The 72089-nt window shown below is 39.2% G+C and overlaps 2 protein-coding genes and 5 pseudogenes across 2 annotated transcripts; 2 read left to right on the top strand and 5 right to left on the bottom strand.

Annotated features, from left to right (window-relative positions):
* Positions 1-1753, bottom strand: part of LOC148934857 (uncharacterized) — a 1955-nt pseudogene extending 202 nt beyond the window's left edge.
* A 10692-nt stretch (positions 1754-12445) lies between these two features.
* LOC105426895 (uncharacterized) lies at positions 12446-18232 on the bottom strand. Its single transcript, XM_089083116.1, has one exon. It carries the CDS (start codon positions 18212-18214, stop codon positions 17534-17536), a length of 681 nt encoding a protein of 226 aa, XP_088939242.1. The 5' UTR covers positions 18215-18232; the 3' UTR covers positions 12446-17533.
* Positions 18233-20587: 2355 nt separating this feature from the next.
* LOC148934858 (uncharacterized) lies at positions 20588-21313 on the bottom strand (annotated as a pseudogene).
* A 12218-nt stretch (positions 21314-33531) lies between these two features.
* Positions 33532-35820, bottom strand: LOC148934859 (uncharacterized; annotated as a pseudogene).
* A 3303-nt stretch (positions 35821-39123) lies between these two features.
* On the top strand, positions 39124-40222 carry LOC148934860 (uncharacterized; annotated as a pseudogene).
* A 3173-nt stretch (positions 40223-43395) lies between these two features.
* Positions 43396-57281, top strand: LOC112552604 (uncharacterized). Its single transcript, XM_089083083.1, has 2 exons — positions 43396-52613; positions 52846-57281. Exons 1-2 carry the CDS (start codon positions 52406-52408, stop codon positions 53001-53003), a joined length of 366 nt encoding a protein of 121 aa, XP_088939209.1. The 5' UTR covers positions 43396-52405; the 3' UTR covers positions 53004-57281.
* On the bottom strand, positions 44183-45442 carry LOC148934861 (uncharacterized; annotated as a pseudogene).
* Positions 57282-72089: the final 14808 nt, after the last annotated feature.

The raw sequence follows: 72089 nt of genomic DNA on the forward strand, positions 1-72089 counted from the left end.
GTCCAGAAGCAAATTCCGCAACCATTTTCGTTTTTCGTGTCTCTTGACATATATGACAGCATCATCATCGTCGTCGTCGTCGTTATCTTCTTTCGTACCATGCACAGCTTTCATAATCAAACTTTTAGCTTCGCTGTACGGAATCGTTCCGTCGTTCCATCGCAGTCTATGATGATGACGTATCACCCAGCGTGCGTGAGATTTGTCGGCACTTGCCAGGAAATGCCACGGTATAGGGCTTACGAAAATATAATGAGAGAGAAACGGTTCTTTGAGAGCAGTAAACTCTTTTACGACAAACTGTCTTTCAACGAGGAAACCTTGCAGGTCTACGAACGTTGGCACAGACATGACTGTCGAGAAGAAGACTGCGATCGATTTCGATGTATAGATTTTATTGTCTCTCATATACCAGCGATGCTCTTAGGTGATCTTGCGTACAACATTGATCAACGGGTTGTACTGAACCACGCGATCGTGTATAATGAGACAGTACGCGATGATATTCATCGGTACGTTCTCCTTAGTCTCAAATTCCAATCTCACATCCACGGTTGCGCTCTTGACTGATTCATTTTATCGAGAACAATCGATGATTACGAATGGACCGTAACGTAGAAAAGAGGGTATGCGCATCCCAACCGACATTCTTCAGAATCACGCTTCTGTCGGATGACGTCGTTACAGTGTTTGAGCATGCCAGTTACGCCCACGTTTCTGTTACGATCAATCTCCACACCATCAAGCCCTCGATATATAGAAAGCTTTCGTACGGCAATGTGTACATATCCTGTTGCTGTATGGGTATTCTTATCTCATCACTGTACCCGAACGTTGTATTGGCGGGTTATACATATGAGTTTCAATCTTGATGCGATCGTCGAAGATTGGCTCGTCTTCGATGTTTAGGATGTCAGTCATCTCACAAGTTGCGCACCGCGAATCCTGAAGCTTGTAAAAATTTAACGTTCGATGCGTTGAGTTTCTTTCTCTTTTTGATGCAACCGGATAAGCGAGTATTGTCGATTGGTGTTTTCTTTATAAAAGATGCGTTATCTCTCTGAGCGTGCTTCGCTTCGTTCAACACGAGCATCCCAAATGTCGCGCTCGCGTTATCGCTGTCGCCGTCGTACGTGCAATTTGATAGTGATCTCTTCTCCTCTGAAATCGAGCAATCGTCCGTTCTGGTCAACAATGCGTATCGTTAGCTCCGTAATGCTCCGTACGATGCCTGGCAAGTAAATGATTTGCATCGGCCTTTCCGATATCTTATATCCTGGTGGCACGCTCGGCGAAAATTCATGTATCGTGTGCACACTTTTGTCGTTGCTATACGCGCCCGCAGTCACGTTGCACTCTACACGGATAATGTTTATATTCATTATGTTGATTGACATGTCCGATTTATACCACTTTCGCGGTTGCAATATACGCTTTGACGAGAAACCAAGCAACGATCCAATGTTATTGGGCTTGTTAAAGTTTATTCTGTAATCACATTTAATCTCACACCTCATCGTGTTGTAATTTATGCGGAGCACTATCGGGTATTCACCAATGTCATCATCGCCGCGCGTGGTGTCACCGGCGTTATCATCAGATGTGTCGCGTCGCGGATATTTTTGTAAAATCTCACGTTTCAAAAATTCATTTGTGGCTTGCAGTTCGTACGACCCCTCGGGAATCGTAATTTCTGCGTCGTCTTTGTTAAAATAAAATTGTTGTTCGAAACGTTTACATTCGGTATCGTGTGATAAGTCTCCAAAATTGTTAGACCAAGCTCGTAGTCATCGTCGTTCAAATCTATGGCTGGAAAGTAGTTTGTCACGAGAACGCTGCTCTTCCCGCTTAACGTAAGCGTCAGCGATATGATGGAAAAGCGTTCAACGAATACTGAAACGTCGCGGCATTTTGTCAGACTTTATAAATTCATGCGCATCGATCGTTTGGAGAAACCACAAACACAGCTGTCCGCAGACGCTCTGATCGTACGTCTGATAGGACGTTCGATTGTATTCTATTATAACATTATCTCCGAAATATCATACCAGTTCCTTCGGCGGTCGAAGATTACCGAAGCTGTCGAAATATATAACACGATCGTTTCTCTTTGCATATGCTACCCAATGAGTGCCGGGATCCATCGTGTCATCCAGATTTACGATACCGCTCTCTTTTCGACGCGCGCCGTTAATCGGTAATGCGTCACGCATGAAAACGCCTCTGAAGTATGGTACGCGCATACGCTTCGCCAGCTGGAATTGTACGTTGGTAGTTACATCCGTAGGTATTTTTATTGTCTCTTTGACATTTTTTTTTCTTTTTTTCTTTTTTCGCTGTTACACCTCGTCCGCCTTTGTACGGAGCGAGATATAGTCCCCGTCCGTATTTGTACGGAGCGAGATACAATCCTTGTATCTCCGCGCGTTTCCATTGCGCGATTGTGACGTTGTAGTTCCTCGAGCTGACGTTGTATGGTTTTCTTGTCGTTTACCGCTTTCACCACGCTGGCCGCTCCGCCAATCATGGAACCGAGCGCGCCCAACATTGGCAGAATCGGTAATATGTCGCCTCGTTTTGCCGTCGGAAGTATTCGTTTCTTTTTTGTTGGCTTTTTCCTTGTTTTCGCTTTCATACCCATGCCGATCTTGGTCTTGGCTTTCATCGCTACCCAAACAGCTGTAGCGGCAGCTTTTTCGCCCAAATTCGAATCTCTCGCAATGACGCATCCTAGGGCTTTATCGGGCGAGTCTTATCCGCCGCGTGTCTATCGGTGAGATCGTTTGTTACGTCGCAGGCGAGACGTGCTACGCGTGAGGCGAGTCTGCTCGCACTGGACTGCGTGTTGGTTTTTACAGCTGAATTTGACTGGATTATTGATATAAATTGCGAGTGTGTAGACCATGTAAAAAGGTCGATAGTCTCCTAGAGAAAATAATATCATGCAGTCCTATCTCTGCATCTACGTCAATAACGATAGGATTTGGCAGTGCGTAAAAAGAAGTATTTTCTTCGCGTAAATATTTTAAGAATGCCACAAATGCTTCGGAGCAGGGATCGCAATCGGTTACCTCACGCCAGAGAGCTAATTCAGTACCGCAAAAATTGCAGAGCCTTTCTTTCCAAGTAGTCCCAACATTAATGTAATGCCTTAAGATAGCTATGAATTGTAGTGGAATCTCACAATTGAGATTATACCGGGATTTGCACTTTAGGCATATGAGGTTGGCGGAATTTGTATCGGTAGCTATGCCGACAAGACCACCCGAATTCGACTACACACCGAGAGATACTTATTTGATGATTAAAACGGCGGCTGAATGTGTTTTCCTTTGACGTGAGCCTTCCGATTGTCCTCTGCACATAACGCAATTCACAAATAGAAATTGGAATTCACCTACCTTTCGTTGGCCCGGTTCCTGGATTCGGGCTTTTAATTCTCGTTGCCGGCCTGGCGGGTTTTGGGATGCATACTAGGATGCGGGGCGTCTGAAGGCAACGTTGCTGGATTCGGGGGACTTGGAGTCCACAGGCTATTCTTGAAATGTCCTTCGTATTCTGGTTGGTAGATTTCTTCGCATCCGAGCAATTCACTCAAATCACCGGTGAGCGCGGATTTAATTTCATATAGAGTTTGACGAATCGCACGTTGACATCCGGCGCGGTTTTTGTGTTTATTCGGCATCGAGAGTGACCATGAAGGGAAATGTTGCTTCCCTTACAAATTACGAATAAAAGATTAAGCTTTCTATCGCGATGAGAACCTGTAGCCCTCTGTGGGGAGTAGTGCGGGTGGACGCACAACTTGCTAGCCAAGAGGCGGGACAGGTTTGTCAGATATCTTATAATTTGGTGAATTAAAATGCGTGAGAAGCGATACCTCTCTTGGGGAGTAGTGCGGGTGCACGCACAACTTGCTAGCCAAGAGAGCAAGCACGGCTTCCCGGGTCGCTTATTATTTGATTAAATTACGCGCGGTCACTCTACCTCGCGAACTCTGTCGATTGTACGTTTCGCTAGGATGGGTGGAAGGATTGAGATTTATTAATTGTTTGACACACACCAATCACTTTTCACTTATATATTGTAAGATATTCAAATACAAAATTAATTGATACAAAGATTGATTAAATTGTAAAACACGTTTAAAATTAGATTTATAAGAGCTCGAAATTAAACTGGATGACGTTAGATTCACTAGCACTACGATAGAATTGGAATTGATTTGAGATTGGATTCGAGTTACTTCTTAATACTAGAATTGGAATCGAACTTTCTTAATACTAAAATTGGAATCGAATTAGAAGAGGGAGTTCACGGACTGGAGGTCCTCTCCAGTCGGATTCGCGAGATAAACTGCCTACAGTCGGCCGTGCACTGAAGTGCTTCGATTCGGCGGCTCGAAACTACGGCGACGCTATGGTGGGGTGCGCGCTCGATGTGGGAGGCGCTAGTGGTGGGGGTGCGGCGCTCGCGTGGGAGGCTAGAGGATCGCCATGGTGAGGCTCGCGGTAGCCCAGGGACGTTCCACGTCGGTTCTTTGCTTCATGTTATAAAGATTTATCATTGTAAAATTGAAAAGGGGTAATACCTTTACAATAGGAAGCAAAATTGTTAATTAATTCATTTATTCTGACGCGACAGACGTGACACGTTGCTCCGAGAATACGCAATGTCGTGTTCATGGCACGCCGCGTCTAGTGGATTTATACTCGTTTCACTTCTGGCTAATCGCTTTTTTAGCCGAGTACCCGGACCGCAAAACTGATAGCCGGGAATATGTAACTCGAAAGGAAGCGCATTTATCGCTCGATTGAGCAGTCCTCCAACGCAGCCTTTGTTCGTTGCTGCTGACATATGTTACAATCCTTTATCTTCGGTGCGAGGCCGTCTATATGCGTTGCCACGATTGATTATAATGCTCAACGCAGCGACGATAGATTTGAACCTCCAAATCCGCCTTTATATGCTCCGGAAATTTGTCTTACACGTGGTATAGTCGCCACATATGCGTAACAATATGATCTTCGGTATATATTGTTGTACCCCGGATGGGCTACAACGTTAATTTTTAGAGATAGTCGGGTCCGTTAAGCCTAAGGAGTTGGGACTCCGAGCAAGATCGAACGAATGGAAGGAAATCTTGGAATCACTAACACACTTTCTTTAGGATACTTGATTTATTTAACAACTGCACAATTTCTTGGATTGCTTATATTATTTCTTTCACACACGGTTAATCGTCGACGGGCGCGTATCGCGTTACTCTGGCGGCCGTCGACCGAGTATGTCACCTGAGACGTTGATAGTACGGCTCGCGTGAACTTCGCTGTGCTCGTGTAATATCTTGCGCGATAATTATAATAACGATTCCGAACGACACGTAATGTTTGATTGATTCCCGACTCTGACTATTCCGCCTTGTATAGCCGGTTATATAGTCTGGTCGATGCCCGGTCAGCATTCTGATCGATTGCGTCGATCGGTTGCGTGATATTGATCAATCAATATCACGCTCGATTTGATCATCAAATTTAGGAATTTGTTGATCAGCTTTTTCGCAATGTTCTCGCGATGCATTTCTTCGGTCTTTCGAAAGACTGGTCGCGATTTCGGCGATCACACATTTGTGTAATCTTTCGAAAGACTTTTCGAGGTTCGTGCAACCTAATTTTGTTGCCATGCGGACTACTTTTATTACTGGTTGTAGGCTTGGCTACAACATCCCCCCCCTGTTATTAAAAGAAAACGGAGGTACGAGGTTTTCGCTTCTTACATAATTTTTGTTTTTTCCCGATACATTTTTTGGTATAATCGTTTGCTTAGAATCGAATACTTTCGCTTATTCTAACGGCGCGATTTACATTGCGTGCGTTATTGTTTCGTTTTGTTTTTTCTTCCTTAATACAATTATTATTGTTGCGATAACGATGACTATTATTAATGAGCTGCTAATTGATACAGGATATACAAAGTGTTTTTGTTGAAAAAAGGGTGTCTCGTTATTGTTTATTTCGTTTTTCATGTCATTTAATTTCTTTGTTAATTCTGTCAGGTCTGTTGCGTCTTGTATAACTTTTAATTTTAATTTCTCTGTCTTATTTGTCTTGAACGTTTCGCTTAGTAGCGTAATATTATATTTCGGTAGATATGTTTTTATTTCTTTTCCTTTATTGGTGCTTGTAGATTTTATTGTCGCGTCTGCTGTGACTATTTTGCAATTGTCTGACAACTGTTATTTTTCCTGTATTTGTAATGGTTGTACGCGTTTCTTTACTATTTTTGCATGAAATTGTAATAGTTTGTTTCGCTGGTGTGGAATATAGCCAAGAATATGAATTGCTTAAGGCTATCCATATGCTATTTTTTATTGTTACATACTTAATTTTACAATTATTATAACAGTTGTCATTTTCTGTATATATATCTATTTCGCATAGTGGGTCGGTTTTTACATTTCTTATTGGAAAGATTTGTTCGCACAAGTAATTTGTATTTATTTGCTTGCATTGTTTTAATTTTTCGTGGGTCAGTTTTGCAGTTTTGACATGACCCCTTGTTTGTGAGGTGTAACATTGTGCATATATTTTGCGTTTTTTGAATGTATTCTTCTATTTGTTCTGTTCGCTTTTCAATTGGCGAAATATCTATTTTTATTATTATCTTCCAGAATGACTCGATTATGTTTAGTTTTCCTATTTCCTCGAAGTATATTCCGGGGTGATGCTCGAAGTTTTCTATTTCGAATGGTAGTTTTTTCTCTTCTTCTCCGTTGGTTATCCATATCTTTATTCTGCAAAAATAAAAATTCTTATTTCTCATGAAAAAATTTTTTGATGCTCGAATTCGGCGTTTTTTTTTTTTTTTCTTTTTTACCCTGTTCCCAGGTGTAATATTACTTTATTCTGAATTTGTTATCTTAGTTAAACGATTCTCCTGTGAATCTGTTTAGCTTGCTTTTTTACGACGTATATCGTTTCTCTTGGTGTCTTATTTATTATATCGGTGTGATCCTTCTAATATTTCATTTTTGCGATGAGCTCTCTGGCTGCATTTCGTCAGTTGTCGAAGTGCTTTCCTTGTGACATCATGGGTCACAACGCGAATTTTAATCGTGCTCCGCCAATTTTCGATGACGATGCCGCGGTGGAAGCCTCGTCTGATGACGAGGGCTTCGATGTTGAAATTGACGATGATGACGTTGACGGGTTTATGGGCCAGCCTGACGCTCAGGCCCATTTCCGACGTGTGCGTGAGTGGTTGATGATCGTCAACCGCTTTTATTGTAATGGTGTGTTGCATGTTTGTGAATGTATATGGTTCGTCACCAATGAGGCTCCCGGCAGGATTTTCGAACTGCCCTGGTCCGTGGAGCTATATGAGCTTCTTATTTCAATGCCCGACGCCGTACTTGCCGATGTGGTGGTGGAGGGCGAGGAGGTGGAGGACCCGGACGATCCTGTCGAAATAGCTGCTCAGGACGAGGAGGTGGAGGGCGAGGAGGTGGAGGGCCCGGACGATCCCGTGCAGGCGAGGGACCGCTGTCCTGGGGCCTGATGTGGTGCATGCCTCGCACTACCATACTTTAGTTTGTAGTGTAGTTATTTTAGTGTAGTACTGTAGTGTAGTACTGTAGTGTTTAGTGTAGTAGTGTTTTTGTAACTATGGATTATTTTCCGGACCTGTGGGTGTTGGATTATTTTCCTGCTGAGATTCTTCTTCAGTAAGTCTCAATGTTTTTATTTTTATTTTCTTGTTTCTCTTATATTATTCTATATTTTATTGTGTGCTTTTTCTTTTTATTTCTTTTTTAATTTTCCACGAACGGTTTAATTCGGTTCGCGTGTACGTTTATCGTTCGGCGGCCCATTTTTATTTTATAGTTTAATTCGCTTAGTTTTTCTAGAATTGTGTAGGGTCCGATCCATAACGCGTCTAGCTTTTTTGATCTCCCTCGCCGAACTGTTTCGTCGTGTAGTAGGACTTTATCTCCTATTTCGAACGTGCGTATTTTTGTTTTCCTGTCGTATGTTTCCTTCGCTTTTTGTTTTTCTTCTTTTATATTTTCCTTCGCTATTTGATTCGCGGCTCTTATTCTTTCACGGAGTTCTTGCGCATAGTCATCGTATGTATACGATGATTTCGGTGAGCTAGTTAGGGCCGTAGGTAGTGGTGCCTGGTGCCCGTATACCAGTTCGAACGGCGTGAATCCCGTAGCGGTGTGCGGTGTCGTATTGTATGCGAACATCGCATACGGTATCCATTCGTCCCAGTCTGTCTGATCATTATTAATATAATGTCTTAAATATTCGGTTAATGTCCGATGTGATCTTTCGAGTGCTCCGTTTGTTTCTGGATGATAGGCCGTCGTTTGTAATTTGTGTATTTTTAGTAATTTGCACGTATTCTTAAATAATTCGCTTGTAAAATTTGTTCCTTGGTCGGTCAATATTTTATCTGGAATTCCATATTCTAATATAATTTTTGTGACAAATTCTTTCGCTACTGTTGTCGCCTCTTGATTTTGTATTGGTATTCCTTTACTGAATTTTGTTAAACTGTCCTGGAATGTCAATACATATTTGTTTTCCATCGTTGTTATAGGCAAAGGTCCTACAATATCTAACGCGCATTTCTCAAATGGTTTTGTTGGCGTATCTGTTATCATTAATGGTGCTTTAGCGCGTCGTTGCAATTTATTTTTCTGGCAATATTCGCATTTTGAGATGTATTGCTCAACGTCTCTTTTTAATCCTGGCCAGTTGTGGTGTAATCGTATTCTATTTATTGTTCGTTCAACGCCCTGGTGTCCTCCTATAGGTGCGTTGTGATATTCATATAATATTTGTTTCTTTTCTTCTTCTTTATATTGTTTTTCTGACGCGACGTCGTCAGTTTGCTGCCCTTCTGTTATTGTTGCTACGTTACGGCTCAATGCGTCGGCGTTAGCATTTGCTTTCCCAGTTTTATGTATTATTTCATAATCGAATTCTTCCAATTTTAATCTCCATCTGACTAAACGTGATCCGGGATCTGTTACGTTAAATAACCATATTAACGGTTTATGATCGGTAATTATTTTAAATTTTGTCCCGTATAAATAAGGTCTGAAATGTTTTACTGCCCATACTATTGCGAGTAATTCCTTTTCAGTCGTATTATAATTCTGTTCTGCTCGCGATAGTACACGGCTGGCGTACGCGACGGGTTGGTCTTGACCTACCTCGCCTTGCGATAAGACGGCTCCTATTGCATAATCCGATGCATCCGTTGTTAGGAGGAATTCTCTCGTAAAGTCTGGATATTTTAATATCGGTGCCGTCGTTAATTTATTTTTTAACGTATCAAATGCGTTTTGCTGTTTTTCGGTCCATTCGAATTTCTCTCCCTTTTTTGTGAGTTTTGTTAGAGGTTTTGCTATTCGTGAGAAATCTTCGATAAATTTTCGGTAATATCCGGCTAATCCGATAAATGATTGCACATCTTTTACTTTTTTGGGCATAGGAAAATTTTTTACGGCGTGCAGTTTTGATGGATCTGGCGAAATTCCATTTTCCGTAATTATGTGTCCTAAATAAATCACTTCTTTTCTTAAAAATTCGCACTTGTCCGGTTGGAGCTTTAGATTGTTCTCTCTTAGTCTTTGGAGAACTAATTTTAATCTTTTGTTATGCTCTATTAAGCTAGGACCGTATATTACAATATCGTCCAGATACACTAGACATTTAATTCCTTGCAACCCTGTTAAAATTGAATTCATTAATCGTTGGAAGGTTGCAGGTGCGTTTTTCAGACCAAATGGCATTCTATTAAATTCATAATGACCGTGTGGTGTAGAGAATGCTGTTTTATTTTTATCTCGCTCCGTCATTGATATCTGGTGGTAACCTGATGCGAGATCCAATGTCGTGAAGTATTTTGCGTTGCCCAGCTGATCAAGTATATCCGTTATATTGGGCAACGGAAATGAATCTCCGATTGTGAGATCGTTTAATTTTCTGAAGTCTATTACAATTCGTAATTTTGTTTTTCCTGACGCATCTGTCTTTTTGGGCACGACTAATAGTGGTGCGTTCCATTGGCTGACGCTCGGTCTGATAATTTCTTGTTTCAACATTTCTTGAATCTGTTTATTTACTTCGTCTTTGTGTTTTTCCGGTAAACGATAAGGTCGTACGTTTACTGGTGACGAATCTGTTTGTACTGCTATTTCATGCTTAATCTTTGTTGTGCATGATAATGTATCCCCTTCTAGGTGGAACACGTCATTGTATTCGTGACATAATTTTAATATAGATTTTCGTTCTTCTTCATTTAAATGTTCTGTGCGCAAGGAATTGTTTATTTGCTCTTCTCGAGCTATTGATTTTGTCTCTTTATTTTTTGTCTGTATTGCGTTTACAGATTCTTGTATTATTTTTTCTTGTGTATTTATTTCTTCTATTATTACTTGTGGTACTTGCACAATTTTTTCTTCTTCTGTAATATTTATTATACTTATTGGGCACGTATAATTTCGTGGTTCGACTAGGCAACATCCGATAAAAATTCCAGGTATCATTTCCTCTGGTTTTGTCAATCCTATTATATTTTGGTTAGTTGTGACTTGTACGATTGTTTCGCTGCGCGGCCCTAAGGTTACGCGCCTGTATGGGTACAGTCTGAATTTCGTATTTTGAAATTGTACTAAATTTATTCTTGGATTGAACGCAGTCATGTATTTCCAAATAAAATCTGCTCCTAGGATTGCATCATATTCCATTGGCGCATTATCTCGCACTATGTATACGGGGTGTCGTATCTTTTCTCGCGACAGTTGCACCGTAATATGTGTTTTGCCCAATGTTATTATTTCATGTCCTGTTATGCCTGTTAGCTTAGTTTTTTCTTCATAGATTAGGACGTGGTCTAAAACATGTTTCAATTTTATTATTGTTGCTGATGCTCCTGTATCAAACAAGAAATTTATTTTTCTTCCTTTGGCTTCTGCAATCGGTAATGTGATCGCATTTAATCCAGTGTTAACGAGCGGTGTTCCCTTGACGTGTGCCACGCGATACTCTGACGCGGGACGCGGGACGGTCGATTTATCTTCGCCGGTTTCGCTCTTTTTATTTTTAAAATTCTTCGCGGGATTTTCTCTTCGCGAATTCGAAAAAATTTTTCCGGAATTTTTACTGTTTTCCGGTTTTCCATTTAATGTCCAACATTCGTGCCGTAAATGTCCTATCTTTTTGCAATAGCTACACTGTTTCTCAACTGTATTTATTCGTGGTTGCCTTTCTGGCTTAGGCAGAGTATATCTATTTGAAAAACGGCTAGTCCTACAATCGTATCCGTAATGACCGATTTTTCCGCATTTTTCACAACGCGGACTAGGTGTATGCGTTTTAAATACTGGCCGGTTTCGATAGGTTAGCGTTCGCATGCTAGGTCCTCGCGTTTTTTCTTCCGCGGTTGCTCCTGCGATTGCTTCCTGTATTGTTTGATATCGCTGCGATCGTACAATTAATTTAATTTCTTCGTGTAAACCATTCTGGTAATTGTGGAGCGCCTGCTCTTTTATATTTTCTAAGATCGCGCGTTGCTGTTCGACCGTATGATTTTTTCCTTCTTCCATGGATTCGTATAATTCCATGGCTATATTTTCGGTTCGTCTGCCGAATTCTTGTGCATTCTCGTTTGCTTTTTGTTTGAGCGAGTTGAATTCGAGTTGCAAATGTGCGGTGCTTCGTTTGCTCAAATATTCTCTTTCTAATTCTCGTTTCAATTGTTCAAAGTTTATTATATCTCGCGTACGGAAATCCATCATGGCCTTGCCTTTGAATTTAGTGCAAAGAATGGCTTCTAATAGAGAATGTTCATCCGCGGGATGTATATTTTTTATCGCGTACGTACTTGCGTTTAGAAATTCGTACACGCGTCCTCGTGACGTGCCGTCGATCTCTGGGATCATGTTACGCGCGTCTTTCAGTGTGAGGAATGCCAGTGCATTTCCCGGCTGGTTTCGTATGTCTTGATACGAACGTCCGTAAGTTAGATCTAACGGGTGTGGTAGAAAATCCTGAGATATTCTCATTCGTTCGCCCATAGGCAATTGTGTTTGTTGTCTTAATTCGTTGATTTGCACACGGAGATCGCGTATTTCGTCCATTAATTCTCGAATGAGACTGTTATCGGGCGGTGCGTCGATTGTGACGCGGCGGTTCGTTCGACTTTCTTGCGGTCCATGTCTCTCGACCGAATGTCGTAATTGTAAAATTTCGTTGTCGATTTCATTCTGTTGTTCGACAGGTGAGTGAGCCATTTCGTTTATTAGCGATTGATATATATTAAAAGAATTGAATAAGCTTCCGTCTCGTAGGTTTGTATGTATGTTTTTTCGCGCTTGTACGTGTGTGTTAATGTGAGAGTCGGTGTCGTTCGGTTCGAGCAAGCTGTAATCTTTTTCGTCGTATGGAAATTCGCGTTCTGTTATTACGTGGACGTCTTCGTCACTATCGTATTGTAGTACGCGGCGCACGTTATCGCGTATTTCTTTTAATGCGTTTTTCGCGGTATTTAACGCGGAGATAGTATGCGGGAAGTTTACAGAATTATTTATTGACCGAGATTTTGGCCAAGTCGCATTTGCTACGTTGTCCTTCGCTGCGGACATTCGCCTTTTTCAAAATATAATTTCTTTGACTTACATTAGTAGATAAATCGCATACGCTCGCATGTTTGCTGCTTGTGCTGGTGCGTCAATTGGCTGCGTGTAGTAGTGCGTGTCGGTGAAGCGTCCTTGCTGCCTGGTATCGTTGTACACGGTCAGCGCTGGCTGGCTCTCGGTGCTCGTGGACTCTCTGGTCGTTGCTCCGCTGCCACTGGACACTCGTTGTCGTAGGTCGGCACTCTACTAATATTGCACTGTACACTTGACACAATTTCGTGGGCGGCTTATTTTTTGACGGGGCCTTTTCCGTCTGCGTGTTTTCTACAGGTCTTGTATTTTCTGCTTATTGAGAATTTGATTCTTCTGCCTGTCTATTGCTGCAGGTCTTGTATTTTCTGCTTATTTTGATTCTTCTGCCTGTCTATTACTGCAGGTCTTATTTTTTCTGCTTATTGAGAGTTTGATTCTTCTGCCTATCTATTACTGCAGGTCTTATTTTTTCTGCTTATTGAGAGTTTGATTCTTCTGCCTGTCTATTACTGCAGGTCTTATTTTTTCTGCTTCTTGCGAGTTTGATTTCTTCTGCCTGTCTATTACTGCAGGTCTTATTTCTTCAAGAAGGAAAAAAAATTTTTTTTTTTTTTTTTTTTTTTTTTTTCTTCTGCCCGCAATGCAATGCGTCGGGGCTTACCCGTTTGATTCTGCTGGCTTGATTGACGATGATCCTCTCAAGTTGTTGTTCTTGGGGATGATTTTGACTATCCCACCGCTGCCACCAAAATGTTGTACCCCGGATGGGCTACAACGTTAATTTTTAGAGATAGTCGGGTCCGTTAAGCCTAAGGAGTTGGGACTCCGAGCAGGATCGAACGAATGGAAGGAAATCTTGGAATCACTAACACACTTTCTTTAGGATACTTGATTTATTTAACAACTGCACAATTTCTTGGATTGCTTATATTATTTCTTTCACACACGGTTAATCGTCGACGGGCGCGTATCGCGTTACTCTGGCGGCCGTCGACCGAGTATGTCACCTGAGACGTTGATAGTACGGCTCGCGTGAACTTCGCTGTGCTCGTGTAATATCTTGCGCGATAATTATAATAACGATTCCGAACGACACGTAATGTTTGATTGATTCCCGACTCTGACTATTCCGCCTTGTATAGCCGGTTATATAGTCTGGTCGATGCCCGGTCAGCATTCTGATCGATTGCGTCGATCGGTTGCGTGATATTGATCAATCAATATCACGCTCGATTTGATCATCAAATTTAGGAATTTGTTGATCAGCTTTTTCGCAATGTTCTCGCGATGCATTTCTTCGGTCTTTCGAAAGACTGGTCGCGATTTCGGCGATCACACATTTGTGTAATCTTTCGAAAGACTTTTCGAGGTTCGTGCAACCTAATTTTGTTGCCATGCGGACTACTTTTATTACTGGTTGTAGGCTTGGCTACAACAATATTGCAACTGTTTAGCGCGCAAATCCCAAATATCAAATAGATGCGATAGCGCGAGATACATTTTTGCTACTAAGCGAATCGCGGTTTCGCGCGCCTATAAATAGGCGTTCAATCAAAGCCTAGATAACACAGTGTGAACATGAAATTTGTGCGGCACCCGCAGACGATACACGTGAACTACGACGAGAAAGCGCAAATGATGGGAGACATCGCGACGAAGCGCAAGCACAGTGAAATACTACCGAGTACTATACGCGCGATTATTTGCAGTCCATCGAATTGCGGTAAAACCAACGTTCTCATAAGTTTGCTCGAGAGTCCGCACGGTGTACGTTTCGAATGTGTACGTGTGAATGTGTACGTGTATTCGAAGTCATTGCAACAACCAAAATATCGATATCTCGAAACTTTGTTGGCATCGATGTACGAAATCGGCTATTTTACGTTTTCCAACAACAGTGACGTCATTCCACCGAGCGAGGCACGTCCCAATTCGATCTTCGTCTTCGACGACATTGCATGTAAGCAAGATGTGATGAGAGAGTATTTCTCGATGGGTCGCCACTCGAACGTCGACTGCTTCTATCTCTGTCAGACGTATGCGAAGATATCTAAACATCTGATACGCGACAATGCGAACTTGCTGATTTTATTTAAACAGAATGGTACCAACTTGAAACATGTTTACAACGATCATGTGAATACTGACATGTCGTATGATGAATTCTGGGCGTTTTGCCGCGATTGTTGGCGACGCGAGTATGGATTCCTAGTGATAGACAAAGACAGTCCGTTTGTCAACGGGCGATACAGAAAAGAATTTAACACGTTCGCGGTACCATAATGTGGTTAGTCGATGTTGATACGTCAATTAGGCAACATGAATAACATCAAAGATCGCGAGAAAATAGCAAAATTCTGCCGCAATCTAAAAAGCGTACAAAACAATTGAATACCGCGTCAGATTCATTCACGTTCGATTCTACATCGATAGAACCATCAAAAGAACTACTGAAAATACCGCTATTCGTGCGAAATGAAAATATTTTTGAAACAAAAGACGTTAGTGACCCGTCACTCGAAACAACCATCAAACAGAATCTGCAAACGCATGGAAGTCGTGAGACGCTTCATGGTCAGCTAGGACTATTGGGACGAAAGTACGTGGGCCTTCTTCTCGGTGACGACATAGATAAAGCGATCGATAATGTGTACGGTATCTATTTCGACAAAAGTGATACAATGCTCGGTGACAAAAAGTTTGACGTTGACAAAAATGACTCCATAATCATAGACAATGTGAGATACAATGGTACACCAGGATTATACGAATTGATCTTCAAGAGACTTCCCGATGAAGCTATATTTATCGAAGATGACAAACAAAAATATATAAAGTATACTATTAACAACGAATGATAAGTATAAAAGTATACTATTAACAACGAATGCTCATAGACGTGATCACAGCGCCCATAATCCCATCATGGGCAACAAGGGATACAAGTACATTAATATCATCGCTCCGCTCGTATTTACATATAAAAGAAGCAGTAAAAAGGATGCAGGCATGAATAATATACCATCCATCATGAAGTTAAATGATAACAAGATCGATTACGTGCATTGGGACGATCCCAACGAACTGGTGGATCGACTTCGATTACTCGACGCTTCGCACCGAGCTGGTCACAACGTTCACGACAACGAGATGCTGTCGATCATCGAGGAACTTCGCGAAGCCGGCATTATTATAAATTAAATCGCGTGTCGACGAAACGAGCCAGTTGATTGACGTCAGTGAGGAAAAAAAACTTTAATTGTAATATATCTTATTTACACGCATTAATATCAAACATCGTCGAAACATGAGATCGTCAAAATCCGATGGACGTGAAAAAAATATTAACTCCGTAAGGCGACGACTCGTCGAGGAATTGCACGCTACAGCCAGAAGAAATTTTCCACGAAGACATGTCATAATTCGAGGATACGACGATCTGTGGCAAGCTGATATCGTCGAGATGCGCCCATATTCGAATTTCAACAGAGGTCATCATTACATACTCACTGTTATCGATGCGTTGAGCAAATATGCCTGGGCCGTACCGCTCAAGAGCAAGATCGGAAGCGAGACGACTAACGCTATCGCTGAGATAATTCGAGAGAGCGGAAGATGCCCGAGAAATTTGCAAACGGATATGGGGAAGGAGTTTTACAACGCCGATGTGCAGAAACTCTTGAAAAAAGCATAGCGTTAATCATTATTCCATTCAATATTGAAGGCATCGATCGTCGAATCGGTTCAATATTGAAGGCATCGATCGTCGAACGGTTCAATCGCACACTTAAAAACGACAAGAGATGTGGAAGATGTTTACACTTAATGGTACTTACAAGTGGGTCGACGCGCTGCCACGTCTCGTGTTAGATTACAACGCGCGCAAACATCGCACTATTGGCATGCGATCCATTGACGTAACTCCCGCGATCGCTAAAAAACTCTTGGACACGGTGTACAGCGCGATAAAAATTGCAGGTCTAGCAAAATTCAAAGTAGGCGAATCGGTACGCGTGAGCAAGTACAAGACAGTTTTCGAAAAAGGTTACACGCCAAATTGGGCCACCGAGGTGTTTAAGATCGTTAAAGTGCAGCGTACTAATCCCGTAACCTATCTACTCGAAGACTATCGCGGAGAATTCGTTGCTGGAGCGTTCTACGAGCACGAGTTGCATCGCGCGATTCATCCGGACGTGTATCTCGTGGAGAAAGTACTGCGTAGGAAAGGAGATAAGGTTTATGTCAAGTGGCTGGGATTTGATGGGTCACACAATTCTTGATTACACAAAAATAATGTGATTTAATTCATTTATTGTAAACAAATATAAAAATATTTATATAAAAAATTTTAAATTTATTCATTTTATTGTAAAAACAAATAAAAAAAATATTTATATAAAAATATATACAATAAGTCTTATTTTTTCTTCCATTACATTTTCGTAAAGAAACTATACAGATGGACTAACTACGATGAACTTAAGATAATATATAAAATGTATAAAACTACGGGAAATACGTACATATGTACATATAAACTACAAGTACATATAAACTATAAGAAATATACATATGTATATGCATACGTACATATGTGCATAAACTACAAGTATGTATATACATACGTACACACGTACATAAATACATACGTACATATATACATACATACATAAATACATACATACGTACATATGTACATACATACGTACATATGTATATGCATACGTACATATATATGTACGTACATTACATACTGTACATATGTACATATGTATATATAAACTATAAGAAATACGTACATATGTACATATATATGTATAAAACTATATATAAAAAAATACATGTATATTACAAAGGTATTCGCCAATGTCCCCATAACGTTTCCGTCGAATCCGGTATGATGTATCGTTTGTCATCGTATAGACTCAGAGCAATTTTTGACTCGGATACCGTATATACTTGGTGTAACTTGGATCTTATACATGACTGGCGACGAGTCATTTCGATCTCTTTATTCAAACACCGTGTATAATCATCGAACGTTATTGTTCGCGCTATGACATTACTTTTTACACCTTTCGCCTTTTTGGTGTCCTTTTTACCATTCACTCTCATCGCATACATTTTCGCTCTGAGTCCGACAAATTCCGTCATAATTGCACCGTTATTTTCGTCCTTCATTAGGCCGGGTACTTTTTTATTCACGAGAGACATATCATATGCGTTGTCTGCCGGATAATTGCTCGTATCAAATCTAGCGATATCGCGTTTCATCGTCTCGTATACATCATCGCACTCAATGTGATATACAAGACTGTCTGTGTCGGTGTACATGATTTTACATTTGTCGCGATACAGCAGTAACATATATTCGTGGTGAAATTCGTACAAGCAGATTTTTGATATATCGAGTATACACATACCCACATAAATCGGCTTGTTGAATTTTATCTCGAGTTTACGCCGTTCGACGGCGATTAAATTTTCCGCAAAGACGCTGCGGCTGTGGAAATTTGGTTTCGCGATCATTGCCTCCGCACCGTATCGTCCGTCCCATTTCGTTATCAATTTTACATCCACGTGATTCCGGGATTTTCCATCGTTTTACCGAATACCGCGTTGTTCATTAATTTGTATAAATTTTTTTCGAAATCGTTTTTCGCGCACATTCTAAGCTGTGTATTAAGTTCGATGTAATCGTGGAGCTAGGTGGATTGAGCGAATTGTAGTACGCGGTGTATCTTTGCGATACGAAGACTGTGGCGCGTACATTGCTGCAGGTTACGATAGTGGATGACATATCGCTTTTTGTCCTATAGCGTCGCGAGAAGTTTATTCTGCCGCGTGCCAGGTGATTTATCGCGCGTCGGACAGAAAGGTAAGTCGATGTGTCGGTCGTGCAGATGATGCGGAATTTCGAGATCGACCTCGAGAATATAACCCGTAGGCGAATCCGGAGCGATCGCGCTTGCGTCAAAGTTCGCGATGTCTTCAATCCATCGAAATTTGGCATAGGGCAGCGGTTGACACATCGCCCATCCGTATAAATTGTTCACGTCATAGTACATCAAATACGATGACGGTTTCGACAGGTCGTACGAACGCATGTACTTGTTATTGGTCTGCGTGTATCTGTTGAAACATTGACTGAGGCCGCCGCGTATACCGCGCTCGATAAACATAACCATATCGATGTCGATGAGCAACTCAAATTTTACACGCGTATGTTTCAGCATGGCGTCCCACGTGAAACCTGGCAATGTGTAGTAATGAGCGGGATCGAGACTGTAACTTTTGATACAACTTTCACGGAAATTTTCAAAAACATCAGCCAATAACAAAACATCAGTCTTCAAATATAGATCGCTATATTCGCCTAAGGTTTCAATAGAGAACCGCTGCCAGATGTTCACGGCGTGCGCGTAATCATTCTCCGACACTGTGTTACCGGTCAACGAGCTATAAAATGATTCGCGCGATGGTAGGCGCGTGTCCTGCAGCTTGTCCGCGCGATCCACGTATTCATAAGAAAAGACACCTTTACGCGTCAACAAATCAAAATCCTCGTTCGATAACGTGGAAAATTCGGAATGTAAAATTTTCAATTTCTCTCTACTTAAAAAAGATGTCAATTTATCGAGACTGGTACTCAAAAATTTGTACGAATCGATGAATCGTAATTGTACACAATTTTGCGAATCTGATCTATCTTTGACATGTTTAGTGAATGAAATGTATTTTTCCTTTGTTATCGGCAGGATGTCAATTTTGCCTTCGTACGCCGTAGCTATTTCTGTGATAACAAAGTGCGTCATAACCGGATAAATTGTGAAAGACTACAGGAATGCAATATGATTTTTTATAGTTTAGATTGCAATTCGAATGTGCGGGTCCGCAGTAACCTGTGACCTGACCTGTAAGGTGGCAATGATCACGTACCCGCGTGTCGTCCGACGCAAATGATTTCTCACAAATGTGACAACGCGTCGCGCTACGGTATGTCTCCTACTGATCTCTCGATAATGTTTCCATAGGGACATTCGCGGATAACAAAATTTTTATTTGATGCGCCAAATTTTCGAGTTGTCGAACGAACCATGCAACGCAGTCTTCGCCGTGACGAAATTAATACGCCGATAACGCATTGTCGTACGAGCATCGCACATAATATCCTACGCTAAATATCTTGTGCTGCTGTTGATATGTATGTTTTCGATGTGCGTGTTTTCTCTTTGCGGCTCCATCTTTCGCAGTATGCACTTAAGATCTGCGTAGACGATGAATGGAAGTCGTTCTTTGTTGCAGTAGTTCTTGAAGTCAAGCCACTTGTTGTCCTCATTCGGTAGTCGGATGGCGCAATCGTTCATCCGTTCGCAATCCATCGTATGCGATTCCAATTTCTCGGATGAATTAAAATAATGTAAACATCTGCAAACGGAAAACATGATTTTTTAGTATTTTTAGCATTTAAATTAACAATTATAAAATATTTTACATATTTTGTTAAAAAATGTGCATACGTATCGATCACAAAAATATTTCTTATGTTCTTTTTTACTCAGTTGCGAGCTCACAAGACGGGATAAGTTTTTGATGTACGCGAAGTGCCCATTATCGTCGCGCGGATCCTGCATGTACAACAAATTTGCATGTTTCTCCATCTTCTTTGTTGTCAGATGTATTGGGAGAATCTCCTTTTCCTTGATACCGTAGACGTTGATAGAGATTTCGTTGAGATGTTCGAACTTTTTAATTTGATTCAACGTCATCGGAAACGTCGGTAATGTCTTGGAGATTTAACACCGTCGTATAATGTGGATACGATGATTCCCGATTTGTATGCTTTTCGACCGGATGCAAGGCCGCGACCACTGACCATGCGAAACACGCATTGTCCGTTGACTACACGTTAATTACTGCTCTTTTTAACATAATTTCCCGCGGTAACTCGATGTAACACCTCGCGTGCATGGGATTATATTTATTAACATTAATTGTTAAATTTAATATACGTGATAGCGCCCATCCACTGTCGCGTTCTTGAAATTCTTCGAGCGATGCCAACGTAGGTTCGATGACGTGCTGCTCGTATTCATCCATATTTGACACTCGAAAGAGTTTACTATTTTTAGTGTTTATACTTTTATTGGCGCGTTTATCGCCCGTCACAAACTCGCCGTTGAACGCGGTGTTCACTTTTACATTATCGTGTGTTTTTATAATGTCTCGCACTCGTTCGAGCACTACACCACCGGAATCTTCCAAAAATCGTCGCGGCTCGATATAGTTCACGTTGATCACCGCACCAGTCAATATACGGCTTTCAAACGCCGTATCAATCTCGCGCCAAACGAGAGATCCATTGTCTCTACTGGTGCTCGCGCACTCGCCACCAACGTGTACGAAACGTCTTTCTAATTGTACCTTTGCACCCGCGAGTCATGCGATCCTCGCCACCACAGATTGTCTATTTGCAACAGTGAGTCGAGGACGCTTAACACGACTAAGTTCTTCGAGTTGTTTGATACACTCGTCGCATTGTTGCAGCCACGCGAAACACTCCACCAAAGTAGCGACCTGGCTGCATTGTTCTAGCAGCTCGCGTTCCACTCGCTCGAGATGTTCCATTTTTTTATACTACGTCCCACGAAGCACTTGCACTTGCACGTGATTTGTCTACAATATCGTCTTTTTTTTACGCGGTGCAAATTGGGCACATGTTACATGACATTGTTATATATACGGACTGACTGCAATTGGAACAAAAACTGTTTAACGCATCAAGAGTATTTATCTCATGCTTCCTAACGGCATACATTATTTCAATGTCAGTGTCCGTCAGACGAACTATGCATTCGGCACATATAATTAGAGCACCTTCTGTCGAATAATAAAATTGTATTGTGCAATGTTTTCTATTACTATTCAGTACAAGGAGTTCCAAACGCGTAACAATTTTTTCTGAATAATCCATAAGTTCATCACTCATATCATTTATGCAGTCACTGTCGTCAGACAACGCATGTTCATCTTCGTCTTCAATGTCAATGTTAATATTGTCAATATTGTTAATCTCCATTTCTAGTTCATCTCCAAACTCTTCGTCCACTATATTCCTGAGGTTTTCCATGTTTATATTAAACACATTTTCTATATTTAACACATTATTCATCGTCAATTATTTTTCTTACACACGCACACAGTATCACAGTCGATATTCACTTCGAGACTTCCGAAAATCTACTGTGATCTCGCATACCCAATGATCTACTGTATATCGTTTGTAATTTCGCTGTCCCTTTGTCAAACTCGAAGCATGATCATAGGTTTTCCGAGTCACAATTTGGATTTTTATAGCAGCCCAAGTTTTCCCGTTTTTTTTTTTACCCTCAATTTTTTCTCCGATAAGAAGATTCGATAGAAAAGATTTGATGACTTTTTTTTAAAGACAGCATAACTTGAAAGTAACAGTTGGAATAATATCAATCAATATTCGGAAATAGTTTTTTTTCAACATAAAAAGAAAAAACTTGGTATTTATGATGGAATATTATTTATCAGTGTAACATCGATAAAAAATCGTATTCAGTTTTATAGTTTCCGTTCGGTGTCACTGTCAAAATTTATTTAGTTCTTACGTGAAAACTTGGGCTTGACCAAACAGGAACGAACATGTTTCAATATTTATTATTAGGAAAAAATTAAGAGAGAAGAAGTGTCCATTTACCGACTTATTTTTATTGAATAATGAATTTTTCGAGATTGTTCGAAATTAACTCATTACAACATGTACATTTGTTTAGCAGCCGAATTATTGGCGCTTCTCTTACCATGCTGTGACACGTACAATTATCAATGCTATTTTTTCTAAATCGGGACATCATTATAAATCTTTCGAATTTGTTTAGGTACATTATTTTCATTAAATAACGGATTTTTCGAGATTGTTCGAAATTAACTCGTTGCAACATGTACATTTGTTTATAGCAGCCGGATTATTGGCGCTTCTCTTAACATGCTGTGACACGTACAGTCGTCAATATTTTTTCTAAATCGGGACATCATTATAAATCTTCCAAATAGCAATTTGTTTAGGTACCTAGCAGCCGGAATATCGGCACTTTTTTTTTCCTTTTTTTTTCCTACGTCAATTTCTACAAAAAATATCTTTTCTAGCAGCTCTTCCTAGACAAAAAAAGACTCCCCCTCCTCCCTTCTCCCTCAAAAGTACATTCCAAAGAATTATCGATAAAGCATTCCCCCTTCCCCGTGCCTACCAGTTACCCCCTCTCCTTTACCTCCGCGTCCCCGAGTTATCCCGCACACCCACACCCCGCTCGGAGCTCCTGGGTTAGAACCGGCCTAGTATCACTACTTATTGTTCGTAAATCTTTGTTCGTTCTGTTTTTTCCAATAATTTTTTGCGGTGTGACCCGATCTATCGCACCATTGACAAGTAATGATTTGGTTATTAAATTGAGATTTTACATTATTATTTGTCTATGTTTTCGCATTGACGGTTTTGGAACATAATTGGCAAACGATAATATTTTCGCGTATTACATTTATCGGTTGACGTGATTGAGGATCGCGAAATCTGCATTTATCGGCGCTATGTCTGCGTTTCTTGCAAATTTGACATATTAGAGTTTCAGTTCCCAAACTGCGGGCTTGTTGAGAAATCAAATTTAATTTTCTGCAATTAAAAGCTGAATGACCTTCCTTTCGGCATATCTGATACATTTCATGTCTTGCTCTCTTTGTTTAGCCTGACCTGATCGGAGGCCGCTTCCTTATCGTAGGTTTGTTATCGCTCGAAGTTCTCGTTCTATTTTTAGCGCGTTGGATACAGTCTCTTGCACATTTAAGTGCCGAGTTATTCTTTGCTCAATTTCGGCTTTCAGACCTCTAATGAAGCATTTGCACATATCTCTTTCTAAAGATATTTTAATATTTTGATCTGAGAGAGAGTTTCCCGAATGTTTGTAAGCTTCTAATATTTGTTTTCCTAATAGTTTTACTCTATTAGCATACGTTATAACATCCTCATAATTTTTTTGATAAATGCAACCTAGTTCTCCCTGAAATTGATAAACATTTTTGATTGATCCATAAATTTGTTTTAAATATTTTGTTAATTGAGATACGCTATTAAAATTTTGATCTTGAACGATAGTACGATGCGCTTCACCGCGAATTTTACTTTTAATTATTTTAGTAAATTGTGATTCGGCTTCATCCGGGAACATAGATTTAACTTCTTCACAACTTTCGATAAAATAATTTACTGGAATACCGTCAAAATAAGATACGGCTTCGATCGCGTATTTTAGAATAGCGAAAGGATTAAGATGAGTTTTTAGATCTTCAATTTTATCTTCTTGATTACCGTTTGCTATCTTGATTTTATTATCAAATATATTTGCCTGCAAAGTAATATCATCAGAAGCAGTGGAATGGAGCGACCAGGGCGACCCAAAAAGAGTCACAAATTTATCTCCCGAAATTATAATGTTTCGTTTAAGGAAAAGGTGACGTGTTTAAGATCGGAATCTGAGGTTCTTGTTGGAGTAGAGTGTATGGTGTATCTTGTGCATTTGTTTTGGATTTCGATTTTGCTTTGTTTTCTAAAGCAAGTTTGTAGAAATTATCTCACCCTTATTTGAATTAGATCTCGTGGTCATTCTCACCTTCAAAGATCGCACTTTTCATCTCGGACGAGCCCCCAATAAAACAAGTTTTGTTACGTCCAGCCCGAAGCTAATTGAGAATTGAGAATTAAGAATTAAAAATATGAACGGAGTACAAATGGACTCGGAAGGACGCAAACAGCTGCTCTCTCCAAGACCAAATGTGGAAACGTGATCCCTCGAGTCCGAGCGTACTATGCGATAAGTCTCGGCACTAAGTCACAGATACGAGAATGCTATGACGCTATTCCATAGACGTGCGTTGGTCGGTCGTTTTCTGGTCAAGAAACTTAATTCTTCTTACCAGAGATAGATCTCGTGTGGATGGGAGGAATGAGACAAGGAGTTTTAAGAGAAATAAAGAGAAATTAAAATTAAATTAAACGTTTAATATAGTTAATGTTGTACGTGTTTTTGAGAAGCAAGAGAAATGATGTAGACGAGTAGTGTGCATGTATGTTCGTGCATGTATCGCAGGTGTTACAATCATAATTTCGGCGGCTGTCGAGAATTTCTAGGAGAATATGAGTGTAAAAGTGTATTAAGCGATGATCCTACCCGATGATACAATACAAAATATATTTGCGAATGAACTTAAATTAATAAACATGAAAATATGACATTATTTAGACGATATATGGTATGTATGTGTATGTGTATGGTGATATATATATGTGTATGTATGTATATGATGGAAAATTAAGGAGGAGAGTAGACTTGAATTTGTTCTGGAGGTGTTGCGAGATCGAATAATTCAGGGAAATCTATTTCAAAATTAGGAAACAGGAGTTTTCTGTTGTCGGAGAATAACCGGAGGATTGAGGTTCGAAATCGATGATAGGTTCGGGGTCGAATGCATAAAATAGATTTTCCGAGGAACTAGTAGAGCACTCAGGGAAAAGGGCCGAGGTTGGGACAGTGATGCCAGCAAACCCACGATTGCAGCCACGCTGCTGCCATGGAGGGAATAGGCTGACACACACATTAACATACACTTTCGTCCGTGTTTGCTCCGCGCTTCGGCCAGCTTCGAGCAGTAGAGAGGGCAAGACAGAGATAACTGTCTGCTGTCCTTTTCTTTCTCAAGTCGCTATACTCGCTATATCAATATGATATCAGATTTCGAGTTAATGCGACGCGCGATTATGGATTTATTTTTTTATCAGCTTTTACACATTAATAATTGTGTACAATTATTACAATATATACTTATTATATGTAAATATAAAAGGAAAATTTGCAAATATAATCTATTCTTGGCCAATATATACACTTCTTATTTACAAGATATCTCATATTAAAAATCAATATTAGTACTTTTAATGATATTTAAATATTAATTATTAAAAATATTATCGTTAATATTTCATAATATTCTTTGTATTCCTATTGAATTTATTTTCCATTGAAACTGTTGTAGCCAGGCCTACAACCAATAATAAAAGTAGTCCGCATGGCAACAAAATTAGGTTGCACGAACCTCGAAAAGTCTTTCGAAAGATTACACAAATGTGTGATCGCCGAAATCGCGACCAGTCTTTCGAAAGACCGAAGAAATGCATCGCGAGAACATTGCGAAAAAGCTGATCAACAAATTCCTAAATTTGATGATCAAATCGGGCGTGATATTGATTGATCAATATCACGCAACCGATCGACGCAAACGATCAGAATGCTGACCAGGCATCAATCAAACTATATAACCGGCTACACAAGGCGGAATAGTCAGAGTCGGGAATCAATCAAACATTACGTGTCGTTCGGAATCGTTACTATAATCGCGCAAGATATTACACGAGCACAGCGAAGTTCACGCGAGCCGTACTATCAACGTCTCAGGTGACATACTCGGTCGACGGCCGCCAGAGTAACGCGATACGCGCCCGCCGACGTTTAACCGTGTGTGAAAGAAATAATATAAGCAATCCAAGAAATTGTGCAGTTGTTAAATAAATCAAGTATCCTAAAGAAAGTGTGTTAGTGATTTCAAGATTTCCTTCCATTCGTTCGATCCTGCTCGGAGTCCCAACTCCTTAGGCTTAACGGACCCGACTATCTCTAAAAATTAACGTTGTAGCCCATCCGGGGTACAACAAAACGTATATATAGTTGCTCAACAAAAATCGCGAGAAGGTGGTCTCTTCCGTCAGGAGGGAAATGTAAAAAATTATTATTAATACATTTAAATTATTACATATACAAAATAATTTAAATATTTAATTTATTGCAATATTAAAGAATTAATTTTTTAATCTTGCAAAAATATTAATTTTTTACATTTTCCTGTGTGTGTGTGTGTGTGTGTGTGTGTATGTGTGTATGTGTGTGTGTGTGTGTGTGTGTGTGTGTGTGGATGGTGTGTGTGTAGGTGGTGTGTGTGTGTGTGTGTGTGTGTGTGTGTGTGTGTGTGTGTGTGTGTGGATGGTGTGTGTGTGTAGGTGGTGTGTGTGTGTGTGTGTGTGTGTGTGTGTGTGGTGTGTGTGTAGGTGGTGTGTGTGTGTGTGTGTGTGTGTGTGTGTGTGTGTGTGTGTGTGTGTGTGTGTGTGTGTGTGTGTGTGTGTGTAGTCACACACATAAATATTACGGACAACTTCTTTTACATTCTTATATTCTTTTTAAGTAAAATACCATCTATGGATAAGATTTATTACACGCTTGTTTATTCTCTGTAGGCGTAATGTCTTCTAAGGACAAGATTTTTTACATGCTGATTTTCTGTAAGCGTGATGTCTACTACGGACAAGATTTTTTACACGCTTATTCTCTGTAAACGTGATGTCTTCCATAGACAAATTTTAATAATTTAATATTTAATATTTTCAATCTGCATACGAGAGACCAGCAATATCTTCATCATCTATATCATATAACCTTAAAGTATTATGTTTTTAGTAGCACTAGCATATAATTTCTTGACATAAGAGACAAATGTTTTTTCTCAATCATATTTATACATGTTTCTCCTCTCGCCTTTAATGCTGACTTAAAAACACACATAGCGTTAACAAAAATTGATAAAAGTTTATTGCTTTTTTTGTTTTTAAATCATTTAAAAAGGAAAACATTCTTTCTAGATCAGCAATTCGGAAGTAACCGAACAGAATTCAGAAGATTTGTTAAATTTGGATAGCACTATTATTTGGGTGCTGACATTGCAAAATGTTTTTCCACATATTATCAAAATTGAGTTTAGAAAAATTTTGCTTTTCTTCTATTGTAAAATCTAATTGCAATGCAATCTTTTCTTTCTTTGAAGCATCTTCATCAAGTACCAAAAGTTTTCGCTATGAAAGAAACATCATTGAATGATGTTTCTCTATCAATATTAAATAATAAATAAAGTTACGAAAGGTTTAAAAACTTGCAATTTTGATAAAAATATATTATTTACAGATAATCTTTTAGTTTCTTTTGCAGCTGTCACATAAAACATTAAGCAGTTCTCTCGAACTGTTGTAACAACATCTGTGTACTCTTGCATTAGTAATTCGTTTAAAATGGTCTCGCTTTCCCGCACGGATAGCGAACAGTCGGTTACCAGGAGGGAGAAGCGACAACGTTGGAGACAAAAATTTGGTTATTATTTGATCGAGTCGTTAGGCGATAATTATATGGTAACAAGGGTTTATTCAGTCAAACTAAGATTAACAGTGGTTAGTACGATGGAATGCACAAATCTTCGCGCATAGAATTGGCCGTGAATGGGTGAGACGGCGATCGGCGCGTGTTTATTGTTTTGATACAAATGAGGTATCGTTCCGGCGGTCGGCGCGATACTGGTCGCTGCGCGGAATTCGGTGGCGCGGGGCGCGCGCGGCGGCGGCGGTGTCGCACGTGTTCGTCGCGGGCCTTTAAATCTGCGGGGATTTAAAGCGTGTGCGAGTGTGTCATGAGGGTGAGATGTCGCGAGGTATTTGGGACCGTATAGGTCGAAGAACGGGTGAGCCCGTTCCCTACCGAGAGAGCTCGGCCAGCCGGGAAGGATCCCGGCTGTGACAGGAGATGGAGACATCATGAGAGTGTCGAGTGAACTCGGCCGACCGGGATGTACCCCAGTGCTCGGTGGTATCGGGGAGAACCCCGATATTCGGCGGTGGAGTTTCGGAGACGGCGGAGTCGGATCGAGCAGACCTCACTCGATGCACTGGAGAGACCTCAGTAGCTCTCGGCTTGCCGTGGAAGGCTTCGGAGACGGCTTTCGGCCAGGCCAAGCGAACTTGGCGCGTTGGGGAGGGCCCCAACAAAACTCAGGCTTTTTATTAGGCTTCGGTTCGGATACTCGCTTCTTCGAGACGTGCTCTCAGAAGGTGAGTGTGGAACAGGATGATTTTTTAATAAAAAAGGCATCGCTTTCCACAAGATACCCGAGATCGACCTCGGTATTTTTCGGTCGGATCGATCTTGGGGTTAGCATCTCTCTCCCCAGGAGCGAAAAAAAGGATCGGATAGGATTGGTTTTTTGGGATGATAAGGAATCGGAGCAGGAAATGTGAAAGAGTAGGAAAGGAAGTCGGTGATAAGGTAACGGCGCGGCGCGGAGTCGGTTACGCGCTTATGGACGCGGTGCGGGACGCTCGCTCGCTTGCGTGGCGCGGTGTCGGTGCGACGCAGGGCACGCTAGCGCTTGCTGGCGCGACGCGTGGTGCGATGCGGGGGGAATACGACGAAAATCGTCATATTTACGCGGTATTCCCGTGCTCTGCTCCGACGCTTCGGAGTTCGCGAATGTGATAGATTAAAAAAAAGAGGCATAAATGCTTCTTGCGGCCACTACCGCACTCCGCTTGATGTTCGGCGGTCGCCAACAGATGATCGGTCGGGAGAAAGTCGGAATAGAAACGGAGCGGAGGGACACGCGCTCCGTTGCACGTTAAAGTATTCTTCATATTCCGATCCTAAATTAATTTTATAAAGAATTTTTTTATTCTCTTTTTCAGAGAACACTATGTTCATAAAAAAAGGTTTCAAATATTCAATATTCATCTTTTAAAAAATTTCGATACATTTGAAATAAAAAAGAGTTTAAAGATTTTGACTGCAATACATGAATTTTCTGAAGTTTGAAAGAATGCATTAAATACATTAAAAAAATTTTAAATATATTTTAAAAAGAGCAAGTAAGCTTTTGTTTCTACATTGCCCATTATAGACAATAGATATTCTCCAGACTTTGTTTTTTCATTTAACTATTTCATTAAGAAAATATTTAATTGTATCCTAATATTCCAGAATCTTTTCTGTACATAAATAATGAGAAAGCCAGCGTATATCAAATAATATTTTGCGGTGATAATTTTTAAAATTTTGCAGTATATTTCGTGAAACATTCGTGAAAACATTCACAAAATTCTCTATAAATAGCCTTACATTTCGGACTGCTGTTAATGTAATTACCAATTTTTTAAATTCTTCGCAAATGCGAGTATTTTATTTTTTGCATATTTTATTTTTTATTTATTGTATACATACAGCATGCGCTGCTAATGTTGCAGAATGACATGAAAAAGTTAATAAATATGGACATATTATATTTCTTCCAATTTTTTTTTTTGAACGATAAATGTTTCCCTGTCATAACAGATGCATTGTCGCATGACAAGAAAACAATATTTACAAATAGTATTTGTAACTTTCACATTTCAGATTTAAACATATCAAATAACTTTTCTGCACTGAAATTTTGGGCATCAATATTTATTAATTTAATTAATTATGTGCGATTATTTAATATCTCCGGATCAATGTATCGCGCTATAAAGGTCATTCATTTTTCAAATCAAATGTTTCATTAATAAATATTGTAAATTTTGAATTCTGAATTTTGTTTATGGTCTGTTCCGTTTCAATAGGACACAAAACGTTCGTAATAATATTTTTACATTTTGTACGACCCATTTTCATATTTTTTAATATAACAGGATCTTTTCCTATTTCTTGAAAAAAATAGAATCTTAAATAAAATAAGAATCTCATTTGCAATACAATGAAGAATATTTTTTTCAGCAATTAATACAGCATATCTGATCTTCGCTGATTTTTTACGCTCATCGAATGATAAAAACGAATCATTATTTTGCATCTTCATTTGATTCGCTCTCTTCAGAGAATTTTTACATTTATCTAAATGCCTTTTGGATTCTGCGTGACGATTTATTTGCCATAAACTACCAGCAATAATTTTATTGCAAATTAAACAAAAAAATGAAACTTTTATCATATACTTTGCATTAAAATTGCTCTATACTTAACCATTTTTTTTTGAAATATTATCTTTTGTGAATTTTCATCATCATTAGTAGATGATGATTTTTTTTAAATATTATTTTTATGATATATAGAATCCGCATGTCTAGAGATAAATGATTTACACGAAAAATTCTTATTGCAAATACTACAATGATAAAGATCTTTTACATGGATTATTATTGTATGGTACTTTGCGTATCCATGATTTAAATCATCAGTGAGCCAAGCTTCTGTAAAGCTTCGCTTACGTCTTTTGATCAAATCGTCATACATTTTCTATTATAAAAAAATAAAGAAAGTTGAGAAATAGAAATATACAAAACTTGTACGTATTTGTATCACAGAAAGAGTGTCAATAACTCGGATTGTCAATCTCACATTATCTTGCAATACCAAAATTTCTTTCTTTCCATGTGTATATATTAGGTGTACAAAAAAGTTCTGAGCTTTAGATTTCATACAACAAACCGAAATAACAATTTAAATTTTATATATCTTCCCGCCCTTTTGCGGTTTTAAAGCGTTGACATTTGGCCTTCTAAAATGCCATATGGTTTGGCATTTGATGCACATAACCTCAAAAATCAGTAGTGTTCACGATGGCAATAACAAAAGAGCATATTCAATTTTTCATCCACTTCGCGTTTCATCTGAAGAAAAATGCTGCTGAAGCCACTGCAATGATTTGTGCTGCATATGGAGAGAACGCTGTAAATCATGCTACATGTAAAAGATGGCAAAAATTTCGCCAAGGAGATTTCAGTCTTGAAGATGACGCGTGCTAGACGCCCTCAAAAGATTGAAACGGACGAATTGCAAGCACTGCTGGATATAAACTCTGTGCAAACTGAAAAGGAGCTTGCAGAACAGCTTGGCGTTACGCAGCAAACCATTTCCGTACGTTTACATACGATGGGAAAGGTTCAGAAGAAAGGCAGATGAGTTCCGCATGAATTGTCCGAAGACAACAAAAATCGTCGGCGTGACTACACTCACTTTACTTTCAAAGTTCCGGAAAAAAGATTTTCTACACAAAATTACAGGCGATGAAAAGTGGATTCTTTATGATAACCATAAACGTAGAAAATCATGGGTTGACCCTGGTCAACTTACGACATTGACGCCAAAGCCCAATATCCACGCCAAGAAGGTTTTGCTCTGTATCTGGTGGGATTGGAAAGGTGTGTTGTATTACGAGTTGTTACAACCGGGTGAAACAATCACCGCCACCAACAACAATTGATCAATTTGAGCGATGCATTAGAAGAAAAGAAGCCATTTACTGGCCAAGGACGTCGTAAAGTGATCTTGCTTCATGACAATGCTCGACCACATGTTGCGAAAGCGACTCAGGACCATATCTTTGCGTTAGGCTGGGAACTTCTCCCGCACGCGGGCTATAGCCCAGACATGGCACCTTCCGATTACTACCTATTCCGGTCACTGCAGCATCATTTGGCTGATACACATTTCGTGAGATTTGAAGAGATACGAAAATGGATTGATGACTTTATCGCTTCGAAGCCGATGAACTTCTATCGTCAAGGAATTCGCAAGCTACCCGAAAGATGGCAAAAGGTCGTTGATGCAAATGGGGAATATTTCGCTGATTAATATTTTTTTGTTTGTTTTTGAATAAAGATTGAATTTTACAAAAAAAAGCTCAGAACTTTTTTGTACACCTAATACATTAAAATTTAATTAGATATCATTGATATTTTATCTATTATAAAAAGTACAACATCATTTAAATTCGCTCGTAGAACTTTCAATACATGATAATTGGTTATATATCAGATAATTGTTTATATTTAGGAGTATGACATGTTCAACAGGTAATTGGAACAATCTATAAATTGTCAAACCGTCTATATTAAATGCTGCAATACGTGCTGCTACAGCAATTTCTTTCTTAAGATTTTGTTTTATCCAACATTTAATAGTTTTAATTAGAGAACTTTTTCCAGTATCATTGTTTTACCATTACACTAACATGAGTAGTGATATAAGGCCGGTTCTAACTCGCGAGCTCCGAGGGGAGTAGAGGGGCAGAGGTTCCACGACGCGGGGTACTTCATAAGCGATGGATGCGGAGTCCGCGGGGCAAAGGAGGAGGGAAGTGCGTCACTAGGCGCGGGTTCCGCGAGGCGAGGGGTGCTCGGCATGATGTTATATGGTGCGGGGCCGCCGCCCGCCGCCACCATGTTCTCTCTCTTACCTTTTTTTTTCTCTCTTCCTTTCTTTTCTCTTTCCACCAAGGTATTCCGTTTTGTTTTGATATTTTTTGTAATTTTAATTTTTAAAATTAATTATTTTATTTAAAATTAATTATTTACTTAAAATTAATTATTTTTTCAAAGGAGACTTTTTTAAAATATTACTTAGTAATTTAAATTTATTATTTATTATTATGATATTATTATTCGCGACAAGATGTGTCGGTACGCGATTCGTTATCATAGCGCAACCTGAAACCGCTGAATTGAAAGGAAGAATGAAGAATAAATTGAGTAATATTTATCATAATATACATTTATTGGTCATGTAATGCATAGTGTACAATATTATCTATTGCGTACGCTAATGATTCACATCTATAATCGAAGTTTTGTTCTTAATGTTATGATTGATATTATTTATTTTTTATCTACTTTAGATATCATTTGATACATTCCGAAATTAGATATCACATGCGAAAATATTCCACATAGATGGACGGTATGAAATATATATATCTTTAAAGCGGTAAGATCATTTTATCGGACACGTGTTAAAAATTACAAATTTGCAATTTTACGTAGGTTAATGAAATATATTTTATTAAACATAAATAACGAAACATAATGAAATATAAAAAACATTAATTTAAGAATGTAATATAATAGAATACATGTACAATATGTTAGAAAATAAATTTTAAAATAACACTGAAATTTAAAATATAATATATAAAATATAAAATATAAAATATAAAATGTAAGAAATATTATAAAATATTATTTAGTAACTTAAATTTAATTTTCTTCGTCTTGTAATATATCTATCTCATCTAACCAATAATATTTTCATTATTAATTATAAACTCTTTAATACACTTGCGACAATCTGAAGCTATATTATATTCCATTAAAAGTTTATTGCAAATAAAATATTTTCTTTTTAATTCATAATTTTCTAGCACTACTTTACATAATGTGTGCCAGTTTGTTATTGCTACTCGAACACGATTAAAGTCTTGCACTTCTGCATGAGCAATCTTCGCATATCCTTCGAAAAGGAGCGTCACCTTCTCTGCAAATGATACTGGCAGAGTTTGTAGCTTTTACGCATGTTCCCAGCAGAAGTGGCTCGTAAGTTTTCGGATACTCCTCCGGGATGATTCCGTCCACCGGATTCACGCGGATATTCACGCTTTCTTAACTCGTTGGCAGTTTCATCTTTTGATTTTATTTCACAATTAATATTATATTTTATTTAACTCACTTAAACTTTTTTTTATAATATTTACCTTATAAGTTATTCGCACGCACTTAGTATTCAGTCAGTAGAACTTAATACTTAATGAATCAAATCTGAATGTCTACTGACGGTTAAGGATGACACTCCTTTGTCTTGTCGCTGATACATAATACGCATCTTTCTTATCTTTTAGAAACACGGGTTAACATCGCGAGATTTATGTTAATGTCTTCTTTTTTCACTGACTATAACAAATAAAAACAAAAAAATTATTTAAAATTTAAAAAATTATAATAATTTAAAATAAATATTCATACGTATCTTTATAATTTATATGTAGCATTTATGTGCTCCATAGTTTTAATTTACACATATAGGACACATATCACACAACATTATTTGATATAGCGATCTACACTCGGTACAAAATAGTCCTTCCATTATGCCAAAAGAGTCAATTTCATGTATACGAAGAACATTAATGTGCAAATACAAGTCTCTAATTCTCACAAAACATTCTGTATAAAATCTCGAACTAGAATTTCCTTCTGAATAGTAAAATGTAACGTGGCACATTCTTCTTAGTTCATTTACTGCATTAATTTCACGTTGATTCAAGAGTTTATGTTTGAAACTCATATTAAAGTCAGTATCATTACTGTCATAATCAGAGTCTTCGAGCAATTTTTCATCAATATTTATTGCATCATTGTCGTCATCACTATCATCATCATCATCATCATCAACAATATCATCAACAACATTATCATCATCACCATCATCTTCATCTTCAATATCCATATATAACTTCATCTTCAATATTATTTTCATTTACTAAATCAATCATTTCAATTTCTTCTTGATTTATTACTATCACTTCTTCATTCACTAAATCTATCACTTCGATTTCGTTTTGATTATTTGCCATTACTTCTTCATCGTTAATTAATATAACATTATTATCAGCCATAATATCTTTAATTTCTAACAATAGATTCAGAAGTCTGGTTCTCTCTTCCGTTTATATATCTCAATTACTGACAAAAGTCTCGGTCTCTTTTGTTTATATATCTCAATTTCATATGTTATATATGTGTATGTATTATCATATTTGTGACAAGCTAGCAGTTTTTGCATTTATATTTATATTTATCATCTAAACTACAATATATACACGGATAATACCTTAGGAATACAACATATTAATGTTTAAATATTTTTTATTTAAAAAATTTTTCTTTTTGGCGTTGTAACCAGTTAAATATTTTAAATACATTTTGTAACGCGCAATATTTCGAATGTTTTATACATCAAAAAATATTGCTAACATCTAGATTATTCAATGATTCTAAATCTTTATAATCAATATCCAAGGTTTCGATGATGACATCATCCCTTGCATCGAGCATATTTGTCAACCATTCTTTCTTTTGACATCCTTTAACGTATATGAGAACTTCATCTTCTATGTCAATCACAGCTGTTGTAATCAAATGTTCCGCCATGTTATACTAACCATTCCGTCTTCCCATCGCAATCCATGATGATTTGCAATCAACCAGGAAGCGCAAGATTTGTCGGATTTTGTAAGGAGATGCCATGATATAGGACTTGCAAAAATATAATGAGAGAGAACTGTCTCTTTTCTCAATACAGCCACTTCCTTCACGACAAATCTCCTTCCAACGACGAATTCTTGCAGATCCGCAAACGTTGGAATGATCATAACGAAAAAACAATTCCTTTAAGACTACGCTCCATCGACAAATACGTCGAATTTTTATTCCTTTCTTATATTAAAAAAAGAGGGGATATTTGCGAACGTTGCAGTTTACATAATCTTGCGCACTATATTGGATAATGGGCAATGCTCGATCGTGCAAGATAAGACAATAATATTCAGCGGTACATTTTCTTTACAACCAAATTCTATTCGTATGTCAGTAGCGCTCTTGGTGGACTCGTTTTGTCGCGAGCAGTCAATGACCACAATAAGACCTTTTGTCAAAAATGTTCCTACGGTGCCTACAAGCGTTTCGTAATAATCCGTAATATGATTTACGAAAACGTGCATACATGTCAAAGAGAGTGGCGTATCTATTTTTGTTAAAATCTAGATTTAAGTCGTCGTATAGATAAAATTTGGAATTTAAATAAAGTTTCACATTGGTCAATTTGCAGCCATTGAATATTGTAACATCTTCAGACACGTTATTTTTTCGACTCGTCTGCAGAGCAAAGATAACGTACCGCCGTTTCTCTAGCTGAGTCGACGTTTTTACAGCCCACGAATGTTTGGTTGTACTTTAATGAAGTGTTACGTCCGTGTTCTGGACGAAAGATAATATCTCTCGTCAGGAGGAGGAGAACTCGGGTGGACGCACGGAATCTCTCCTGTTCTCGCGGAACGACGTCGTGATGCCGATCCGCGAGTCGAACGCGCGTTAAGGGGGCAAGGATCGGGTCAGCGTCGGCGATGTTATTACCCTTGCCTGCGCCCGCGCTATCGGTGGTCCGTTTTAGGTCAGAGAACCGAATCTCTTTGACCAGGGATGGATGCGATCCTCAGGGAGCCGGGAACAGCGCGGGGTCAAGTTTAGGAGAGAGAAAAAAAATTTAAGACCGAATTTTGATTAACTAATTTAATAATAAATAATAAAAATGGATTACAATATTCCGTTCGTGTACATTAAAAAGAGTTGAGGTATTCGTTACAAAGAAAAGTCTTATACATAAAAAAATATAAAAAAAATAATCGCGGACAAGAAAAATCTGGACTTATATTCCCAATTGTTCTAATTGGGGCAAAAAGTTGGTGATCGCGACCATGTCTATGGGATCGGGTTGCAGGTGTGGAGGAGGATTAGGGTGCGCGGTGCGGAAAGCCTTGATTGGGACGAGGTAGGAAAGAGGATCACGGGAAATATACATAGGGACGGTATCGGTTATTTCGTGTTTGGAGATTTGGTCCCAAAATTGCTTGTCGGGTTTAAATTTTCTTGGGATGAAGAAAGTGCCAGGAAGTGGATGGGTAGGAGAGCGAGGAAATTGACGGACGAGGTTAAAAAACTTCTCCACGTCGAAGTTTTCTGGAGTACATTGGTTCTCGAATTCGGCCGCGGAGCGGAGGGCGGAGGCGTACTGATGCAGCGAGATGTTGACTAGTCCCGGCTCTACTTCTATTAATCGCTCAGCGAGTTCTTCGGCGTGGCTGGTTTCGCGACGAATCCGCTTATTCGCTTTCTCTCGACGGTCGCAATGCCCGTTTCGTTCGTCCGTTCCGAATGGCATTTGTTTGGTTCACTATATAAATGAGAGTCAGATAAGAGAGAAATTGAGGAATCGAGATAAGGCAGCTTCACCGAATCAATCGGCGGCTTGCCAGGTTGGAATGTTGTGGAATCGGGGGAGGCAGCTTCACCGAGTTAATCGGCGGCTTGCCAGGTTAGAAGGTTGTGGAATAGAAAGTTGTGGAATCGGGGGAGGCAGCTTCACCGAGTTAATCGGCGGCTTGCCAATTTGGAATGTTGGAGTGTTTTAACGAGATAAATAAGTAAATAAGAGGTCGCGAACCAAACTGCCAGTTATCGCGGGGGAAAAAATGATAAACTTGAACTTACTTTTGTTGCAGCGGCCGCTGGTCGAGGAATGCAATTGCCAGGCTGGATCGTTGAATCACTCGAAAATAATAAAGTCGCGCACAGATTCTAACTGTAATAATTTCGGATGGTGCCGACCACGAATGTTGCGATGAAGCAGGAAGAAGAGAGCGATCCGCTCCAAGTCACGGTTTTTAAAGGGTTCCGGAGGGGTGGGAATATCTGAGGGCGTGATGGATTTTCGTGTTGGCTTGTCGAATGATAGTTTAGGAAAATTGTGAATATAGAGGAAGGAGGGGAGTGGTGTTCTGTGAATTGTGGTTCTTTTTATATTTCCAGATTTCCCAGCGAATAACAGAATTAGTTAATAAAAATTTTCCCGCTAGTTCACACCCTCAATCGTTCATTGGTGTGCCCGCCAACGGCCACTAATCGTTTCTTCTTAACTGGCGTTTTTTTTTGTGTTTCCCCACCAATTTGGGGAGTGTCACCCCCGAACGATCCAACGCGTTTCTTATCCGTTAGGAATTTGCTTTTGTTAATGTTAATTTTTTATTGGTAAGTCGTAAACTTGTCGGCGCCGACAAGGCTGTTTACCAAGGATTTTTTTTGATAGTGAGACATATCTCGAGAGAAAGTTTGTTTATTTAGGGTTTCTTTAGATCGTTCGAAGTGCTCCGTTTATGGGTTAGCGGCCGTTAATTTTTTCTTCCCGAAAGAGAAGAATTCGTGAAGTCCCCGGTAACAGAAGGATACTCATATAAATCCCACGAGCGAAAACTCATGCTCAGATATAGCTCCACTTTCCAAAGCTCGCAACAAAGATAGTTTATTGATTTCATTCAACATTACATGAGGTATTCGCCACTGTACTTTGAATAATTCTATTTCCGATTCTATCGTCGAAACTCCCATCGTACAGTTGTTGTCGCTGCGCGTTCGTATCAGTATCAATTCGTGACGAGCGTTAACAACCACACGTTTGTAATCTTCGCAAAAGCCAAACAACAAATTGAGCGGTACGCAAAAATTAAAGTATCCTTCCGATATAGTTGATGATATGTCCCATCCTGCGTTTCGCAAAATTAGCGCCTTGTCATACGTCAGCAATATATAATTCTTGATTGTACTGGTTATTCCAACATTTCTATTGCGATCAATCTCCACATCATTGAGTTCGTATTGAATTTCATCAAACATAAATGTTACGCAATTGTTTCCAAGAGTTATCACGGATTCATTATTTTTCTTTTTTGTCATCAATTTTCCTTCGACATAGAGAAAGCTTTCGCATGGCAAGGTGTATAAATCTTGCTGTTGTATAAGTATTCTTATTTCATCGTTATGTCCAAACGTGTTTACGGATTGTACGTGTGAATCTCAATCTTGATGACGCGATTGTCCGGCTCACTTCCAATATTTAAGATATCAATCATTTCGAACGATGAATCCTAATGATCTTAAAAATTTAACGAACATGGATAATAACGAGGAGATTAGAGATCGCGAGAAGACAGTAAAGCAGATTGCGAAAACGAGCGATTCAATTCGTAAGAAGTATCGCGCCTTAAAAACGAGTAAAATGGAGGAGGATATTGCTTTAGAAAGACAGTTCAAACCGATTGTCGAATCTTTGATTCAAATTGTTGAAAATACTGGCGGTGAAGAATCTAACTATAAGATGGAATCTAACGAGACAAAACGAAAACGGTCGCAAAATTTAGATGATTCACTGATAACTTCTACTCCACGAAAACAATCAAACGCTTTATCGAACGTATCAGTGATGACCTCTGTTCCGATGTCACACATCATGCAACACCATATGAACAGCCTTCGAATAATATTTTACCTGTTGAAGATGTTTTCGAAACTACCAACGAGTCACTGGTGATGTCTATTCGACGTTAGTTACAAACCTCGGAAGGTCTAGAAACGTTGCAAAATCATTTCGGTCCACTAGGACAAAAGTGGGAGCTGTTTTAACCGAAAACAATATAGATAATGGATATAGATAATGTTTACGGTGTTTATTTCATCAACGATGACATGATGTTTAATGATAAGCGTTTTGATGAAAGCAAAGATGACAATATATTTATAAACGGAATAAGATACTTGGGAACGGAAAGTCTTTAAGTTAATTTTTAAAAAAGTACATGACGATGAATTGTACACTGAAGAAGATAAACAGAAATACAAAGATATTATTTTGCTACTGATAAACGCATAGACGTAATCATAATATGCTTAATTCAGTTATGGGTAATAAATACAAATACAAGTACAAGTATAGATACAAATACAAGTATGTAATCGCACCTCTTCTACCCCAAAAAGTCAGAAGAGGTATACTACATGTCATGACACTAAACGATAATGCCATCGATTACGTGCATTGGAATGATCCAAATGAACTTGTAGATCGTCTCCGATTACTCGAGGTTTCGCGCCAAGCTGGTCACAACACTCACGACAACGAGATACAGTCAATTATCGAAGAACTTGTTGAAGCTGATCTTATTATAAATTAAACCGCGTGTCAAAGAAATGAATCATTTAACAAGCGTCGAAATGCCAATCAACAAGTTTGGAACATCACTCGGAAGAAGCGAAGCGGAACCGTTCTACCAATGGAGTGGATTAGTCAGAAATTACGTGCACGATAACGCTCTTTGCGTGATCGCAGCCAACTTTGACGCAAAGTTACGCAAAATTCGACGTGTAGCGTTACTGGTAGATGATGGCGACGTTGTAAACAAACGGTACGTGGAACATAGTGTACAAATTTTGAAGGATCGACAGAACGAAATCGAAAAGAAATTGATTGCGTTCCAAAAGGACGTGCAGATTATTTTAAACGAGCTTCGACAAATGATGATTACTTATCGCGTCGAGAGTACGTAGATAAAAATATACACACAAATTTTGTGTTATTTGCGTGTCGTGATATTCGAGAAGAAGAAAATTTCTGAGAAGCAGCAACTAGTGGAAGAACTGCACGCTCCAGTGAGAAGAAATTTTTCACGAAGACGTGTCATAGTACGCGGGTACGGTGATCTATGGCAGGCAGATGTAATCAAGATGCGACTATATCTTATACGCGATTCAACAAAGGTTACCATTATATCTTCACTATTATCGATGTGCTGAGCAAGCACGCATGGACCGTATCGCTCAAGACTAAGAGTGGAAACGAAGTTGCAAGAGCGGTCGAAAAGATAATTCGAGACGATGGAAGATGTTCGAAAAATTTGCGGACCGATAGAGGAAAGGAATTTTATAATGCAAATAGTACAATAGTATAATACAAAAAGTCATAAAAAAGGCACGATATTAATCATTATTCAACATATTCTGTAATGAAAGCATCAATCGTCGAACGGTTCAATCGCACGTTGAAAAATGACATATGGAAGATGTTTACTCATAATGGCTCGACTTGTTACCACGTCTCGTCTCAGCGTATAATATGCGAAAGCATCGAACTATCGGTATGCGACCCATCGATGTTACCCCCGCAATCGCAGATAAACTTTTGACCACAATGTATGATCACATAAAAATTGCACACGCACATTCAAAGTAGGTGATTCGGTGAGTAAATTCAAGACAATATTTGAAAAAGGTTATATGCCAAATTGGACCACGGAGGTGTTTAAGATCATCAAAGTTCAGAAAACTAATCCCGTGATGTATCTATTGTAAGATTCATGTGGAAAATCAATCGCTGGAGGATTTTACGAATACGAATTACATCGCGTTGTAAACCCCGATGTGTATCTCGTTGAAAAAGTATTAGGCAAAAGGGGGAACGAGGTTTATGTTAAATGGTTGGGATTTGATAATTCGTACAATTCTTGGCTACATAAAAGTAACGTGTTGTAAAATAAATTTAATACATGTTTCTTTATACATGTATTATAATTTATTATAGAAGTAAATGAATTTTTATTTACAATATATAAATATATTATACAAAACAAATGAATTTTTTATTTACAAGCTATGTATTATAACGGTATTTTATAATGTCCCCAGTGTGTTGGTAGAGTCGAGTACAATGTATCGCTTATAATCGTACGGACTTAGAGTAATTTTTGTTTCGGATATCGTATATATTTTATGCAATTTTGAATTTATACAAGACTGCTGTCGTGTCATTTCAGTCTCGTTTCGCAAACACTGTGTGTAATCATCAAATGTTATCGATTTTGTTACTACGTTACTCTTGATGCCTTTGACTTTTTTCATATCATTTTTTCCATCAACACGCAAGGTGTACATTTTTGCTCTAAGCCCTATGAATTCAGTCATAATTGCACCATTGTTTTTCGTTTCATCAAACCTGGTATCTTTTTATTAGCGAGTGGAATACCGTATACATTATCAACCGCATAATCACTCGTGTCGAATCTTTTAATATCACGTTTCATGATATCGTATACGTCGTCGCACTCGATGTGATAAATTAAACTATCGGTATCCGTGTACATCCTTTACATTTCTCACCATACAATGGTAACATGTAATCGTAATTAAATTCATACAAACATATCTTTGATATGTTGACAATGCACATACCTACATAGATTGGTTTGTCGAACTTCACCTCGAATTTATGCAATTCGATCGCGATCAAGTTCTCTGAAAAAACGCTTTGACTGTGGAAATTTGATTTCGCAATCATTGCCTCCGCGCCATATCTTCCCTCCCATTTTGTTAAAAGTTTAACATCGACATGATTGCGCACATTCTCTATGGTTTTGCCAAACACCACATTATTCATCAATTTATAAATAAATAAAATTCATAAATTTATAAATTTTTCTCGAAATAATTTTTAGCGAGTGTTCTAAATTTTGTATTGAGTTCGATATACTCCCAGAGCCATGGAGATTGCGAAAATTGCAATACGCGATGTATTTTTGTAACGCGAAGACCGTGACGAATACATTGCTGTAGGTTGCGATAATGTATAACGTTTCTTATTGTACAAGGTTGCAAAGAGTTTATCCTGTCGCTTACCGGATGGTTTATCGCGCGTTAGACAAAACGATAGATTAATGTGCGCGTCGTGAAGATGTTCTAGGTACTCTAAATCTACCTCGAGAATGTAACCGATAGGCGAATCTAGTGGTGTTGCGTTTATGTTATAATTGGACACATCGACGATCCATCGAAAATTTGCGTAAGGCAATGATTGACACATTGCCCAACCGTACAAGTTGTTAACATCAAAGTATATAAGGTATGACGATGGTTTCGATGGATCGTATGACTGCGTGTACTTGTTGTTGGCTTGCGCGTATCGGTTGGAACATTGACTTAGACCATCGCGTATACCGCGTTCGATGAACATGACCATGTCGATGTTGGTGAGCAGTTCGAAATTGACGCGATATGCTTCATTGCGTCCCACGTAAAACCCGGTAGGATATAATAGTACGCAGGATCGAGTCCATAACTCGCGATGCAACTATCACAAAAATTTTCAAAGATATCAGCCGACAACAAGATGTCAGTCTTGAAGTATAAATCGCTGTATTCGCCGAGCGTTCGGATGGAGAAAACCGCTGCCATACGTTGCCGACGTGCGCATAATCGCTTTCGGACACGGTGTCACCTGTCAATGAACTGTAAAATGACTCGTGTGATGGTAAACGTAACTCCTCCAACTTTTCGCAGTTAATGTACTCGCACGGAAGATACCTTTTCGCGTCAGTAAATTAAAATCTTGTGTTGATAAATTTTGAAACTCGCATTGCAATATTCGTAGCTTATCTTTATTCAAGAAGGATGCCAGTTTAGTTGAAAGAAGTTTAGTTGAGTTTATCGAGACTGGTATTGAGAAATTTGAATGAATCAATAATCGTAATTTAACACAATTTTTCTGATCATTTTTGTCTTCCGTATCTTTGACATTTTGTAAACAAAATGTATTTTTCTTTTGTTATTGGAAGTAATTCTACTCGTCCTTCATGCTGTAACTATTTCCGTAATGATAAAATACGTGTCATAGCCGGATAAATTGTGAAAAACTATAGGAATACAATGCGAGTCTTTGTAATTTAAATTACAATTTGAATGCGCGGGACCTCTAAATCGACCGGTTAGATGGCAATGATTGCGTACCTGCGTGTCATCTGGAACGAACGGTTTTTCGCATACGTGACAGTAAGTAGCGTATTAAATTTTTCCCAATCTTTTCGCGTAAAATTTGCTATAGGGACATTAGCGGACAAAATAGTCTTTACGCGATGCGCTAAACTTTCCTCGGCAAATCATACGACGCAATCCTTATCGCGACGAAACCGATATGTGGATAGTGAGTTATCGTACGAACAGCGTACATAATATCCTATGCTAAATACCTGATGGTGCTAGTACGCGTAGCTTGATGTTTTCAGATGTCCATTTTCCATCTTCTCCAGGATGCATTCCAAGTCCGCGTACACGACAAACGGAACTCGTCCTTTCCTGTTATAATTATTGAAACTGAGTCATTTGTCCTCACACGGTAATCTGATGGCACAGTCGTTCATCTCTGTACAGTCTATGATGTGAGCTTCCAATTTTTCACTCATGCTAAAATAGTGTAAACATCTGCAAGAAACATAGTTGTTTTAGTTTTTTTTTAAAACGAGTATAAAATATTTCTCAACTTATTAAAATATATATACTTACCGGTCACAAAAAAAATTTCTTGTGTTCTTTTTTGTTGAGTTGCAAGTCTATAAGGCGGGACAAATTCTTGATCCACACGAAATGTCCCGCGTTATCGTCCCGCGGATCCTGCACATACAGCAGATCGACATGCTTTTCCTTCTTCGTATTGGTAAGACGTGTCGGAAGGATCGAAAGTTTTTTCTTCTTTTCGATGCAGTATACATTTATGGATATGTTGTTGAAAAATTCAAACTTTTTAATTTGGTCCAACGTCATCGGAACTCAATGTTTTGAAAATTGAGTACCGACGTATAATGTGGATACGAGGATTCTCGTTCTATGTCTCTTTCAATTGGAAGAGCCGCGACCACTGACCATGCAAAACACGCATTGTCCATAGACTATACGTTGATCATCGCTCTCTTCATCATAATTTCCTGCGGTAACTGAATGTAACATCCTGCGTGCAGAGAATTGTTTGTTTATTAACAGTTAAATTGAGTATACGCGATAATGCCCACCCGCTATCGCGTTCCTGAAATTCTTCCAGGGATGCCAAGGTAGGCTCAATAACGCGCAACTCGTACCATTCGTGTAAATTGGACGAACGAAAGAGTTCACAGTTTCTCGTGTTGACATTTTTATTTGCACATTTGTCATTCGCAACAAATTCACCGTTAAATACTGTATTCACCTTAATATTGTTATGTTTCTGTATGATATTTTGCATACGCTCAAACACAATTTCTTCGCATCCTCGAAAAATTAGCGAGATTCGATGTGCTTCGTATTAATGACCGCATCAGTCAAAATACAGCTTTCAAATGCCGTATTAATCTCGCGCCATCTGAGGCCTGCGCTGAATTCAGCACTCGCGGTCACGAATCGTTGGCGTACCGAATCTTTCAAATTTTCGAGTCTATCCGTGCGACCAATGATTGTCTAATACTAATTAATAATCGCGGGCGTTTAATTTGACCATGCTCTTCTAGCGATTTGATATACTTGTCGCATCGTTGCTCCCACGCGACATACTCTTCTCTCGAATTCAATCAGATAGATTGTTCCAAAAGAACACATTCAGTTTGCTCCATATTAATTATCTTCTTTGATGTATAACTCTCAACTTACAATTCGACTAATGACAGAACGTGTCACATGTCTTTTCATTATATCTTACCAATGATGATTGTATCTCCTTTAGAATATTTTTGCATGTGGCATTTAATTTCAGAGTATATCAAATGATGTATAAAGATTTTATTCTTGTAAAACGGTCTCGCTTTCCCGCGCGGAGAGCGGTCAGTCGATTGCCAGGAGGGGAAGCGAGGACATTGGAGACAGAGAGTTGTTATTAAATTGTTAGGCGATAATTATAACAAATAACGATGCTTTATTTAACCAATAGTGGTGCGATGGAATGCACCGAATCTTCGCGTCAATTGTTCGTGGCCGTGGACGGGCGAGACGGTGATCGGCGCGTGGATAGCGCGTGGATATAAAATAAGATATCGCTCGGGCGGTCGGCGCGATACTGATCGCGGCGCGCAGTTCGGTGGCGCGGGGCGCGCGCGGCGGCGGCGATGTCGCACGTGTTCGTCGCAGGCCTTTAAATCGACGTTGATTTAAACGTGCACGCATGTCGCGGATGTTATCGCGAGGGTGGATATTTCGCAAGGTTGTCGGATCGTTGAGATCGGAGAACGGGTGTGCCCGTTCCCTGCCGAGAGAGCTCGGCTGACGGGGGGTGTGCCCCTCGTCTGTTTGCGTGAATGCTGAGTGAACTCGGCCAGCCGGGGAGGGCCCCGGCTGCATGCGGAGAAGAAAGTGGCGGTGCCGAGTGTACTCGACCGACCATGGTGTACCCTGGTGCTCGGAGAGATGGTATCGGGGAGAACCCCGATACTCGGCGGTGAAATCTCGGGCACGACGGAGTCGGGTCGAGCGAACTCGACGCGCTGGGGAGACCTCAGTAACTCGCGGCTTGCCGTGCGAGATACGGAAACGGCTTTCGACCAGGCCAAGCGAACTTGGCGCGTTTGGGAGAGCCCCAACAAATCTTAGGCTTGCTACCGGTTTCGGATGCTCGCTTCCTTGAGACGGACTCTCGGAAGACGAGCTAGGAACAGGAGTAAACGAGGAGTGAGAACTGTGGAGAGCGATGCCTTTTTATACTCGAGATCGACCTCGGTATTTTCGGTCGGATCGGTCGGATTGGTCAATCTCGGGGTTAGCATCCCTCTCCCCAGGAGCGGAAAAAAGGATCGGGTATAATTGGTTTTTTAGTAGGGAAGGAATTCGGTGGGAAGGTGGGAAGGAACGGCGCGGTGCGGGGGTGGTTACGCGCTTGTAGACGCGGTCGTGGCGCGGTGCGGGACGCTCGCTCAGTTGCGTGGCGCGGCGTCGGTGCGGCGCGGGACGTGTTCACGCTCGGTGGTACGGTGCGTGGCGCGGTACGGAGTGCGTTAGCGCTTGTTGGCACGACGCTTGGCGCGGTGCGGGGAAATACCACGAAAACATATATGTTTTCGTGGTATTCTCCGACGCTTCGGAGTTCGCGTATGGATGTATTTAAAAAAGGAGGCATTACTGCCTCTTTGCGGTCACTGCCACACTCCGCCTGGTGTTCGGCGGTCCTCGACGGATGGTCGGTCGGGGGAAATTCGGAGGAGGAATAAAGCGGAGGGATGCGCTCCGTTACACTTGACTTATGTGAAAATGCAACAATTGCGTTTTTAACACAATGATCTTATCGCAGGACGCGTTGTAACGTGCCCATTATTCTTAATATCATATTTCATACCATTTTAACCTATGTGAAATTGCAAATTTGTAATATTAACACGTGTCCGATCTCATCGCGAAAAACATCAATTGTTCTTAAAAAATATATATTTTGTACCATTGACCTATGTGGATTTGCAAATTTGTAATTTTAATACGTGAGATGATCTCATTGTGACATGATAAAGATATACGCGAAATTCATTGCAGCAGCCATATATTGGTGCTAATATTATTGCAAATGTTGCAGTGTCTACAGTTACATCATATATCGAATGATGTACGTGTCTAAAGTAGATTTATTCTGTATAATTTCATCGCAGCTGCCATTCATCGGCGCTTATGCAAAAATGCAAAATTGCAATTTTAATGAGAGTTATATTTCACATCTCGCGTAGTAGACCGTCGGAAAAAGAATAGAAGGGTATACAAATTAAAAAGAACTTCAACAATCAATTATTGCATTAATCGCTCTGTGAAAGACAAATAGTCTATATCTCTGTAAAAAGAAACAGCTCTTGAAAAAATGTACAAGGGAAGCTCTGTGAATTATTACACTTCGATTCAACAGAATGAGGCGTATAAAAAACAGTAAGTTTCATTACCACAAATCTTTCTTATACATTTTATATATTTTAATATATTAATAGCTTACTTATATATATTCTTTTCCTTACAGTATATCTTCTCATAATTCATCATCTTCGGAACCTTGTACATCTCGGGAAGAAGATTTGCTTTAACATCCACAGCTTATAAATATTTGGATATTGGAATCAACCTTTTGGGACCTGTATCCTATGTGGAATTACGTATTGGTGATAATCGAGGCAATCAAATATTATTGCCTTATGTAATGTGGAAAACTCTCATCGAAAAATCGTGGATATCGAGCAACTTGTGAGATCAATTGCTTCTTCATCATTGTCGATTCATGATCTAATTATAGAACTTGTTCAAATGCAAAATACAAATATTGTAAAGTTTACATTGCGCGATACATGCTTGTACAGCCGTCAACCGTATTCTTTCTATTTGAACTTGAACATTGCGTCGAACATGTATATTACTGGCTCTATGAGAATATATATGGTGTCAGCGAAAAATTTAAACAATTTATAAACTTTTTACGGCGGAATTGTCTCACAGATAAACATATTGTAATAAAAACTTTATATAATAAAGTTAATAAGTAAGAATAAAAAAAAATAAAATTGGTTCTATTTCTATTTCTATTTCTTCAATATTTTCTATATATTCAATATATTCTATTTTTCAATATATTATATATTACAATATTACTTACTATTATATGTGACGTTATATCTTCTTTTTTATTAATCAATACGTACAACTTCACATGAAGGACATCTGTCAAAGACATCAAATAAAAAAAATGAGCGCTGCAAGAGCTGTCATACAGAGACGTTCATTAGCGCCTCTTGCGACAGAAAAAGGAGAGTCGACGATGACCAGGAAGTAATAGTAAGTGGGGCACTATGGCGCGTCAAAACAAACCCTCACCACCTTCTCACTGGTGCCAGGGGCGTGGACCCCGACGGTCAAAAACTGGCAGCCACGTGGAAATGGAGCGTTCTGATTGGTCGGTGGGGATGAGAGATGATAATTAGATAATTAGTGGGAGCGTTCTGATTGGTTGGTTCCGTAGCTGCCCGACGCGTGATTGGCTCTACCCATAGTGCCCCATGTGTGCGATTGGTTGTCGAAATGCTAAATGAAGTAGGGGAAGGGTGAGAAAGCGTCTGGGACCGATCGGAGTCCGAAAACAAAATGGCGACTGCGAAAAGAAATATGGCGGGACTGTAAAAGGAATATACTTGTTGAGAATGGAATGCGATTTTTTGTTCACGTGGGATGGAGCGAAGAGAAGAAAACCGATTTTTTTGTGGAATTTTACTGGTTGTATACAGGATATGAAGAATCCCGTTTTTCTTAGGGCGAAAGATTTCTCGGCGCCTCATAGTCGGTGAATTTAGATAAATTTCTCGACTCGTTTGACATTTTTTGTATGGGGGAAATATAGGTTACGAGTGGATATAGGTTTTGAAGACATGAGATTTTCGGAGTGTAATAACCATTATTTACCAGCTCGTACGGTATTTGGCTGGAGGAAAACAGGAACGGACAGGTTCACACTAAAGGTTTCTGATGATGACGACGACGACGAACTTAGAGTTATACGAAGATTTTATCCTATCCACAAACACGCGGGCTGAAAAAATTTTCTTTCGACTTGACAATAACTATGCAGGCATACTGAAGGGAGAGAGAGAGAGAGAGAGAGAGAGAGAGAGAGAGAGAGAGAGAGAGAGAGAGAGAGAGAGAGAGAGAGAGAGAGAGAGAGAAAGAAACGTGTGGGTCAGGAAAGCATAGAGGTACTAGAAGACAATAGAAAAACACGCTCGCGCAGGCCCGCGTAAATGACTTTCAAAAAGGAAGAGTTGTGAAAAATTTAGGATAAAGGGAGAGATAAAGAAACGACGTAAATTTGAATTTATTATAACTCACGATTCAATAAAATTATAGTAGTAATTTCTTTAAATTTTAATGTAATTAATTCTAAAAATACAATATCAAAATATGTAAAATATCCAAAAATGGTAAATTATTTATTTGCGTTCTTACAGCAAGTTCGATATCCTTTTGGTTGCCTCGGACGGTGAGTTTGATGATATCGGCGTCGATGTAATTGTTAGATAGACATAGTTCTATCTCCTTGATCAAATAACGTGCGCACTCGTTAACAGTATCGACGACGGATGCTAGATGGTTTATGCGAGCATCGACATATTTGACGATATTCTCCATCCCTTGAAAAGTAGCTTGTTGCATTACAACTGCAACGGAATAAGTTTTCCTTTTTTTTCGACGGAGGTTGTTCCACCGTGGGTGGAAAACTTTTCGAGTCTGCTTGCGTATTTCCGGTATTGTTTTCTTTAGGAAAATTTTCATTTTCCTTATACGTCACCAATACAGCTTTCGCATCGTAGGCAGAGGTGAAGTTGATGAATATGTTTGCAAATGTGATGGGATTTACTTTGCTTTTGCTGCTTCCGTTAAAGTATGCGCTCATGTACCGAATACTGTCTTGAAATGCACGTGTCCAGATCAAAGCTGATTCCTTCTGCAGAATTACCACTCAATTTAACGACAGGCTCGAAGATCTTTTCTTTAGATAATTGTAATCCCACGTGTAATTTCTTCGTATGAGAGGTATTGAGAGGGTACGTAGAAAGCAGCAAATTTTGTTCCACATTTTGCACACAGTTCTTAAATATCTTGCGAATATTTTCTAGTTTAGTGGGATTCGCAGCTTCTTGTGGTCCGGCCATATTACTCGATGAGAGAATTTTGAACAAAATGTCCACTTTTAACAAACGAAAACTCGGAAGGATATTTTCGAAGTAGACGCTTCGAATGTCGTTACTCGAGTGAAGCAGTGTAGCGGTATATTACCTACCTATATCTTCCCCTCCTTTGAAATAAATAAAAAAGTACGATTTATAAATAATATACAGTTAAATCGATTCTAGAAGATTCTAGAAAAAACGCGTATTTTCGCTTTGTCTCTGCTTTTTTTTTCAAGGAAAAACTTTCCTCGAATAACAGAATTATTACAGAATTATTACAGATTCGATCATGTTCGAACACACGCGAATCTTCGATGTTAGATGAGAAAAATTTTAAATAAATAAATTATTGAACATTCGAATAAACTATAATTTTACGTTGCTCTTTTTCAAGGAAAGAATTTTCTCGAATAAAGCGAATATTACAGGTTCGATCACGTTCGAACGTGTCAGGGTATTAGATGAGAAAATTTAAAAATCATCGTAAAATCATTGTAAAATCATCGCATAAAATGCAGAAACTATTTCAAGAAGAAGAAGAAAGTATCGAAATATACAATAGAAGTACGAGTAAGAAATATTTTATAAATGTTAAAAATTTGTTAATGTTTAATTTGTTAAATGTTTGAAGAAGCGAGAACTTTCCTTCCGAAAAATTTAAATAACTATTTATTTGGACGTGTTATATATCTGGTGCCGTTTATACGCCATTAATAAACAAAAAAAAGTGAAATCGAAAAAGGGTCAAGCTACAAGAAATATAAATTTTTTTCAAGAAAAAATAATTTATTACTTAGCCCGAAATAGCATTTTCACCCTCGCGTTCTCCTCGAAACTACGGGATAATTCTATAATTTTTTATAAATCACTTTTGGAAAAGATTTTCCCTATAAATAGTGCGTCTAGCGCTATTGGAAATCTATTTCAGAGTTGAACTCTTCTGTGTTTCTACTACGGTTTTGTCGTGCGGTTTAAAAGTTTGTGTTCGTGATATTTTGCGTGAAAAATGGCTAGTGTAATTATTAAAAAAATCATAAAGTTAGCATCGAGGTTGGATATCCGCATAAACGCGGATAAATTTTTGTTTAAAATATCCAACGTTTCGCTCGATGATAATTATTTACTTTTTACACGTTTTTCGTGCGAATGTTCGGATACGATATTGGGGATGCTATATCAACTGGGTTACTTCGCTGGCGACGAGTGTTTACTCCGGATTGCCGGAGAAATAATCGAAACGCGACGCGCGGTTGGACACGAAAAGGAGGATGTGGGTGGACACATCCAAAATCTCCGCTCTCATTTCCTCAACGGTAAGTTGCTCTCTATTATTTCTATAAAAATAACTCATATATCGAACTCGCGGTTTAACTAATTTTTAATAATAAATTGTAGCGCGTCAAAAAGCCACAGCGATAGTGTATCCGCTCACCCAGATTTGGAGACGACGCGCGGAGGACGAGCCAGAAGCAGGACCAGCACGTAAATAATTTCGCTAAAAACTAGCCAGGAAGAATGTTAAAATGTAATTTTTACCATTTTCTAAGATTAAAATATTAAATGTTTTTAGGAAGAGCTCGTATTTTACCTACACAGGAATTGGAGGAGGAGGAGGAGGAGGAGGAAGAGGCGCCTCCGGAAATTATTCAATTATCATCTGGTAGGTTTACATTTTAAATAAATAATCTTTAAAACAAATGATAAAAGGTAGAAAATCTTAATACAACTCTGTTTTTAGATACGACAGTAAGTACTCCCGATCAGCGTGTGTTTTCACCTAAGTTAAGATAAGTTGTTAGAGAAAAAATATTAATTAATTAAAGTACATAATATTTTTATTAATCAAAGGACATAATATTAATATCAAAAATAAAAATTTACGATATATTTTTCTTAGAACATATGTACTCCCCTATAATCCCAGAGGAGAGAATCTGGAGCGAGGAAGAAGGGGAAGAAGAAGAAGTGCAGGAAGAAGAAGAGGAGCAGGAAGAAGAAGAGGAAGAAGAGAGGGAGGATGAGGAGGAAGAGGAGGGGGAGGAAGAGGAGATGAAGGAACGTGAGGAAGAATCTGAACAAAGCGAAGAGGAAATTAGAGAAACACCGCCTGGTATATATTCCTTTTCATCTTAATTTCTCGATTTATGTTCGTATTTAATTTTAAATTATTGAATTTTTAATAGGAATACCTCCCAGTCCTATTTTCTACGTGAGAAGGAGCCGACGATAAAAGACGTTACCTCAGAAAAACATATTGTTTATCAAATTAAATACGAACATAATATTCTAAGCAAACTTGAAGTATTTTCTATAAAATTCTAATTTTTGTAACTTTTGTACAGAAGCGAACATCGAAGAGCCGCAACGTGGAGGAGGACTTATTGCTCAGGAAAATTTGGAGGAGGGGGAGGTGGAGGAGGAGCAGGAAACAACAGGCGAAGAAAGGGAAGAGGAAGAGGAAGAGGAGGAGGAGGAGGCGGCGGCTGAGGAAGGAGAATAAGTGGAAGAGGAGGAGGAAGAAGGAGGACAAGTGTAAGAGGAGGAAAGAGAACAAGCACGTGGCGGGGAGGTTAGAAATTTTAATCATTTAATATTAATCGGGGAAAATTCGCGCCGGTTTAGAAATTTTGCAATATTAGGAAGAGAGGCGATATTCCGTTTGCGTCCGCTACCCGAAGGAGTCGGTGTTTATAACTGGCTTGAAAACGCGTTCGCCGAAATTTATGCCTACGCGTTACATACCTCCGAACCGTACGATTACGTGAGATTTTCATTCGATTCGGAGGATTTAACGTACGGCCCGGCGGGATTATCGTTTCGACCGGCACGCGACTTAACTCGCGAAGACATTTGGCGCCTTGTGAGTTCAGTAGCGCAAAGTGCCGGAGGTATCGATATCGCGCGGGATTTTAACGTACGCATTTTCAATGTCGCGGCATCCAGAGATCGCGTTTCAAATAAACTCACACGGAAAGACGTTGCGAAACGTTCGATTTTATCAATCTCCAATTCCGATAATTTATGTTTTCCCCGCTCTCTCGTGACCGCGCAAATTTATCACGAACACGGTACGTTGCGTGCGGGGGAACTTCACGAGCGGTGGAATGTGGTAAGACATCAGAATTCCTCGTTACAACGCGAACTCGCATTGGATTTGACGAGGAGAGCTGGTGTCACCATTCCACCGGAGGGTTACGGGATTCGGGAAATAGAATGTTTCCAACGCTTTCTCGCCGCATCTGATATAGCTATTGTTGTTTATAATTCTGCTACTTTTGGACGCGGCGAGAGACCCTTATTTGACGGAAGCACGGTACTCGCCTCTCTAGAACGCGAACCTTTATATCATCTAAATATTATATATCACGAGCAACATTGACATTATAGCCCAATTTTAAATTTAAAAGCAGCCGCGGGGAGTAGAGGGGGGTATTGTATTCCATGTAATATCGGGTATCGTGAGGAAAGGGATCACCGCTGTTCGAATAAATGTTCTCGTTGTAACAACATGCCGTGCGATCAACGCGAAATCGTGGAACTCATTAGGTGTGAGACTTGCAAACGTTCGTTCTTCGGAAACGCATGCTTCGAACATCATCGGGCGACAAAGTCGTATGACGGTAAAACTCCGACGAGCGTTTGTAACACCATTCGTCTCTGCGAAGGATGCGGGCGGGTTGTAAAAACGACAAAAAAACACGAATGCGGCGTTTCTTTTTGTAAAATCTGCAGTTTGCAAAAACCCGTAAACCATCTTTGTTACATGCAGCCTCTCTCTCGCGAAGACAGATCTTCCGTTGTTGAGTGCGGCGGGAATTCTTTTGTATTTGCGAGAGAGAGCGAGCAGAATAACTCAGGTGAGCGGAAATGCGAAAAGGGATGAGTGGCATTCGTGTTTTATGATTTTGAGACACGCCAAGACCAATTGCTTGAGGGAACCGAAATAAAAATTCACGTCCCGACTCTGTGTGTCGCGCAACAGATTTGCGATTCGTGCGCGGAGATAGATGATTTATCGATGCGATGCGAGTGGTGCGGAGTACGCGAATTTGTTTTTCGCCAAGATCCGGTAAAACAATTTATCGAATTTGCAACACGTCCTACAAAACATTTTACACGTATTATTTGCATAACGCATAACGCGAAATCGTTCGACGCGCAGTTTATCCTTCGGTACATCGTAGAAAATTATTCTGGATTAGAACCTCGTGTAATTTTAAACGGTACAAAAATTATGGTCCTAACAGCGAATCGCACGAAATTTATCGACAGTGTTAATTATATGCCAATGCGTTTGTCAGAATTACAAGGCCTTCGGATTACCGGATACTTGTGACAAAGGTGTTTTTCCGCACTTATTTAATACTGTCGATAATCAAACATATGTCGGTCCACTACTCGATGTTCGTTATTACGCGCCCGAAACAATGCGAACAGAGGAACGCGAACGTTTTCTCGCGTGGCACGCAGAAATGTCGGGAAAAAATGTAATATTTGATTTCCAACGTGAAATACTCGAGTATTGTCGCACCGATGTTAATATCCTTCGCCGAGCATGCATGGCCTTCCGAAAAATATTCTTACAGCGGGGAAACGTGTGTCCATTCAAGGAATGTACAACTATCGCTTCAACGTGCATGAGAGTTTTTCGGAAAAACTTTTTGCGCGAAGGAGAAATAGGAATCATTCCTTTGGGTGGATACAAGTTTAAAGATAACCAGTTGCGCAAAGGTACACAATGGTTAATTTTGAAGGAAGTGAGTTAGGTCATCGGATAATTCACGCGGACGTGAGTATCGTTTAGCGGAAGGCATGCTCGTCGACGGATATTACGAATGCGAGAATGGGGGTGAGACGCGGCGTCACGTCTTGCAATTTCACGGTTGCTTTTTTTACGGATGCCCGTGCCTCTTGCTATCCATTAAATCGTGATAAAACGCTCGAAAATTTTAACGATACGTTTGACGCGCGTTACGAACAAACGCTTGCAACGTAATCTTGGCGATTACGTCGTCAAGGATATATCCTAACAGAAAAATGGAGTGCGTTTTCGACGAAGAAATGCGCGAGAATCGAGAGATGCGTGAATTTCTCGAAAATCACCCCGTGGTGCAAATCCCATCTCTCGATCCTCGCGATGCATTTTTCGGCGGACGCACCGGCAATATCGCGACTCGATACGAGGTTACGGGCACCGAGAAGATACGGTACGTAGACGTATGTTCTCTGTACCCGTATATACTCAAGACCGGAGTTTTCCCAATTGGTCACCCGGATATTTATGTGGGCGAGGAATGCGCCGATTTAATTGGAATCGCGCCAAATTTTAATTTTACTCCGGTCGAGGGTCTCGTACGTTGCCGAGTACTCCCCCCACGTGATCTCTTCCACCCTGTACTACTGTACCGCATGCGCGGTAAATTATTATTTGCTCTTTGCCATACATGTTGCGAATCATTTTCTCGCGACGCGTGCACTCACGATCCTGCGGAGCGTTAGTTCGAGGGCACATGGGTGTCTTGCGAATTACGCAAAGCAGTCGAAAAAGGATATCTCGTGACGCGGGTAGACGAAATTTGGCAGTACAAATCTACGCGTTATAATCCCGAAACGCGACAGGGAGGGTTGTTTACCGAATACATCAACACTTTTTTACAACTGAAACAAGAGGCGAGTGGGTGGCCGAGCGAATGCAACGACGATGTTGCTAAAGAACGCTATCTGAGGGAGTATGAAGCAATCGAAGGTATCATTCTCGATAAAAACAACATCGTACGTAATTCCGGCTTACGCTCCGTCGCCAAACTCTGCCTTAATTCGTTTTGGGGGAAATTCGGCCAGCAGAGTAACCTGCCGAATACAGAAATAATAAGATCCCCTCAGCGTTTCGCCGAATTGCTGTCGAGTCCTGAACACGAGATAGTCGGTGTATTGCCCGTTACGAGGATGCGATATATGTTTCATGGTGGTTAAAGAGCGAAGCGATGCCTTCACCGATAACTAACGTGGTGATAGCGGCATACACGACGGCACAGGCGCGATTAAAATTATACGAATATTTGGAAAAATTAGATCGTCGCGTATTATATTATGATACAGATTCATGTATATATATATGAGCAGCGGTGATCCCGAGGAGTACGAACCGCATACAGGTAATTTTTTGGGTGACATGACCGACGAACTCGAGAGTTACGGGCGTGGTAGCTTCATCGAGGCGTTTGTCTCTGGCGGACCGAAATTTTACGCGTACGTGGTACGTACACCGGACGCACGAAAATATGAAATATGTAAGATATTTCAGGGGATATTAAAGGGGATTAAATTAAATTTTGAAAACTCGAGGCTGCTTAATTTTAAGAGTATTTATAATTTATTATTAAATAGGGAAAAAGAGGAGGAGGAAGAGATAAATCTGCAATTTAAAACAATTCGCCGCACCGCGTTTCATGAAGTAATAACGCGAAACGAGGTGAAAACGTGTGCTCCTGTTTTATTAAAACGCAGATTCATCGATAATCTTCTTTCTTATCCCTATGGTTTTACGATATAATATTTTACTTAAAATTAAGTTAAGTTAAGGCTCGGATTTTCCCCGTCCTCCCACAAATGTAAATATGTACAGAATATGTATACAGAATAAATATGTTTGTAAAAATTAAGATTATTTTTATTTTAGTTATAGTTTATTTTAGTATTAAATTTAAGAAAAAATGCGAAATTTGAAAAATGTATATTATACGGTTTCGATTAGAAAATGTAAAATTACAAATGTAAATTTGCGTTTAATTATTAAGAAAAAATATAAAAATATTTATTTCTTTAATCATAAGAAAAAGTATAATAAAAATTTTGTAAAATTAAATTTTTAAATCCAATTTTTTCCCACTTTCCTATAATTTTCCTATAATTTTCTTTTATCACTAATTTTTATATAGAAAATATTTTAAATTTATAATAGAGAATCATTAAAATACTTTGTAAAATATCTTTTAAATTATAATCCTAAATTATAATCGCATAAGTTACTTTTTTTAAATTTGTAAAAGAAAAAGTTATAAATTTTTACGTCCGTAATAATAAATATTCATATTATTTTTTCCGCGAGTAAGTTTCTCCGACTTGAATTAGCTTTCGAGGAGCACCGCGTACAAGCTCGTAAGCGACGGTGCTCTCGCGATGGACGCTCGCACGAGCGTACGAGCGCGGCTTGTCGCGGACGAGTACGAGCTCGTTACGCAAAGATGCTAGCGCGAGCACATCTCCGCCGCGGTGGGGCCCTTCCGCGAGTAAGCTAATCTCAAAAATTTCTCTGAGAAAAAATCAAGTGTTCCTTTGTTTATTAATCTAAGTACGACGCGTTCATTTCGCGAAATGGATGTACGCTGGAAACATCCGTGGACGTCGATCGTGTGCGGATCGACGGGATGTGGAAAAACAATCTTTGTAAAGAGATTTCTTCGTCATTTATCTGCTATGGCAGATGTCTACTTTGAGAGAATTTTGTTTTATTACGCCGAATGGCAGGATGCTTATTAGCAACTTCAATACGAAACTCGAGATTCCGCAATCGAATTTCACGAGGGATTACCGCGTCCGGAAAATTATTCTAACGATCCAACGCGCGCGAAATTGATAATAATTGACGACGATCTTATGAGGGAATCATCCTCGAGCGAAGCGATCGTGGATCTGTTTACCAAGGGAAGTCATCATAAGAATCTCAACGTAATTCTTATCACGCAAAATCTCTTTCATCAGGGCCGTGGACAACGTGATATATCTCTCAACGCGAATTACTTTGTGGTTTTCAAAAATCCACGAGATCGCGCGCAAATCCGCCATCTCGCTCACAAGTCTATCCCAACGATCCAAAATTCCTCGAGGAAGCGTATCACGACGCCACGTCTCAATCTCACGGATATTTATTGCTCGATCTGAAACAATCGACTCCCGACGAGTATCGTTTTCGCACGTGCATATTTCCCGATGATACGCTGAACTACGTTTACGTATCGCGCAGATCCTTTTCCGGAAGTTTCGTATAAAAGTATCGTACTCGCATTCTCTTGCGACAGTCGCGCAACTTCCTCGTGATGAAGAAGAGAAGAGAATCCTCGGTTAATGCGAGAAAAATCGCAGAACGTTCGATCGGTAAGAAAAATATCTGTCTTCTCAAAGCACTGTGTTATTTGAACAAAAATCAACGCGCCTCTTTCTTACGTCAGGCGGATGAAAAATTCATTCGTTGTATCCGCGAGTGCGTTTTCAATACTCTCAAGGGTAACGTCCCGCTCGAACGTTCTGAAAAAAATCGTCTCAGCAAATATAAAGCATCTTTGCGTCGCATAGCAAAAAAAGACAGTAATTGGAAAAGTAAGAAAGCTATTATTACAGCGAGGCGGATTTTTACCCTATCTCATAGGGCCTATACTTTCCTATTTTCGAAAATTATCGGAGAATAGTCAGCGAGAGAGAGAGAGAGAGAGAGAGAGAGAGAGAGAGAGAGAGAGAGAGAGAGATCGAGTAAACCTAATTATGGAAAGGGCAAAAAAGATGGTCTTGATTTCCACGGAAAATCTCGAAAGAATGCAGCATCGTCTCCGACAACAGCAGCAATGGAAATAGGCATTAGGGAAAATTCCATGAGGCAGAATTCGGAGATGATACATGGAGAAAATTTAAATTCCGTACAAACACCCGGAACGCCTTTGTCGCAGCTCGATTCCGATATGAGCAAAATTCTTAATTCTCCCACTCCGCGCGATGTAAGTGAGAAATGGAAATTGTATAAAGAAGTACTTTGGAGATATCTCCATTTTGATAAAGCGCAAAAGGAAGATTCGGCGCGTAACGCCGCCGATGAGAACAATTCAGATGCGCAGGAGGGAGACATGGTGGAACCAGCGCGCGAATCACAACCATTGAGCAAACTTTCCCATCTTGACGGGCAAGTAAGTAATATACTACGAGGCGAGTCTCTGCGTAAGCGCGAACGGCAAAGCGTTGAAAAAATATTAGAAAAGGTGCCGAAAAATTTTCGCGCCAAGGCGCGTTTACTTTTGAAACATTTGATCGATAAAGCAGTACCCGCGAGAATTACTTGGGACGAGGAAGGAATCGTGACTATCGATGGTGACGTTATAAAAGATTCGAATATCACGGAACTGAAAAACGACGCGATGCGAGAGAGAAAAACCGTGAAAGCAATAGGAAGATCAGTTTGCGCGATTACTACGTACGACAAACATCCCGGCTGTACTCGTAAGAAATAAGGAATTGTTAGCAACCACATTTGTCAAGATATTATCATCATCACAAGCGATTTCCACTCCGAAAATACCGAGAAAACTTTCTACGTCAACGCCGGCGACGTCGACGGCGACGACGCGGAAAAGAGTACGACGCACGAGAAAGGGACAAAAACGCCGAAAGACCGAAGAAGAACAGCGAGCGAGGTGCGCATTGTTTCTTTCGCCGCGTTTTCGTAAAGACGATATCCCTATAATCTTCGCAAAAGATTCTCGACAGGCAAGAAAGAGACGCTTACTCGATTGGAATGAATTGAAATGAGGCTTGAAAATTTGTATTATGATCCAGCGCACTATGCGGGGTATTCGGCATCGGACAACTTGTCGCGTGCCGCTAAACTGAATTTCTCTCGTAAAGAAGTAGCTCGCTGGCTCGAATCGCAAGACGCGTACACGCTGCACCGTCCGTCGAGACGAAAATTTCCGCGATTGCGTTACAACGTGACGAATATCGACGATCTGTGGGAGGCCGATTTGATCGAACTCCGTAATCTCAAAAGTTACAACGACGGATTTTCTTATCTTCTCGTGATTAGTATTCGACGTACTTAGTAAATTTGTCTGGGTAGAACCGTTGCGGAATAAAACGAGCAATTGCGTGACAAGCGCCTTCCAAAATATTCTCTCGAGAAGCGATGGTCGAGTACCCGTGTACTTGCAAACCGACAAGGGTAAAGAATTTATCGCGCGACCGATGCAAGATTTTTTAAAAGAAAGAGGCATACGTTATCGAGTAACTCGCAATCCGGACGTCAAAGCCGCCGTCATTGAACGCTTCAATAGAACGTTAAAGGAGCGAATGTGGCGCTATTTTACACATAAAAATACGCGGCGTTACATCGAAGTGCTGCAAGATATCGTGCGCGCTTACAATCACACTCGTCATTCGTCCATCAGGATGCAACCGGCGACCGTTACGAGAGAAAATGCTCGCATCGCACGCGAAAATATGGAGCGGCGTAGAGGCGCGAGAGAGAAGGCGGCGTCGAAAGTAGTAGAACAAAAGGCTAAATTCGATGTTAACGATCTCGTTCGTGTCAGTAGAACAAAAGCCACTTTCGAGAAAGGATACGAAGCGCGGTGGAGCGAGGAAATATTTCGAGTTTGTCACGTTCTTCATTGGCGAAGACCCCGCGTGTACGAATTGTGCGACTTATCGGGTGAACACATCGATGGGATTTTTTATGAACAAGAATTAGCACGGATCAGAAAAAATTTGAGAGAGGAAGAGTTTATCGTCGAGCGCGTGATAGAAAGTAGAGCGGTGCTAATAAACAGCTGCTAGTTAGCTGGCAAGGATATCTCAGTAAATTCGACAGTTGGATTCCCGCTTCGAGTTTAACTTTTCTCCAAGATGGAGAAGGAACAATTTTTTATGGTTCTTCCGAGCGATAGCAGTAAGAAGTATTTCCCGGGAAATACATGCTCTTCTTTCACCATTCAATTACCTCACGGCGTACATTTATTCGGGGAATGGGAAGTCGCGCTTAGCGAGATTCAATTTTCCTCCAGTCTTTTTCACGTACATCGAAACGATAATAAGATTAGATTTGTTGATTTGAAGAGCAAAAAAGATGAGAAAAATGATGATAAGTTTACGGTGAAAGAATTGCACTTACAGACAGGGGTTTATGAAAATACAGAGGATCTTATCTACGCGATTAATAAAGAGTACAGACGCAGCGATTCGCATTTTACTTTCGAACTACGAAAAGGTTCAGGTGGTAATGTCCGTATAAGCATTGATTGTGACGACAACTGTACTCTCGTTCATTATATAAATCTGCCAGCAAATATTAAAGATCATCGATGATACCGGCACAATTTACCGTCACAAGTTACCTAATTCCGACGAATTAACGCCGTTTTTGAAACTCGGTTATGCCATCGGTAGTGGACGCACTGTATCTTTCTGGACTGCAGAACTCTGTAATCTATGGCACGGTATCCCTGATAAAATGTACGTTTATTGCGATATTTGCGAGCCTTACATAACCGGCGATACGCGGAGCCCGCTTCTTCGGATCGTTCCAATCGAAATACCCGGATGTAATTACACGTACGGAACGAATTTAGTAAAATATTTCTCCACTTTGCAATATACTCCTTTGCGTCAAACGAAATTCCATAAAATTGAAATAGATATAAAAGATCACCGTGGAAAAAAAATACCATTCGTATCGGGAACGCCGATAGCAACATTACACTTTAGACGCGTCCGTTAATTACCATTCGCGGTGGAAAGTCTACGAAGCTTTGAGAAAAAACTAAGTCTCCATGGATTACGACGAGTATTATGAAATGCAAAACGGTGGGGACAGGGAAGGCGGAATTCCACGAATTTTCGTCGGTTCAGCCTATCAGCGCGGTCATGGGATCGGTAGTTTCCTCGGAGGATTATTTAGAAGAGTCCTTATCCTTATCTAAGCAGGAGAATGCGCGCAGTCGGGAAAGAAGCTTTACGCGCCGGCATTGGCGTGATAGAGGATGTTGAAAACAACACTCCGTTCAGGGAAGCAGTCAAAACGCGGCTCAAGGAATCGAGCGGAAATCTTAAGAGAAAAGCCAAAGAAAATATAAGTAACTTGATGAAGGGCTCAGAATATAAAACATCCACGAAAATACGACCTGGTCAGTTTCCCTTCGGAGGGCACGACGCACGCACCGCTAAATCCGGGAGAAGCGCGGTTCGTAAACGCAGACAAGCCGGTAAAAAAAAGAAATCATCGAAAATTGGCGTGAAAAAAACGATTAAAAAAAAATCATCGAAGAGGAAAGCAGGCAAAATTAAAAAGGCAACGAAACATCGACGAAATAGCGGGAAAAAGCGCACCAATATATTCGCTTAACCGACGCACTTTGTAAATTTGAGAGATATGTCCTTTCTTCATACCCACTCGAGTGAGTGTTTAAAGAGCGAGCTCGATCTTTTCAGTTTACCTCCTACTCAAACCAGTATCGAGAATTCGTAATGGGTTTATTACAAACCGGTGACCTCGCTCGCGGACGACGCGCCTATAGAATTCGTCGTACCCGGGCACGGAGAAGATTATTTAGATCTCACGCATACCATGCTAAGCCTTCGCGTACGAGTGGAAAGTTTACCCGGTCCTGGAACATCAACAGCAGGAGGAGGAGGAGGAGTGGGAGGAGAAGGAGCAGGAGGAAACAAAGTAAGCCCTGTGAATCATCTACTACATTCGATGTTCAATCAGATCGACGTGTACTTCAATCAAAAACTCGTATCACCCCCAAACAACGCCTACGCGTACCGCGCGTACATCGAAGCATTGTTAAATTATTCTTCACCGGTAAAAATCCCATCTGACTTCCTGTCTATGGGACACGGACGAACCCGGTTATATGGACGCGCTATTAGAATCGGACAATCCCAATCAAGCTCTCGTGAGACGCGCCCGATACATCCAAGGAGAACGTTCGGTAGATCTAATAGGTTATCTTGCGACGTCTTTAATCAGGATAAATTTTTAATTAACGGAGTGGAGGTTAGAATGAGACTCGTTCGCTCGAGAGATGCGTTTTGCCTCATGGAAAGCAACTCAACGTCGAAAATACGCATTCTAGATGCTAGTTTACTTATAAGAAGAGCAAAAATAAGCCCCGCAGTGTTAGTCGAACATGCGAGAAAACAACCGCCAAATATCCTCTGACGCGAGTCGAAGTTAAAACATTCACGATTCACGCCGGAGTGGTAGGAGAATCGATTGATAACGCGATACTCGGGCAACTTCCGAAACGAGTAATAGTCGGATTCGTCAATAACAAAGCGTTTAACGGCGACAGAAAGTTAAATCCATTTAATTTCAAAAATTATGACATAAATTTTTTCTCGCTATATGCCGATGCCGTGCAAATTCCGAGTAGACCGCTGCAACCGAATTTCTCAAAAGACCATCCGCTCTATGTCGAGGCTTATAACACTCTCTTCTCAGGAACAGGCATCCATTTTCTAAACGAGGGGAATTCTATAAGCAGAGAAGATTATGCCAAAGGTTTCACGCTTTTCGCTTTCGATCTCACTCCCGATCTATCGGCAAATTGCGCTGGACATTGGAATCTTGTCAGACATGGAAGTTTACGATTAGAGGTGCGATTTGAAAAAGCTATTACCTCAACGATTAATTGTATCGTTTATGCAGAATTCGATAACGTGTTAGAGATCGATTCCTCGCGTCAAATTATCATTGATTTTAGCGGATGAGACATACTCGAATTTCCCCCCTCTCACCGTTACCTATTTTTCACTTCTATTTCTTCGAAAGCTTAACAAAAAGTAGCCGCAGTTTTGCTTTAGACGCGAACGTCGTCACTTCATGCAAAATAAATTGAAAGTATATTCTATGCATCATGGATATAGTTATCGATATACAAGGTTTCCGCGACACTGAGGGAAAGTTTATGCCAAAGAAAGTAGCGATTGTCGCCATTAACGAAGCATTCATAAGTCATTGCATTATGATGCCTCCATATCCATTTGTCGAATTACCGAAAAATACAGACGAGAAAACAACTGGCTCTCTCGAAACTTCCATGGGATCGAGTGGTTTGACGGAACAGTCAATTCCAAACATTTCATGGCGGAACTATGTGAAATTGCACGGCAAGCGCGTTACATATACACCCGAGGTCGAGAGAAGATACATTATTTGGAAAATACACTCGCAAGAAACGTATATAATCTAGAAGGAATCTCTCCTGCTTTCAAAAACCTGTCGAAAGGCGAAGAGCATGAATTGCGCTGCGGTCATCACGGGTTTCAGCGAAATTCCGACAAATTTCATTGCGCGTTACGCAATGCATGCAAATTGAGATACTGGATGCAATCTCAAGAAGGGAACTGCTACATAAGCAGCGCTAATTCTTTTATCATTGAAAGTTCCGATGACAGTGATACAGAAAGCGAGGTTTTTATAATAAAACGAAATTTTCCGAATCTCGTTACGTGGAGAAATAAGAGATTAGAAAAAGAACAGGCGAGGTGCGAACAAATAAAAGCTGAGAAAGAAGATTTATCGAAACTCAAGTGTGAAAAAAAGGAAACTTCTACCCTACAATCCTCGCAAGAGGATAAAAATATAACGACACCGACGAGCCAAAAAACAAGTCAAACATCATTCCACACCGCGGAAGATGAATTCGCTCGAAATCTTACGAGCGTTGCATCATCTCAGTATCGAACATGCGGGTGTGTATCCTGCCGACAGAATCCCGAGGGTGTGGACGAAGTCGACGGCCATCGTCGCGAACACTGATAATCACGATCATCCTGGACAACATTGGGTTGCTTTCTACCTAGACAAGCACGAAAAAGGCACGTATTTCGATAGCTACGGACTACCCCTGGATTCCAGATTCAATCTACGACTTCGACGAAACTCTACTACTCATAAATGGAACATCACGTGATTACAAGACACATTTTCTCAGACCTGTGGACAATATTGCTGCGTATTTCTTTATTATTTGTCTCGCGGTTATAAGCTTAAACAATTTCTCAAAATATTCAGCGAAGATTACGAAGATAATGATAAGCTAATCATACAATTATTTCGTAAAATCTTTCTTCATGGAAAAAAGAAATGTGAAAAATCTCATGTAACGTGCTGTCATATATAAACTTGTACTTTTAAGAACAATTAAACATTAAAAAAACACTATTATGGTATAATTTGTATAATGATATAACAATAAATCTAATTTTTGTAATAAAAAAAATTTTTGTAATAAACATAAATTCTTTGTCCATTTTACTTCCTTTCCCACCGATTTAAAACCAATTTTAGTCACATAATTCCAAGCTAGAAATATCTAATCGTTTTTTAAATATTTTTCGTTTGTTTACCATAGAATTAAGGAACATAACCTTGCCAGTATAACTCCAAATGTTAGAAAAATCTAGAGTTTACATCTAGAAAATTTTTTCAATCCGCGTGTTTGTCTTAGAATAAAAGCTTCGTATAACTCCGAATTCGACGTCATCGACGTCAGAAATATATATAGTGCGAACCTGTCCGTTCCCGTTTTCCTCCTCCCAAATACCGTACGACCTGGTAAATAATGGTTATTACACACCGAAAATCTCATGTCTTCAAAACCTATATCCACTCGTAACTTATATTTCCCCCATACAAAAAATGTCAAACGAGTCGAGAAATTTATCTAAATTCACCATGAGACGCCGAGAAACCTTTCGCCCTAAGAAAAATGTGATTCTTCATATCCCATATACAACCAGTAAATTCCACAAAAAATTGGTTTTCTTCTCTTCGCTCCATCCCACGTGAACAAAAAATCGCATTCCATTCTCAACAAGTATATTCCTTTTACAGTCTCGCCTTATTTCTTTTCGCAGTCGTCATTTTGTTTTCGGACTCCGATCGGTCCCAGATGCTTTCTCACCCTTCCCCCTCGTTTAGCACTTCGACAACCAATCGCACACATGAGGCACTATGGGTAGAGCCAATCACGCGTCGGGCAGCTACGGAGCCAACCAAACAGAACGCTCCCACTAATTACCTAATTATCATCTCCCATCCCCACCAACCAATCAGAACGCTCCATTTCCACGTGGCTGCCAGTTTTTGACCGTCGGGGGCCACGCCCCTGGCGCCAGTGAGAAGGTGGTGGGGGTTTGTTTTGACGCGCCAAATGTAACACTTTTCTGATATAATTTAATACTCAGCTATTGATTAAGCGTAGTTGAAACTTAATCGATGCAGTCATTGCTGAGATATGAAAATGTAGACCGAGTTCATCCCGGAGTCTCGCATAAATAGAGCCACGGGCATCTCGCCACCGTTCTACGCGAACTTCGCTGCGCGTGAACTTGGCGTCGAGATATCACTCGTGTCTCTTGATATAATAATGATCGATGTTCGATCAGCATTCTGGTCAATTAGCATTTCGATCAATATTGCATCGATTAGTCGCGCAATATTGATTGATCAATATCACGCCTGGTTCGATCAACAAATTGAGGAATTTGTTGATCGGCTTTGCGTAATGACATGTGGCGCGCTCCTTTATCTTTCAAAAAATTGATCGCATTTTTGCAATATTACACTTCTGATGTCTTTCAAAAATGTTTTTCGAAATTTACTAATTTTATTATTAGTTGTAGATCTGGCTACAACACTTTTTATTTTTGTAATATTATAATTGTGCTTTACTAATTAATAAAAGCTTTTAATAAAAACAGAAAATACATTTTTTAATTATTAATACAATAAAAAATAATTGTATAACTTTATAATTTGTTGTGCGGGTCGTTTCGGGAATGGATCGGCTTGGGAGTCGACTGCAAGATTTTGTATTAACGGGATCCTAAAATGACAGGAATTACCGACACATTACAGTGCACCAAAGAACTTTTTATTAGCTTGACAGAAAAATCCTTTCAGGCAATTAAAATACGCACAAAAAGAATATGCGGGACAATCGATTTAACGAGTAAATAAGAAAAAAATTAAAAAATTCACGTAATTTTAGCTCGTTCAGCTGTCACATCACATTTTCGTTTAGATATATATCTCAGATATATATTTAGTATATATATATATACTAGATAGTATATATATATATATATATATATATATATATATATATACTAGATAGTAGATATATATATATAAATTCCTATTTTTTATATAGATAAATATATCTATATATATATATATATATAGAGATAGATATAGATATATATATATATATATATATATATACGAGGGTAGTCTGAAAAGTTTTGAGCCTTAACATGAAGATGACGTTACTCGTCAAAACCATTCTACTACTACAATAGTATATGCTTTGAAAGACTTTTGAAAATTTCAGCCATTTTGGACGCTCAGTTGTTGTTTGACAGTTGTTTGTGTCAGTCGATGTCAATGTTTTTGTAAAAATGGAAAAAATTGAATATCGTGCCGTGATTAAGTTCTTACATTTGAAAGGCAATACGCCTGCGCAAATTAAAATCGAATTGGACGCTGTTTACGGGGACTCTGCCCCATCATTTGCCATCGTAAAAAGATGGGCAGCTGAATTTAAACGTGGTCGTACTAGCTTGGCTGATGATGAGCGTTCGGGACGACCAAAAACTGCGACCACCGCTGATTGAAGATGTTCACCAAATGGTACTGGACGATCATCGAATCAAGGTTAAAGAGATAGCAGAGGCTATGGGCATATCGAAAGAACGCGTTTGTCATATATTGACTGAAGAATTGGATATGCGCAAGCTATCCGCGTATTGGGTGCCGCACTTGCTCACTTTGGACCAAAAACGAATTCGAATGAACATTTCCAAGGCCCTGTTGGAGCGGTTCAAGCGAAACGAGTCAGATTTTATGCGTCGATTCATAACTGTAGATGAAACTTGGATCCATTACACTCCAGAGACAAAAAAACAGTCAAAACAGTGGACTGCAAAGAATGAACCTGCTCCGAAAAAGGTGAAGACGGTTCCATCAGCTGGGAAGGTAATGGCGATTGTTTTTTGCGATAGTTACGGAATTGTGTGTATCGAGTATCTTGAAAAAGGTGGAACAATAACGGGAGTATTACGCATCATTACTTGATAAGCTGAAGGCAGAAATAGTAAAAAAAATGGCCGCATTTGAAGAAAAAGAAAGTGTTGTTCCATCAAGACAACGCACCTGCTTCGGCGGTCGCCCGGCCAAAATGGCCAAAATTCATGAACTGCACTTCGAATTGGTTGACCACCCACCGTATTCACCAGATCTGGCCCCCAGCGACTTTTTCCTGTTTCCTAAGTTTAAAGTTTTGCTTGGAGGAGGTCATCGCATACGTAAACATTTATTTTGCGGAGCAAGATGCCAACTACTATTTGGAGGAATTAAAGAGGTTAGAGTATCGATGGGAAAAGTGTATCGACTTAAAAGGAGATTATGTTGAAAAATAAAAGTATATTTGACCGAAAAAATACTTGTTTCTATGTTAGGCTCAAAACTTTTCAGACTACTCTCGTATATATGTATATATATATATATATATATATATATATATATATATATATATATATTGTTGTACCTCGGATGGGCTATAACGATAATATTAGAGATAGTCGGGTTCGTTAAGCCTAAGGAGTTGGGACTCCGAACAGGATCAAAAGAATGGAAGGAAATCTTCTTGAATTCACTAACACACTTTCTTTATTTTAATTGGTTTATTTAATAAATGCACAAATTCTTGAGTTTAGTATTTCTTATTTTATTACTTTACACATGGTTAAATGTCGGCGGACGGCTCGGCGCGTATCGCGTTACTCTGGCGGCCGACGACCGAATATGTCACCTGAGACGCTGATAGTACGGCTCGCGTGAACTTCGCCGCTCTTTTGTAATATCTTGTGCGATAATTATAATAATGATTCCGAACGACACATTATTCTTTACTCTTGACTCTTGACTCTTGACTCTTGACTTGTGTAACCGATTATATAGTCGATGCCCGATCAACATTCTGATCGATTGCGTCGATCGGTTGCGTGATATTGATTAATCAATATTACGCTCGGTTTGATCATCAAATTTAGGAATTTGCTGATAGGCTTTTTCGCAATATTCTCGCGTGATGCATTTCTGCGGTCTTTCGAAAGGCTGGTCGCAATTTCGGCGGTCACACATTTGTGTCGTCTTTCGAAAGACTTTTCGAGATTCATGCGACCTAATTTTGTTGCCATGCGGACTACTTTTATTATTGGTTGTTATTTTATTATTGATTGTAGATCTGGCTACAACAATATATATATATATATATATATATATATATATTTATCTATATAAAAAATAGGAATTTATATATATATATATATCTACTATCTAGTATATATATAGATATCTAGTATATATATATATATATATATATATATAGTTGTTATGTAATTATATAATTTTCAAATCAACTATATAATTATATAGTTTTCCTAAAAATGAAGATATGCTTAAATTATGGTTAGACACAATTTGGACATCAAAATTAGATAAACATATTAATAAAAGCACAAAAATATGCAGTATACATTTTAAACTATCATTTAAGAAATTTATAAGTGTGAGCAGGTGCGTTGTTTTGATGGAACAGCATAGTGATCGGAATTATTTGCACAAAAAAGTTTTTCTAATATTATTCGATAAGAAAATAGTTCTGCAGGTATTGAAGCTTACAAAAGTTTGCTGCATTTAAATCATTGAATAATATTATTATATATATTCTGAAATATTATTTGTTCTCCAATTACATGTTAATAAATAATAAAATATAAAAACACACACACACACACACACACACACACACATATATATATATATATATATATATACATAAGTTTTTATATTTTATTATTTATTAAAATGTAATTAGAGAATAAATAATATTTCAGGATAAGACTAATTATATAAATCAAGAAAAGAAAGATGTATTGAAAGAAAATGTGAATACACAAATGCAAAAAGTTAGTGAAACATCTGATTTTTTTTTCAGAAATAAGTAATATATTTTTTCATGTATTTATGTATTGTAATTCATGTTTGCTATTTATTTATTTTATTAGAGAGAAAATAAATTAATAAAGACTATTGACAGTCAAACTTGTACTACAAATGTATATAAGAACTATTTACTAAATGATTATAAAAAATTGGTAAACGTCTAAAAAGATGTAAAATGAAAATAAAGAAATTAGAAGAAGAAAAACATCAGCAGAAAAGTAATCAGCAATTATTGGAAGAGATTATAAATAAATTTCTGTCGGAGAATAAAAAAGAACTCTTGAGGAACGAAATGTTGTACTATACTTCACTAAAAGTAACTTATAGTGAATATTAAACAGTTTGCGATGACATTGTACTTTTATAGTTCAAAAGCATACGAGTTTGTAAGAGAAAGATTAAAATTACCTCATAATGCAACAATATGAAAATGGCTAGCTTGTTATAATTGTGATCTGTGCTTTTCTACAAGGTTCTTCGTTATATTTACAAAAAGTAATTAAAGAAGAAAAAAATAGTTATTTAGAAAATGTAGGGCTAATCATAGATGCTATGTCAATACGATCTCAATTAAAGGATGATGAAAGAAAATATTTATGATAAGATTTATGATAAAATCAATTATGATGGTATTATAAATGAAGATAAGGATTTATTCGCGATACCAGCGTTATTTTTGCAAATTGTGTCTTATAGCCAAAAATTCAAATTATTAATATAATATTTTTTAATTGATAATATACGTGTTGAAATACAAAGTGTCTTCTTGTTAGAAGCAATTAAACGATTATATGATATTGGAATTAAAGCCCATTCAATTACTTGTGATGATATAGAAGCAAATTTCGCTACTATGCGAATGTTAGGATGTGATTTAATTTTTAATCAAGATGATACTATGAAAACATATTTTTTCTATCCCTGTCAACAAGATATAAAGATATATTTTATTGTTGATTCGGCTCATATAATAAAATTATGCCGTAATACCTTTATGGAAAAAAGTAACTTACATTACTTCATTAACAGGTAAAATTTCTCATCTGTGTACGAAGGTTGCATGCCTTACAACAAAAAATTGATTTTAAATTTGCAAAAAATTGTTAAATGAGCACATATTCTATTTTAAAAGAGAAATGAATGTTCGTCTGACTGTACAAACAATTAGTAGTGGCGTTGCGGACGCTATAAAGGTCCTAAACTGTCAAAATCATTCAGATTTTATTGGAAGTGAAGCAACCGTAGAATTCATACAAATATTTGATCATTTGTTTGATATTATGAATACACGAAATTCTCACGGAACACATTTCAAATCGCCTATTTGTCAAAATAATTTATTTTATTTTAAAGAAGTTTTTTCTTCTTATTGACAGTATACTCGAAACTTGAAAATTGATGATATTGATTTTAAAAGAAAATTTGGTTTAGGCTTTATCATTAATACTTTCAGCTTCTATAATTTAACATCAGATCTTTTTATACATAATCTTTAAAAGTTCTTCCTGACATATAAATGTTCTTAAGACCACTTGAAATTAACATTTTTTATTCGAAATCGGGGAGGATGGAATAATAATCCGAATTGTTTACAATTGAAATGGGTACTTCGTCAGCTTCTTTTTAGATCGGGGGCTCGAGCCATGCTTGATGCAATCTCTCCTGTCGTGCTCCAGGAGGATTATTTGTATATTTGCCAATGGCGTTGGAGGGTGTCGCCGCTGCAGTCCGACCTGCATCCATCGAGTG

Source organism: Pogonomyrmex barbatus, unplaced genomic scaffold (genome assembly GCF_055798465.1).
Source record: "Pogonomyrmex barbatus isolate J1 unplaced genomic scaffold, ASM5579846v1 scaffold7, whole genome shotgun sequence".
Taxonomy (NCBI): domain Eukaryota; kingdom Metazoa; phylum Arthropoda; class Insecta; order Hymenoptera; family Formicidae; genus Pogonomyrmex; species Pogonomyrmex barbatus.

Bases quoted from the DNA above. Each gene is read 5' to 3' on its own strand.
- LOC105426895 (XM_089083116.1), bottom strand. From the start codon at position 18,214: ATGATCGCGAAACCAAATTTCCACAGCCGCAGCGTCTTTGCGGAAAAT.
- LOC112552604 (XM_089083083.1), top strand. From the start codon at position 52,406: ATGTACTCCCCTATAATCCCAGAGGAGAGAATCTGGAGCGAGGAAGAA. The intron at 52,614-52,845 runs GTATATATTCCT...ACTTTTGTACAG, and splicing joins AATTAGAGAAACACCGCCTG to AAGCGAACATCGAAGAGCCG.